The sequence below is a fragment of the Heterocephalus glaber genome, unplaced genomic scaffold (genome assembly GCF_053883595.1).
Source record: "Heterocephalus glaber isolate CG9 unplaced genomic scaffold, H.glaber_assembly_v1.0 deba00001831, whole genome shotgun sequence".
Classification (NCBI taxonomy): Eukaryota; Metazoa; Chordata; class Mammalia; order Rodentia; family Bathyergidae; genus Heterocephalus; species Heterocephalus glaber.
Genome location: NW_028258491.1, coordinates 1826470 through 1896571, shown reverse-complemented (window position 1 = coordinate 1896571; position 70102 = coordinate 1826470). Strand labels below are relative to the sequence as shown.

The following is a 70102-nucleotide window of genomic DNA, read 5'->3' as shown; positions in this document are numbered from 1 at the left end:
AGCAGATCCAGGAACCAGAAGGCCTGGTCAGATTCCTGAGGAGCAGTGCTGATGTGTAATCACCTGTGGCTCACAAGAGGTGCAAGTCATAGCACCTTTTATTGTCACTGTGCCTCTACGTTTCAATTACAGAACATATGTTTCATGACATTGAGACTTATCTTTCAGATAAAGCTTAATCAAACTCATTTAACTATTTACACAAACATATTGTTCTTCATTTCACACGAGTTACTACCCATAGCCTTTGCATATATCATTTCTCTTTTAGAAAGGAATAAATTTTGTATCTGGACTCTTGGAAAATGTGTGTGAACACATAGTGTTCTAAATATGGTACTTCCTGCTTCACTTCAGTATCACAAGCCTTAGATCATAGTCAATAGAGCAAAACAATGCTCTGTGTTTAAACCTACATTATAGTAAACAAATGAATTCAGTGGCATAAGGGAGATTCTTATAGATCTAACCCTGTTAACATTTCAAATGCAGACTGAGAAGCCAAGGAGTGAACTGACGGGGAAGCAGAGGCACAGTCCGGAAGATGGTGCTGGGCTCCTACCCTGCAGTCTTTGGTGTGTCTGCCTCTCACCTGCTATTGAGTGGCTTGTTGCATTTCTGCTGTGCAAAATACTGTACTCATTGCTGGGCACAGACTCAAAACAAGAAAGAAATGTCACGTTCAATTTTAATTCATTGCTAATAGGAAAGATGGATCAAAAAGCAAAGCATTCCCCTGTTGTGAGCAAAGGAATGCAGAAAAAATAAGAACCACGATATATCATGTAAAGGTACAAGATCCCAATGATGAATGTAACTGTATTGTATACCTAACATGTACCAATAAACTGAATGGACTAAAGAAGAAAACATACACTATGAGAGGATGAAGAAGATGAAGTGGAGATACAGTGGATCAAAGCACTGAGACTGTGACTTTGATAAGGCCCTGGCCCTGGGGTCTTAAGAGCAGTGCTAATAGAGAAGGGAAACAGGCACCAGGGAGCACAGACAATGTTCAGGAGATGAAGGACATGCTGGGCCTTGGAGGAGCCTCCTTAGGGAGTGGTGGATGGGGATTTGTCAGCATGAGATAAGTGATTCTTTCCAAGACACATTTGTGAAATTAGGAATAAATTTTTCACAACAGCTTTTTTTAATCTAAAACATTTCACGAGTGTGTTTTGTAGAAACTATATGTCACAATTTTGTAATCAAACCACCAAGTTTAGAGCACAGTATATGAATGTGCTGCTTTATATAGAAACTTTTTATGCAGTAAAGTCTATTATTTCTGAAACACTAGTAAAATTTGTGTATTTGCTTTTATATCATTATCTGTAATATGCAATTAGAATTGTTTTTTTCTGATGTTTTCATTATTATTCACAACTGCTTTTGAAGATTCAAATTATTTTTTTTCTTTGCAGTACCAGAGATTGAACACAGAGCCTTCCCAGATCTGTTCCCAGCCTTTTATTTTTATTTTGAGACAGGGTCTTGCTAAATTGTCCAGGCTGGGCTCAAACTTATGACCCTCCTGACTCAGCATCCCAAAGTGAAGGGATTACTGACTGGTGTCATCCACTCTTGGTTATCTAACCCTGTCCCTCATCTGAACTATGTCCCAGTTCTCAGTTGTGTCCTGGCCTTGGGAAACACACTTAGACCCAGGGATGGTGAGAAATAAGGAGACCAGCAGGACAGGGCTTGCCCTGTTGAGGTTCTCTGGCCACCTCCACTTCAGGCAGCTCTATTTGTGGTCATCCTGGTCTTGTGCCTACTGACTGTTTGGGGGACACTGCTATCACCTGGTGTCTCACCTGGAACCCAAGCTTATTTCTAGCCAGTGCATTTCTTCCTCTTATTACTCATATATGGCCCTCTGCTTAGTGAGCAATGTCCATGGCTTCTTGTTGGCCCAGGGCAGCTCTTGGTGGCTGTGTGGTTCACTCCATGTCTCTTTCACTGGGCTGCACTTGGTGTGTCACCTGAGTATGATACCCATGGTGACCCCCAGGTTCACCCTGCTTATTTACAGCCTGAGGACCAAGGAAGATCCTGAGAGTAAAGTTTACTTGCTTATAAGAATATTGTTCAAAATAATTGTGCGACAAACACCTTTTGCTAGGAATACACTTAGGACATTTTTATGGTTTGATTAATTGCTTAAATTATGTCCAGCATGGTGCAAACTCCCATAGGGTATCTGTGTGGTTTTGAGTTTTTATTACCCAATAGAAGGATAAGGTGACTTTTTCGTCAATGTATGTTTTCACGGTCTATACCACAGAGTTTATTATACAAGGTGTGCATTTGATACAGTTTAAGCACTTTAGAAGGTTAAGATCAACATGGAAATATTCAGAAGATAGACCACCTTTCCACCCTGTCCGTGCTACTTTCACCAGATACAGTCAGCATCAGCCTTTGTACCTCTAGATAGACTTTGACATATTTGTTTTTAAGGACTTAATGAGGATGCACCTTGGCAAGCTCTCAAGAATCACATGCTCCCCATTTTAGTTTACCCTGATCTCTGTCCAAAATTTGGAAGAAGAAATTCCATAACAACATAAGAAGGAAAAACTGAAGAAAACAGTTACGTACCTCCCAGTTCTCTAAATGAACAATGAGCCAACAAAGCAGTGAATTACCCAGCACTGGACTCTAATTTTCATCTATGACCTGCAAACACATACAGATAATAACTTTTATTATAACCCTCAATTTCTCACATAGAAAATTATTTATTTGTAATTTTGAGAACAATCATCCAGGTAGTTTTGTCTAACCCTATTTAGTATTCATGTTAAAAGTCATCATCATTCAGCATTCAAAGCCATCTTGTCCTGTGTTGTTTCTTCTCTAGGGGTCAGGGCATTTTGTATCTGGATTCTGGGAAACTTTGCATGAAGATGGACATTGTACTTTCTTTCCACTGCACTGCAGTTAGTGCTGAAGTCTACAGACTCTGTTCCTCACCACCGTTTATGGGGTCTCTGAATCCTCCACTAAGTGGTCTTTAGACCTGTTTTCACCTTGCACCTGCCCATTTCCACAGGAATCCCGCAAGTTACACAGAGACCCCCGTGGCCCGGGTGGCTCTGATGAAGTCGCACCTGCTGCTGGACTGCAAACCCCACAGACCCACACTGAATCTGACAAAGCCCACTTCTATCCTGGAACGTGGAGTCTCTTTTCCCTATGACAATAGTGATTGAATAAAATCCTTTTTCTTTTCTTTAACATAGTCTATTGTAGGCAATAAAGCTTTGTGTTCAAACTGACATCAAAATAAATTCAATGAGATGAGGAAGAATATTGGGGAAATTCTTTCAGGTCCGTATGGTGTGATCCTTTCCAGCGCAGAACAAGAAGTTAGGAAATGAACCATCATCATTAACTGCTCAGAAGCCCCTGAGATATAATGAGGAAGACAGTGCACTGTGTGGCTTCTGTCTCTTCAGTGCTTGGAGCATTAATTTTTCAGTCATTTTTACTCATTAATTACATTTTTGGTGTGTAGGTACAAAACACCACTGTGCTAATTGCCAGGTAAGAGGGGGATTCTGAAAAAGATGCTTGAGCTTGTTGCCAGTATAGAAGATGAATCTTTATTTACCAGCTGAAAAAAGATCATGGCAATAAAATTAGGATAAAGCCCATGCAGGGAAGATAGCAGGAGTAATGAGCTAGAATCTCAGAGACACCTGTAGTCCTGTGTGAATGAGATTACTCAACCCTCAGCAGATCCTAGGAATAACCAGGGAGACTGCAGAGAAGGGGTGGATGGGTGGGACAGCAGAGGTTCCAGGGGAAGACTGTGAAGGACAGGGCCCAGTGTCTCCCATGGTTTTCCTGACATTCCACATTTGGATAGTTTAAGCATAGATCGCAACTATTATGTAAATTCCCTGAAGGCTCCTGTTTGCTCAGGGATTTGGGGCTTTGCTGGCTCTTTAAACCTTCCTCAGACAGTTAGAACTCTTTTAAAAATGTGCTCTTGGGGCCGGGGATTTAGTTCAGTCTTTTCACCACCTGCTGCTCAAGCACAAGGACATGAGTTCAAACCCCAGTACCAAAAAAATAAATAAAATAAATAAAGAATGTGTTCTGAGCAGGAGGAGGCAGCTATGGGCAGGCATTCGTAATCATAAGGTTCTTTCCCAGGGCTTCCTATTCCCCCCAGACCTTCTCAAATCTTCTGGTTCTTCACTGACTTCTAGGCAACTCTCTCTCTATCTATACAGCTTTCAACCAGCAAACACGCTGTTTCTAAAAGGCCCTGTATTTGCCTAAGAAGTTGTGAGAGTATACTTCCAAATACGGATGGCATTTTGCTAAGAGGAGTCTAGTGCCACACTTGGGGGCATGGAACTAAAATAAAAATAATGCCACCCCACTACTTGTTGTGCAGTAACAGTAAATACCATTGAATTTGTATATAGTATGTAGGTTCTACAGCTACCGCAAGTTTATATTAAGCTTTATTTTGTGGTCAGCTAGGCCTTTTGGGAGGCTAGTTTGCAGGAGCCATTTATTGATGGCTATTTGGTCACCTTTGGTGTCACCTATCATTGCCCCTGGGCCAGCTCATCTCCCAACTGTTACCCAAGACTCTTCCGGTGCTAAGAGTGGGGCTCTTGGGATCCTGGGGCACAGAGCCTGCAGGGATGAGGTTAATCAAGTGGGGACCCTGAATCATATGTCTGAGAGGATCCAGGAGGCTGAAGGGCTGGGGGCTCACTGCCTCAGGGACATTGCTCCTGGTTCAGGGGTGGGAGAAGGTGGAGAAAAGCCCAGGAGAGGTGTAGAGGTTAGAGCTTCAGCAGTGAAGAACCAGAGAAGGAGACAGGCAGAGAAACCTTGTATTTTACTGACTGCAATAATAACATGAAGAGAGGTAAAGAAAGAGCCTCATGATTTGAGCTAAGTGTTCAGGAAGAAATGAGCTAGAATGCTGTGAGGTAGGCATGGACTCTCACTCAGGAGGGTGAGGGTGGGCAGAGACATCAGGGCTGCATGAGGCCCCTCTGTCTGGGCTGTGCAGTGCAGACTGAGCTGAGCGAGTCCTGTCATCCCCTGGGCCCACAGTGGGCTTCAGACCCAGACTCCAGCCTTCCCTGCACTGGGCCGGCACTGACACCACATCTCCCTGCCGCAAAGGAGGTGAAGGTCAGGGTCAGTGCCCATCTGCAGGTACAGATGGAGTCTCAGTGCCCCTCATGCTGACTAAACACAGTGCAGCTGAAGTCCAGTGAAAATGATTTCTAACAAATACCTTCAATGAGCCATTTTCTTCCCAAACTAACACGACAAGCGATGTTGGCATATCGCACATAGGAAAACATTAAAATATGAAGGAAGGTGTCCACTCAGAGTGGAGCAGCTTCAAAGCAGTCAAACCCATACAAGGACAGTGCAGAAGCCTGGACATTGCCGAGAGAGGACTTAGATATTCGTAAATAAATTCCCTTTTGCACATTGGCTGGTGTCCCTACCGCTACTGAGCAGCAGATCCCAGGCCCAGAGAGGAGAGAGGCTGTGGGTCCTGATCCCAGCCCTTCCTGTACCGCTCAGCTCCACACTGACTGGACTCAACCTTGTCTTAATTTAATGAGACAATTACATCATAACAAGATGCTTCCTGTGCCTCAGATTATACACAACTAACGTGGGTCACTGTGAAGATGGGGCTGTGTAGAGAGCTTTATCCACTTTGTCCTGTTATTAAAGTCATATGATAGTTGGGTGCTGTGATCCATACAGTTGGTTTATTGCATAGAGAGGTAACGGTGCTAATGTTACTAAAAATAAAATCAAAGGTGAACCTTTTCATCTAGGTTGCTTAATTGGAATAGTGCCACTGCTCCTCATAGGAAATGTGTTCAGAGCAAGGTTTAGATTTAGACAAAGGACATCTGAGGTGTGAGCCAGTGGAGATGGAGAATTAAAGCTGGGTGCATGGATGTGGACCCAGGAGAGACCTGACACATGATTAAATATGGATACTTGAGTGGGGTTGGATGAATGCAATATTTAGAGTTTAAGAGCAAAAGATGAGATTGCAGGAGAGACAGTAAATGTAGACACCTCTATTCTGACAATTTTATTTGAAAGTCCTCTGTGGTGATGGATAGAGATGCCCCTAGTTAGCAGCACACAGCACATGGAAACCAAAGAAGCAGCAGAAGAAGGATTAGCTTTAGGGGGACTGAGGGGAATATTCCCTGTTGTAAATGAGGGGAGGGAGGAAGCATGTAATAGGAGTAGGCTGGCTGTGAGTGTGTGTCTGTGTGTGTGTTTAAGTGTTGCACACATCTGAGGGCTTCTGTTTCCTCTACAGTAGAAGGTCCCAGAATGCTCCACAGTGGAGGTCTATCCCACCCTTGGGAGACAGTCTCCCTCTTCGCCCTGGGTGATCACAGCAGTGCGCTGATTGTCTGCTGGGGACACTTGCTTCACTGGGACTCCATCACCACACACAGCCCTGGCTCATCCCAGGCTGTCCTTCCCTCATCACCACCATTTCTTCTCAGGGTGGGCTCCACTGCAGTCCTCAACACATCACTCTGCAGCCAGCTCTCATGTGGGGCAGGAAGCCTGTGATCCTGTGACTTGGAAGAAACACAAAGCTAAGAATAGGCTTCCTGAAGATACAAAATGTGAACATACTTAACCCATCCTGGCCATAAGCATGGTTTGGTCTGTTTAGTCCTAATTGAGTGCCTGGTATCTTGCTGGACTCTAGAAAAGTGAAAGACATAGGCCCTTACAGTTCCTGTCACAGCTGAGTTTGTCCTATTATTAAAGTAATGATGCTTTGTGAGACGGGTAAATGATGTGGATTTCTGATTTTTCCTATCAGGTATGGAAATGAGCTATTACTGAACCAAGTTGGTGTCCTACAATTGGTAAGTACATCAAAAATTTAAAATTTAGTCCTCTTTTATAAGCGCACCATAGGCAGTGGTAATGACAGGGTAATAGAGATGCACAGACAGGGACACAGGGAAACAGAAATGGTTGCATGAGCCCTGCTGGTCAGGAGCCTCTTCTGCTGTAGGACAGTGAAGCAGAGATGTGGCTCCCAGTGGGCAGATCAGGGCCCTGCAGGTGGGGGTGAGCTGGGAAAGGCCCCCAGGGCTTCCCGGTGCAGGTGTTTGCATTTGCAGTTACCCAGGCTGAGTATTTGTGTTTTGCACCTTCTGAATGTGTATTTCACAATTTTCAAAAATGTCCACTCTCTCTACTTCCCCTCACTTTTGCTGTGACCTCCAAATAATCTCAAACAATAATCGTGTTTCAAGTAATAACTTACAATGTAAATATTTCTTGAAAATGAACTTTTATATTTTACTGGTTAAGAATCCAATGCTTTCCAGAGGATGCCTCTTTTCCTGACCTCCAGCACGGTGGATTTACTCTGTGTTGAGTCACTGCATTTTTCTGGGACTTGGGGGTCGGTGAGTGGGGATTTGTGAGGCCAAGGACACTTGAGGGACCTTAGGCCGGTGCTCTCTTGACCAACTGGGTGGCTTTGGACCTGAGCAGATCCCGGGGAATCTCTCACCATGGGCCTGATGATTATACTGACTGAGAGAGGTTGATGACAGCTGGTGCTTCGGGGAGACAGAGGAGAGAAGCTGATGTCACCCCTGCTGGGCTGCTCCCAGCCAAGAGAGGCCGCGGTCACCCTCTGCAGCTGGTCCCAAAATTCTCCTCATGGGGCGGCTGAGGAGTGGGAGGGCCAGAGGCCCTTGGCACATGCCAAGGAGTAATCAGAGCCCAGCCCAGACCTCTGGGGCTGCTCAGGGTGGGCACAGGGCGTGAAGGGCATTCTTGTATGCAGCCTGGAAAGCTCCTGTCCCTGCCACACTTGCCACCACCAGCAGGTTCAGGACCAAGAAGGGAGCTGGTGTGGAAGACACAGCCCACCCTGCCAGAACTTCTACTTCCTGAGCACCTTCTCGTGTTCTGTCTGGTTCTGTCTGATGCTCTGGCCCACGGTCTTCCACAGATCCTCCTATAAGGAAAGAGGAGAAACTGCTCTGCACACCCGCCTCCTGGTCAGGATGATTCCAGGGGTGGCCTCTGCCTCCCTCCCTGTCCCTGAGGGCCACTTGCCCCTCAACCTCCAGAGCGGTCATTCCTGGGTCCACCATCCAGAGTGGAGGAGTGGGCAGGGCAGGAAACAGCACTTTCTGCAGGGTTAGACTTTTCAAGACACCAACAAAGAAGTGGGTGAAGCTTCACTCCAGCTTCCATTTCAGCTCACTGTTGCTTTATTTGGCTTCCTGACATATTTCCAGACCAGCTGATCCCCTGACATTAACCACTTCCTGTTTCCCTTAGTATTTTAGATCTAAAAAAACCACAGGGAGAGTGACCCTCAGAATTAACACTTGCAGTCTCCATCCTCCACGAGAAGTGCTCACTGACACAGTAGTGCGTGTTCCGCGCCCAGGGTTCCAGAGTATCAGGCCCTCAGTCTGAGTGTAGCTTATCCTCTCAGGAGATCTCTGCAGTGGTGAACTTTGGGTCAGTGTGGGCTTAGAGATTCTCGTAGAAGTAGTCTAAGATACAGCATGGACACTGATCTTCACTGGGATGGGCACAAGGGGAGAGCAAGAGGCGAGTGCCCGGATCCAGGAAGCCGTGCATCTTGGCCAATGCCCAGGCAGAGAGGCTGCAGGAGACTTCCTGTGATGAGGCTGGGGGTTGTTCCTGTCAGTGGTGCCAGTGAGAAAAGACACAGCAGTCAGGACAACCAGGAGGTGTCAAGTCGGTGGGTGTGGTGGCCTGGAGAGGGAGGTGTGTGTCTTGGTGGGTCCAGCAGGCCACGGCCTGGAAAGCTTTGCATGCAGCACACATGGTGGTTGTTCTAGTTACTGAGTGAGAATTAGGCAAAGATTATTGGGTTCACTACCTCATTCTGCAGCTCACATCACACAGTTACTTTCCTTATCATCTTTCCCCTTTTCCTAACCCAATCAACCCTACAGAGCCAAATAAGATCCACTGAGTCATTCTCATGCAAAATCACCACTATTTCTAGTTTTTTAACCTGGATTTTAATGTCCTTCACAATCTAAACTACAATTATTCACTTTAAAATTTTAAGGTTTTTTTCCCTTCTTCATGCACAATTAACTCGTTTTAAGAACCCACGAGGAGCATACCTTCTTGGATTTCACATAGTTTGGTCCTACTTCAAGCCTCCGTCTTTGTTGTTGATTTTGTGTTGGTGGCAAAGCCTGGGCTTGCTTTACTTCTTCTCTCAGTGTAGTGTGACCGTTCTTTTTGGGGACTTGTGTGGATGTCTGTGTCTCCCCATTCCTTGTAACTATCCTTGGGTTAGTGCAGACCTTCAGCACACAGTCAGGCTGGCATGAGAAATGCTGGGAAAGATGCAGGAAGGTGACTGAGCCGGAGTCAAGGGCATGTCCTCCCAGGAGGAGGAACTCAGCCCACACAGGCCTGGCCCAGCTCTGCTGCTGCTTCACACTGGCAGGTACCACCCACTGGCTGACTGTGACACAGGCTTTGAATTGGGAGTATGGAATCAGATACAAACTTTTCAGAATGAAAATTGTACTATTTTTCACATGTCTCTACTATTCTCATTGTGAAATCAAAGTACAGCAGATGATTTTGCTCAGTGGCTCTACACCTGTCTCACAAGCACAAGGTCATGAGTTTTATTCCCAGTACCAAAAAAAAAAAAAAGTACAGGTACATCTTACATCCTCAGTTCTCCCCTTAGGAATCATGACTACATTTAACACTGGACTCTCAGCTGCTTTTCTCCACCTCATTTCTGGTTAACATCTTCACATCCATGGTTCTCTCCTTGCAGTGAAAGCCCGACTTCCACCAGGAGAACATCCACAGGACCTGCCTGAGGTCTCCCACAGTGATGTCCTTCTCCACCATCCTTATGTCAACACCGGACCACCATTTCCAAAACAGAGAGCATCATTCTACTGTCGGTGTGGGGGCTTTGATGTTGCCTCATGGCCTGCATGGAAAAGTTAAGCACTTTATTTCTAGAGATTTAATAAATTCATCTGAGTTTTGATTTTGTTTTGATTTCTTTTCATACTAGGATTGAACTCAAGATCTTATGGCTGTGAGGCAGGTGTAGCACCACTGAGCTAAATCCCTGACCATATCTGAGTTGTTAAAAAGCACACTATAAGTGCTTTTATAGGAGTAGCATCCCTTGAGGTCTTTTTAAAATAATATGTATTATTTTGGGGTAAATATTTTTTCTTGAGTACCAAAGAGTTTTAGCTAGCCAGTCTAACATCTATTATATACACACACATCTTAAGGTATCTTTCTTTTTTCTGCCCATTTAATCAGTGAATGAACTTGTAGTGGTATGAGATAGTTTGAATTCATGCCATGTATTTTGGTTCTCCCAGTGCTTTTCCGTTTCCTGTTAATTATTGCTAACCTTGTTCCCATATCAAAAATGATCTTCCCTGCCCTTTCACTCCCATCTCAGCCCCGGATAAAGGGTCTGATTTCATTAGTAAACACTTCTTATTTGGAAATAATCCTTTTCTTATATATCATTTTTCCAGCCCTTTTTGAAAAAAAATATTTATTTTGTTCAGCTTTCGAATATCCCTTTAAAGTGTATATTCTTCACTGTGTAACTGTTCATTTTTGTTTTGTCCCTAGGTAGACTGTAGATGCACAGATGCTCCTACCATTTTCTCATGAAGCCGGGAGCAGAGAGGCGTATAGAATTAGCAAAAGGTCAAGCCCATGGAGATAATATTCCCCCCTTAAAATGCCCTCGTCTTCTGCAGGGGCACAGCTCTAGACAGCGTGCTCACACTCACAGGGACTGTTGTCAGCCTCCGATGACCCCACAGGTGGAAACACCCGAGATTCCCATTCCCGAGGCTGACTTGCTGGGCTGGAGCACAGGGATATCACGTGAAGTCCCAAGTCAGAACCCTGGAGGGAGAGGGGAGCAGTCTGGACATGTCAGCACAGGCCATCCTCTCTGCTGTCATGTCCTGCTGCTCTGGAATCAACTGTCCTGTGCCTCTGCCCAGGGCTATGAGCAGGCCAGTGGTGTGGTGCCCATCAGGATGGGGTGGGTCAATGACAGTACCCTGCCTGGGTTCATCCTCCTCAGCTTCTCACACACCCTGGCCTGGAGCTGGTGCTCTTCAGGCTTGTCCTCCACAACCTCCTGACACTGCTGGGGAACATCACCATCATCATGGTCTCACACCTGGACCCCCTCTGCATATCCCGAGGTACTTCCTCAGTAACCTATCCTTGCTGGGCCTTGGCTTCACCACCAGCCTGGCCTCTCAGACTGTGGTGAATCTGTGGGGCCCAGAAAGCACCATCAAGTACGGGCTTGTGTGGTGCAGCTCCACATGTCCCTGGCCCTGGGCTCCACTGAGTGCATCCTCCTGGTTGTGGTGGCCTTGGATTGCTATGTCACCATCTGGAAACCCCTGTCCTATGCAGTCTTCATGAGGCCTGGCTATGCCACCAGCTGGCCTGGGCCTCCTGGCTCAATGGGGTGGCCAATTCCCTGGTCCATGCCACTTTCACCTGGCGGCTGCCTCTCTGTCGTAACCACGGGCTGCATTGCTTCATTTTTAAGTTCCCTGCACTCCTCAGGCTGGCTTGTGTGGACACCACGGTCAACCGACTGGTGCTTTCTGCGGTCAGCATCCTGTCCCCATCCTGCTCCATGTGCTTATCCTTGGGTCCTACAGCTTCAGAGCACAGGCTGTGCTGAGGATCAAGTCTGCAGAGGCACAGCACAAGGCCTGCAGTGCCTGCTCCTCTCACCTGATAGTGGTGGTCATCTTCTATGCACCATCATCTACACGTACCTGCAGCCCTGGGACAGCCATGCCCAGGACTGAGGCAAGTTCATCTCTCTCTTCTACGCCATGGTGACCCCCACCTTGAACCTCATCATCTACATGCTGAGGAGCAAGACATGAAAGAGGCTCTAAGGAAACTCCTCTCAGGACCACTGCATCTCCAGCACATTCAAGGTGAGTGGATTCCACTCTCAGCTGGTGTCTCTCAGTGGGATTGGCCAGACCCCCACTCTAAACTCCGCCCCAGTAGATTCGCTGCCCTCTTCTTGGTCTTTATGACTGATTTTTGTCTCCCTTGTATGGTTAGGCAAACTGTACATGAGTCCATTTAAGCGGAATCTTGGGCCAGGCAAACTGTGCTGTGCATGCGAGTACACTGTGATCCTCACTGCAAGACCCATGAGTTCCTTCTGACAGACTCTGACATTCAGAAAGTCAATCATTAAACTTTACTTACTGTTTCTCTAGGATAAGAGGTTTCCATTTTTAAAAATTTCAGTGAAATGTTGTTTCCAGTGAAATAAACAGTTTTTATTTTCTATCTAGTGCCCTCTTATTAAAGTGTCACATTGGCTAATAGGTGATTTCTAGTATGATTTGTCTACCAAAGCAGAATAAATGCCTGCTCCCACTCCCTGATTAACATCACAGCATCTATTTCTTTTCATAAGCCACTTCCCATTTAAAGATATATTTCAAGAGTTCAATAAGGGATTATAGAAAGCAAGCACACTGGCCACACTATTTCTCTTAACTCAGTAAGGGCATCCCGTTCTGTGGACTACAGGTCACTGTGCGCATCATAGATTCAGGCCTCTTGGAAGAAAAGATAATCTGATGTTAGTTTTACAACAATGAGAATAATCAAAATTCAAAAGACATCCTTTGCTTTTTGTGAGAAGTAGCTTTACTGAGATGTGATGACACACACAGGAGTGTCTGTACATCTACATCCACACAATTGAATGTTACCATGCTCTTATCACCCAAGAAAGGCTCAGCTCATGGTCCTCTCTGGCCTTGGGAAGTGTCCTTGTGCTTCCTGGTCGTGCTCTGTGAAGTCACTGCAGGAGAGACCCCCAAGTCTATGTGCACAGCTGTGTGGAGCCCTGGGGCCCTTGCATGGCATGGTGCCCTCCCAGTGGCTGAGACTTTGCATTCCCTTAGCAGAAGTCCAGCTTCCTCCTCCTATACACCTCAGCTGACTCAGGCCTGGTGTCCACTCAAATGTCCACAACTTATTTTCTTCACTGAACATCATGTCCTCCAGGCTCATCCATGTCATGATGATTAAAGAATTTCCTGCCTTTTACAGTGGAACCCTTGCACCCTACATTTGTCCATTTGAAAAGCAGAAGGTCAGAAACAGAGCTCTGCAGTCCTGGGGGATTCTCTCTCTCTCTGCTCTGTCCTGTCCCAGGCCCTGGACATTCTGGACATAAGAGAAAACAGAACTGACAACACACTGAGTGGGCCGAAAGGCTAGACCTGGGACCACATAATACTTGCCTTCAAATCACATCACAATTTATAGCTGTTTTATTATAGCATGGTAGAGTCATGAAAGCAGACATCTTGACAAGTGCAAGACAAAAGAGCCCTTCAAATGAACCCACACATTTGTAGTCCAGTGATTTTCAGCAAACTTGCACAGAACAAATAGTGGGAAAAAGACAGCCTTCAATAAAGGGCACGGGGGAGGCTGACATCCACATGCAGAAAAATGAAACTGAGCCAGCCCTATCTTACATCCTGCACAAAGTATTGATGCAAACTTGATTAATGACTTATCCATAAGACTTGAGACTCGAGATCCTAGAAGACGATGTAGGAAAATCCCTCTTGACACTGGTCTTTGTAGAGCTGTTGTTTAGATAGAATATTAAAATCCCAAACAGCAAAAGCAAAAGTAAACTAGTGAGGCTACATCCAATAAAAAGCTTGTGCATGGCAAAGAGAAATAATAAACACAGTGAAGACACCTTATGGCATGGAAGCACATACTTGCCGTCATACATCTGGTAAGAGGGTGATATGTGAAATGTGGAAGGCACTCACAGCTCAGTAAGGAAAAACAAAGCCAGAAACAGGATGCAACAAAAGCCATTCAAGGGGGAAGGTTGCAGTGACAAATGCCTACACTGAAAATGAAGAAAGATATCCACACACAGCCTAACTTTACACCTCAAGGAACTGCGGAAAGGGAGTAACTTAAGCTCAGGGTTAGCAAGATGAAGAGAACAAAACTGACTAGAGCCTAAATAAACAAAATAAAGGAAAACAAAATTGTTATATGCCTTCATGTATCTGCCAAAAGGAGACCATTAATCTGTGTAGCCAATTTCAAAAAAGACTTCTGACCATGGAGAGCAAAGTATCACTTTCTAATTCAATACAATGGTACCAATTTGAATAGGACCATAAAAGCCCAAAAATCAGTAATCCAGGATAACTTGAAGTTATTAATATCTCCAATTGTTCTTTGGTGAACAATGGAAAAATATTGAACACACACATACACAAGCAAAGAAAAAATAGAGCCAGGAGTTTATAAAGATAAATGAATCTGACTAGACTAATAAAGAAAAAAGGCAAAGATTCAAAGGATATAATTATAAACAAGACACGTCACAACTGACAGAACTGAAACCAGAGAAATCTGTTTGTACACCCCCAGACTGGGCAGCTGTAAGAAAAGCATATGGAGTACTGAGACTGAATCAGGAGGAAATTGGAAAATCTGAAGTGTTCAATAACAATACTGAGATTATCTTCCAGGAAAGAAAGCCTAGGATTACATGACTTTACTGATGAACTCTTCCAAATACGTAAAGGAGAGGTAATATAAATCCTCCTCAAAGTCTGCCAAAAAATAAAGACACTGGGACATTTTCAAGCTCATTGTATGAGAACTACTTTGCTTTGAACAAAGGTAGACAAGGACACTCCAGAAAGGCAGATCACAGGCCCATTGCCCTGATGACTAGAGATGAAAAATCATCATCACAGTATTAGTAAGTGAAATTTCACAGCACTATTTATGCCTCTGACATGGGGATCAGGTGGAATTTATCCCTGAGATGCAAAGACAGCTCAACACTGCAAATCAGGATGCATGGTGTGGACAGAGTGTGTGTGGGGGGGGGTTGGGACTTTGAGGGTGGAGCCTTGCAAGCAGGCACCTGGGACCCTGGGCATTGAGAAGGGGAGAGTGAATTGGGTGTCCTGCCGAATCATGAGTCAGGAAGGCAGGGCACAGGGGCACCTCAGGGAGATGAGGGATCAGAGAATGGGCCAGGCCTCCTCTGGCCTCCAGTCACACCCAGGCACTGCCCTGCTAAACCCCTCCCCACACATTACCTTCTTAAGCACTTCCTGAATCCTGTGCAGACCCCGCCTGCAGGTAACTGGACTTCACCCTGTCCAGAGACCGTGCCCCTGTGAGAGAAAAGAATGACTGGTGAATGGCATTCCCTTGGGCCCCCTAAAAGTGTAGGCATCCAGTGTTGGGAGCTCACTCTGGAGGAGCTGCTCTGCTATGAGCCACTTGCTGTCCCTTTCCCGGGCTGGTCCAGGCAGCAGTCAGAGTGCTTTCTTTTTCAAAACAAATTTTCAGTTTACTTTGCTCTGTAATTTGTGCCTATCATGATTTCCAACAGATCTAGACAAGGACTCACGGTAGCCAGTGACAAGAGATTTCACTGTTTCAATATGTTGCGGAGCAGCATTTGAGAAAATGCAGTATCTTTTCATGACAAAAAAAGCACCATAAATTAGGTGTAGGAGGAACGTACGCAGCATTTATTATGGGCCATAAATGAGAAGTCCACAGCTGACACTATGCTGCATGGGCGAGCGGTGGGAGTTCTCTGAGTTTTAGGATCAAAACAGTGAACCCGTGCATCACTTCTACTCAACATACAATCAGAAGTCCGGTCCAGGGAAACCAAGGAAAGAGAGAAGAGAATGCTTCCACATGGGGACAGACACTAATTGTCTGCTCTTTGCATAGGACACAATATGGATTAAAAAACCCTAAGACTCCACCCAACAGTAATCAGAGGCAATGGGCAAGGCAATAAAACCAGCATACACAGTCAGCACCCACAATGCAGCCTTCACATCTTTATATCAGCAGTGAACAATTATTTTGAAATCTTTGGTAGAAAATTCATGGATTTCAACTCCTCTGGGATCAGTTACTGGAAAGGTATTGTATCCCAAAAGCAGTGTGTGTATGCTTGTGCGTGCATGCGTGTGTGTGTGTGTGTGTGTGTGTGTGTGTGTGTGTGTGTGCATGTGATGGAGCAGCATGGAGTGCTATGATGCTAGGTCTGGTGGCTGACACTGAAGCTGGAGTCCAGTGCTATCCTGGGCCTCCCCAGAATCACAGCAGGGAGCTCTGTGGTGCTGGTGCCCAGGACTGGGAGCCCAGGAAATCTTCAGGGGAGAGAACATTAAATACATCGGATGGTTGAGTAGACACCAATGGCACCAATCTGCTCAGATCCACACGAGGAGGTGAAGTCAGCATCTTCTTCTCCTTGTTCTTCAGGGAATAGATGAGAGGGTTGAGCATGGGTGTCACCACAGTGTAGAAGAGGAAAATGAACTTGCCCTGGTCCTTGGAGCAACGCCTGGCTGGCTGCAGGTACACGAAGTTGATGGTGCCATAGAAGATGACCACCACCAGCAAGTGGGAAAGCAGGTGCCAATGGCTTTCCTCCTGTCCTGATGTGATGCCCAGCTCTGCCCAGAAATGAGGCTGTAGGAGCCCAGGATGAAGGAGACAGGCACGAGAATGAACAAGACACCGGCCAGGAAGAGCTCTGCCTCGTTGAAGGTGGTGTGCACACAGGCCACCCTAAGGAGCACAGGGACCTTGCAGAGGAAGTGGTCCATAAAGTGGTACCCACAGAGGGGCAGCTGCGGGGTGAGTGTAGACTGTACCAGGATGGTGACCACACCACTGAGCCACACCACGGAAGCCAGGATGTGACAAAGCCAAGGGTGGATGACAGAGGCATAGTGCAGAGGATGGCAGACAGCCACAGAGCGGTCGTAGGTCATCAGGGGCAGGAGGACACACTCCGTGGAACCCAGCGCAAGGCACACGTAAAGCTGGACCATGCAGCCACCATAGGAGTTGCTTTTCATGGGGTCCCTCAGGTTGACTAGGAGCTGGAGGATGATGCTGCTGGTGAAGCTGAGGTCCAGAAAGGAGAGATGTGAGAAGGACAATACATGGGCTTGTTGAGCTTGGCATCTGAGGGTGACACCAGGATGATGGTGGAGTTGCCCAGCAAGGTCAAGATGTAGAGGAGCAAGATCACCCCGAAGAGAACCAGCTCCAGCTGGTGCTGGTCAGAGAAGCCCATGAGAATGAAGCCTGGGAGGCCACTGTCATTGCTCCACCACATGCCTCTTGCTTGGCCATCCACCCCCGAGAGAGGAAGTCTCATCAGTGATAAGCACAGCACTTCAGGCTACCTCTTTGACAATGAAGACTTTGTTTTCAAGTTTTAGGAAATAACACTTTAGATACAAGTGAAGAGAAAAGGCAAAGGTAGAGAAGGCCAGGGTGTGATGACCTTTTTATCCTACCCCCTGTCAGACCTGGACCACTGGCCACACCTCTCCATGTGCCTAGATAATAAACAGAAGTTAGAAGCAACCAAGAATGAGGTTTTCTTCAATTTTCATGAACCTCGTTTTTTCAATGTAAAAGTATTGGAATTCAAGCACAGCCTAGACAACTTAGTGACTTGGAGTGACCCTGTCTCTAAATAAAATGGGTCTTCTATATTGCTCTATGTGACAGTCCTGAGTTCCACCCCTAGCACTCCAAGAAAAGAGGAAAGAGGTTAGAGAAGAGAGAGGAAAGAGAGGAGAGGAGGGGAGGGGAGAGGAGATCAGATTTGCCTCCAAATGGATGTTTTAGCAAATTAAAAGGAAGAAATGAAAATGGCTGAAGCTTTACACAGAATGAAATGAGGAGCCTGAGGAGTTAAGAACAGCTTCTCTCCATTCACTCCCAAGCCAGCCAGTGCTTGGCTGAGTCCAAGAGTAAACTGAGATCACTCACCGACCTCACACACACCTGTAACACGTCCGTACTAATGACTGAGGTGTCACCTTACACACTTACAGACATGAACACGTAACTTACACGACTATAACAATTCCATAACAACATGATTAGGAAAACAAGGTGAATATATCCACTTTCCTCCACAAATGCCCAAACCTCCAATTATCACAAGAGCAATGTATCAATTAATCATTGGTATTTCTTAGCATCCTACCCTTGGAGACCTATGTCTTGGCTCTGAGGTGGTTTTTTAAACACAGTTCTGTTCAGGTTTTAAGTATTGGTGAGGTATGTCTTCCCATTGGTTATTAATTTGCAGCTCTGCTGTCCAGTTTCCCATTTATGCTACTGGAATGCACTCCTAAGCACTGCCCCAAGCAGCCCACCCTGTCAAGAAGGCAGGCCTGTGGATCAGGGTCGCCCAGGGCTCTGGTGGCTCGAGTCCTGGCTGGGCCTGGTGTTCCTGAGCCTCAGCGTCCTGCTCTGTGGCATGAGGACCAGTTCTCCTGTTCAGGGCAGGCTGAGGGGAGACAGGGACCTAAGTGCCATGTGGAGGTAAACATGTGAGCAAACTGTGCACTGGCAGTGTGAGGCAGGATCCTCGCCCTCCACGGCTGTGCAACCACATGGGACCCTTATGTGTCCAGCAGAGGAGCAGAGGGCACGCCAGGCTCTGGGCAGTGTTCCCACACCACAGGAACCTGGGTGTAGCTCAGGAACCCATGTGGGGCCCAACTGAGCCTACAGACAACACGGGGCCACGGTCCCCTCAGCAAGAGGACTCAGCCACACGGTGAGGTCTGAAGACACACGTGTGAAGCTGAACTAAGTGTGTGCAGGAATGAAATAATAGCAGATACGAACAATGCACTGTATTAATATTATATGTTAATGATAATTTCTAAGGTATTTATTATCACATATAAATATAAGATACTAATAACATATTTGCATAACTGTGAATTTGTGATAATTTGAATAAAATTATTTCCATATGAGGGAAACTAAAATTGAAATCTTTTCCACTTATCTCATCATGTTTTATGTAAGAGCATTTTGTACTTAGTATCTAATTTTCACATACCGCTCCATTCAATTAGAAACACACAGACAATTTCCCACTTTTTACTTGCCCATTTTGAAGTATTTTACATATTCTTGTGTGTGCATAGATGTGATGTATTTGATGGAAAGCTGTTACTGAACTACTGCTCTGTGGACATCACTTCAGCGACATTCAGGATGCCCGTGGCATTCCACGCCAGACCTGGATGTGGGAATCGGAAGAGGGGAGATGGACACGGTCAGCACCTGCAGGGCGGGCCTGACTCAGGAGAAGGCTGAGCTCTGGTGCACCCACCTGGGGAATGCTTCCTTGTCCTGGAGGGGAGGGCGTGGACCTGAGTCCCCGCTGCCAGCACCTGGGAGGAACAGGCCATGCCCAGGAGACACCAGGGAGAGGCAGCCCACCTGGGGCCCACCCTCGGAGTTAATGGCCAGTAGAGCCTGGGTCCCTTGGACACACAGCAGCTGTGCCATGCAGGCCGCCTCTGCAGTGTGCCCCTGCTCTGCCTGTCTTGGTGGAAACAGCTGTTCTGGGGTTCCAGAGGGGAGTTTCCATGTGCACCCGGAGACCCGGCTGACAGAGTCCACACTGAGATCGCCTCCCTTCCCTTCCCGGGTAAATGCCTCTGAGCACTACTTTGGGGGCCAGAGAAGTGGGAAGACACAGGCCGGCCCAGGGGCAGTGGCTTTGGATAAATACGGGACAGACGCTGGCCAGGCTAGAGCACCACCAAGGAAGATCTGCCTTGGTGGCAGCTCTGCAGCTCTGGGTCTAGGGATGTTTGCTGTGCTGAGAAGGCCTGGCCCGGAGGCAGTCGGGTGAGAGTTTCATCCCAAGTGGTGTTTCCTGGATCAGTAGGCCAATGGGGGAGGGCTGGATAAGGGAACCCCCGAAAGCACCTTCACCATGGCAGCATGGAACCCCGAGCAAAAGCAGGACTATGTGCCCCGTGCTATCCGGGTAGATATCATCAAACAAGTGTTATTTACAGAAGAAAAATGCTAGGAAAATCCTAAAATCTGCTGGGTGCAGACTTCACTAGTTACAGCCTCTCTGAACAGTGTGCTGAGGTCTCAACCAATGTGTGTAGGAAGGGGACACACTCACCTCAGTCCTGCGGGAGACACAGGCCTAATCTCAGTCATCCTGGGGTTGCTGACAGAGTCCCCTTTATTCTGCAGAAGAATGAGAAGATATGGAAGTGAACTGTGCTATAAAAAGGCTGTGTCAGTAGTGTAAATCCTCTGCATGCTGTGTGCATCACTGGGAAGGAGGCGAGATGCAAACGTGGAGTATTTGGAGCCCACAGGTCCTAGGAGGCTCCGTGCTTCCACCAGCACACCCAGCCCTGTACTGTGCCCCTTTCAGGCCCAGCTGCTTGCAGCTCATTGGTGCTTCCTGCTCAGCGATGCACCTGCCTGCCCTGAACTCAATGTCGGTCCCTGTAAGCTTCTGTTTCTGCCCCTGGGAAAGGAAATGATTAAACACTTCAGGATATGCTTTACAGAAAACTGAAATCCCCTTATTATGTTTCATTTTTAAATTTAAATTAGGTGGATTTTAACTGTTACATAAAAGCATAAGAATGGTAAGTATTAATGAGGACAATGTGCTGTTTCTGTGCTTGAGTGCTCTGCAACGTGCTTAAATCTGTTTAAAGCTACTGACCTAGCCCTTATCATTCTGTACTGTGAAAACACTCAAGATTCTCTCTTTTCTGGTTTTAAAATGCACTTTTCATCATGGATCAACATCTCCCACCCTCACCTTTCCCCAGGGCCTGGCCACCTCCATGTGAATTTAGGGGCAGGGAGGGAGATCTACCAATGGGAAGGGCAAGCGATGGAGAGACGAAGGGGTGAAAAGGAAGGTCTTGTGTCATACCTGCGCCTGCTCCTCAGGAGCAACGCAATCATCATGTGCTACAAATACACAGTAATGCAATTTTAAACATTATTTTAAAGTAAAAAGCCATGAAACATGACGAGATTCCTGACTCACAGAGGAAACTGCACAGAATGCCTCAGAAAGATATGTGTAGGACACAATCAAAAACCTCCCTCCTGGGCCAGGGATTTAGCTTGGTGGCACCTACCCCACCTCACAAGCACCAGGTCCTGAGTTCGATCCCCAGTACCAGAGGAAAAAAAAAAAGAAACCCGAAAAACTCCCTTGCTTTAACGGGAAACATGAGCATCTCCTGGTGGTCAGTATGTCAGTTCCAACAGAAGATTATGGGAAATATATTCCAGGCTTACCCTTCCAGATTACTAATACACTGTAAATTAGGCATATGTCAGCAAGGAAAGCACTAGTTTGAGCTCAGTCCATCTGTAAGCGTCTCCTCCATGGCAGGTGAAGCGTCTCTTCCTCTCCTGATGTCCAGAGAACACCCCTCTTACCAGAAATCTGTGGACTCAGCTGGGACAGACTGCTCCCCAGAGAGATTCTGAGTGGGCCTCTGGGACCCCACGCTTCCAGGAAATGCTCATTCAACCAGAGGCCAAGGACAGTCACACACCATGGTCGCCAAGGTCATTGCTGCATCCCACCACACACTCTGGCGCAGTCTAGAGAATTTCCCCAGCACCAGCCAACCCCAGCTCTCTTGGCACCCATCTGCCTCTCCCTGCACTAGCTTGCCCCCCAGCAGGCAGCCCTCTCTGCACCCAACCCTTTCTAGTGGTTTCTCTTTGGAGCTGCAGGATCTGAATTTCTTAGGGCTGATTGCAAAGCTCAGCATCATCTCCTTTCTGACCTCCTCAGCTCTTTCTGGTGTTTTGTTTGTTTTGTTTTGTCCCTCTCACATTTTCATTTTTGCCAGGACTGGTGTGATGTTTCCTGCTCATTCCTGACATGGAAACGTTCTCCTCTGGCCTGGCCTGTGTTCACACTTCACTCCTCAGAAACCTGTCTCCACTGCCACTGAAATAAAACCTCCCAATCACACTGTTCATTTCAATTTCTAGCATCTGAAACAGAAATCTTAATTACATAATTATTTTTAAACTTCTAGTCATGACCCCAGATTCTGCACTTTGTGGGGACAGCGTGATAATTGTTTGTTTAGTATTTGAGTGTTTGACACAGTGCAGTATGTGACAAATGCTGTTAAATGGGATCATTCATTTAATCCAGCCATCCCTGCCTACACGACTCCCATCAAAACATCTTCACTTCCTGCAGCAGCTCTGGAGTCCTCTCTCCTGAGGGTCTTGATGAGGTGTGATCAAAAATACTGTGAGCGCTGCTGCCCAGTTCCATCCAACAGAAAGTCAGGCTTCTAAAAACACGATGATGTGTCCTCATCACCTTATTTACTGGATCTACCATCATGCAACTTCTGGCTCCTCCCCAGGGTCAAAATGACTGTGAAAGAGACACATTTTGGATCAGTTCAGGGCAGTGAGGCAGCTAGGACAGCACAACTAATGGCACTCAGGACAGAGGACTCCAGAGCTGCTGAGGAAAGTGGCAAGGACACCTGTACAGGGGAGGACTTTGAGAGGGATTAACAGCAATGCATCTGCTAATGTAATATTTTTTTATTTAAGCACATGCCATGGTATGTATCAATAACGTACTGTGTACCTCTAAAAGCTAGAAAGATTCTGAAAGGTTTTACCATAAGGAAACAATAACTATTTGAAGAGACAGATATGTTTAATCTGATTTAATATTACATAGTATGTCCATGCAGCAGTATGTCTCCAGATACCCCATTAAGATGCACAATATTTATGGTCTTATGTATCAGTGAAAACAAATTTGATTTATAAAAGATATGGTACACTAAACAGGAAAAGGAAGAGGATAACAACTTTTGGGAAATAAAATTATAAATCCAATCTAATAACAATCAAAATACAAACAAGCATTGGTGGTCCGTGACAATCTAATTCTAAGGTTAAATGGAAATTCAATCAGATGAAAAGTTGTCTATCTTTTTTTAAATCTTCAGAAAAAGAGAAAAAAATTGGAGACTCTCCTACCATACTATCAAGGCTCCCCAGATAGCAGTGCAGAGTGTGGAGGTGCAGGTGAACAGATCTGTCAGCAGGGGAGGACAGAGCCCAGGCCAGGACACAGCCCAAGGGCTGTGCAGGTCTGTGGGGAGAGAGTTTCTCTTCCCAGTAGTGGTTCTCAGAAAGTCCAACGGCAAAATAAAAGGTAGACTGTGCGGGATGTCTCCTGGGGAAGACAGGAAAGTTGTGGGATGGCTACGCAGCACTGTGATTGTCCTCAGTGTCACTGAAACATACACTCAGAAGTGACTGCAATGGTGAAGATTTTGTATGTATATTTTTACCGTGACAAAATAAAATTTCCCTCTGTCTCCATGTTATATGTGAAATTTCCAGGTGGACTGTAACTAAATTTGAGAGAAAACTAATGAAGGTATTTCAGAAGAATATTGGAATGTATTATTATATTTCACTTCTTAAACAAGACCCAGAAAGTACTCTGACTAAAAAGTAGATGAATTTAATATCAACACAATAAATTCCACTCACTTGTTGACATAGTAAAGTGAGTTAGACAGAAGCTAATCCACACGATACGTGCAGCACATATTAATAAAAATGCATTCATGCTCAACACCTTTAAGCACATTTAAAATCAATAAAAACATAGAATATAATGTAAATTGGGCCAAATAATGTGTGCGAATATGTATTTCAGAATATGTTAGTAAGCAAAATAAGGGTGTTTAGGGAAATAGGAATTAAAGCAGGCACATGAAACCACTACATTCCCACATAGAAGAGGTATGCAAATTTAGGAAGCTGACACCGTGCAGCACAAACAGGGATGTGGACAACACACACACATGCACGTGCACTCACACACTCACACTTGTGCACACACACTTGCACTGTCATGGGACAGCAGGATGACCACACAGGAATTGTCTTATCTTTTTCTAGTAAATTTAGAGCTCTGTACACTCTGTCACTCAGCCTTTCCCCTTTTCAGATCCCCAGGGAGGCCTCAGACATGTCCACAGACACAGCTAAGAGAAGTAATAGGTGCCTTGCTCAAAAGCAGCAGAGCTGGAAAAAGCTGAGGGTCTATCAAGAGCTGAAGGAAAGAACAGTGATGTGTTTCTTCAGGGAGAATGATCAAAAGTGAACATGAATGAATCAGAATTACCTACCTCAACTGCAATAAACACTATATACATGAGGTTAAGAAAATCCCAGGCACCAATGGAAATAGAGGTAAGGGCACCACTTACATAAGATCCAAAGCACACAAAACTAACAAACCCATGCTAACCTGGCCAGGGTGGTAGAGAAGTGATTCCACGCACATCAGGAAAAGGGAACTTCTGGGAGCAGGAGGGGACCGTCAAGTGAGGTATTTTTTTTCAATCAGACAAAGTCTATGGCTGGGAGTAGAGTTTCACTGTGGTTTACATCGTCCAAGTTGTGAAAAGTATACAACACACATGTCCACCATTACACTGTTACGAGTCGTTTCACATCTGTCCTCCTTGTGAGGTGAGGCATTAGGGCATGGCAGGCTAGGGAAAAGACAAGATCAAACTGTCACTTAGAAAGATCAGAAACAGGCTGAAGAACAGGATGTCACCCGTCAGTGCATCACACCCAGGATGCCTGGGCAGAGTCGCTCCCAATGGACCCCCTCTGAGAAGATGTAAAAGCTGCCAGGGTGCCCCTGCCCTGCTTGTCCGTGGCCCGTCCTGCTGTGGGATGTATCTCTTCTTGCTCTTTTTTCCTTCTTCCCTTTCTTCCTTTAAGCACAAGCTTGTGTTTAACTGTTCATCAATTGTACCAGTCAGTTCTCTGGGCAGGAGAATAAAAGCCTGGATCCACCAGAGGGCACGCCATCCGCCCACACGTGTGCTTCCCTTCTGTCCCCTGAACTTTTGCCCACTCTGTGGCTTTACCTTTCCCCAGTGTCACATCGCCACATCTACAGCACTTACAGAGCGACCTCCATCACTTCTCAGGCTGGGTCTAAGATCCCTCGGTACATCTGGGCCTGCACAGCTCATTTCTTTAGGTCACAGAGTAGCATTTCATGGCCTGGATATACCACAGGGGATGCCAGGACGCCTGGGCTGGGTCCAAATTTTGTTATCATAAATAATACTCCCCAAACTATTTATGTGCAAGAATTTGGTGCGTATGTAACTTTCCAATTAGAGGTTTATCAAATTGATTGATCTTTCCAAAGAAATGTTTCTTGATTTATTGGTTTTCCTTATTGATTTACTGTTTTCAATTTTATTGATTCATGCTAGTGGGGTTGTTTTGAGAACTTGACCATATTTTATCACTTAATTTGGTTGGTGATTATTTGGGTTTTTGCCCTATAGTTCTTCACTAATCTAACCATTTATATTTTATCTACTTTCTATCATGCTTGATATACTTTTAGAAAACACACAGTTAGAAATAAAGTGGCTGGAGAAGTGACAATTTGTGAGATATTGACAGCTCCCTGCCATTGAATGGGTATCCAAGTGAGAGCAGACCTGTTGCCCTGGCAGGCCTGGGGGCCCTGAGTCAGGCAAGAGCACGCACTGTGGGAAAGGAAATCGGAGTTGATCTGAATCTAGGTTCTGCATGGTGGAACAGGCGAGTTGTCTTTGCTGAACTCCTGACATTCCTCTACACACACAGAAGGCGGGAAAGAGTTCTCTATGCCTTGTCCTGATTTCTCTCACCTGCTTTGGTGCCTCTGAGTTGCACTCAACACAGCCTTTGGCTTGGTCCCCACTGGCCCTCACCTCTTACAGACTCAGGTCAATTCTCAGCCACCACCTGGGCCACAGCCCCTCTGCTGATGCTATGTGTGCTTCTCTCCTGGCTCTGGGCATCATCTTCTCAGGCTCCCTCATGCTGTGCTGGTCCGTCTTGCTCACTGTATCTGTCTAGCTCTTCACTGATTCCTCTTTTCCTTGGGAATGGCCTTAAGTTCAATTCTGGGTCTTTTCCTTTTAGTTACTCTACTGAGACTTATGCTCAGTGACTTGCTTTAAACGGGACACAATCAGCAGATGATTTCCAAGATTCAGAATCAAGACCAGACATTTCATTAAATGCCTGATCTATAAATATAACATGTTCAATTTTGTCTGCAGGCATAGAGGAAGTCAAAATTAACACACCCAAAAACACAGTGGACAATCCCCTACACACCAGCTCCACAAGGTTCCCACTTGCAGTGCATGGTAAATCCATACCCAGCTTTTAAAATAGGCAGTGCAGAAATGGTACTTGGAGCACTGAAACCATTCTGTATGACTACTCGGGATGTCACCCACAGCATGTCACCACCACAGAGAACCACAAACAGATGGTGGGGGCCATGACAAGAACACCTCAGTGCAGGTGCATCAACTGCCACTGGAGCACCTTCACGAGGAGGAGGAGCCTGAGGCAGTGATGGAGCCGTGGTCGAGACACCACATCTGTGTGCAGCAGATGTCATAGGGAAAATGAGCTGTGGACTGAAATTTTTGAAAAAATAGCTTGGATTTCTTTTGTTAGACTGATTCCTAGGTATTTCATTACTTTGGATGCTATTGTGTAGGGAGTTGTTTCTCCATTTCCTCTCTCAGTGAGTCTGCTGTTTGTGAACAGGAAGGTTACTGATTTTTTAGTGTTGACCTTGTATCCAGCTACTCTATTGAATTTGGCTATTAAGGCTAGAAGACATTTGGTGGAGTTCTTGGGGTCTTTTTAGAGTGTCATGTCATCTGAAAATGACAATTTAACTTCTTCATTTCCTACCTTTATTCCTTTTATTTCTTTCTCTTGTCTAATAAACTATATGGAACAGGAGTGGTGATAGTGGACATCCTTGTCTTATTCCTGATTTTAGCATGAAGGAGTTCAGTTTTTGACCATATACTATGATACTGGCTGTTGGTTTTTCATAGAAGTCTTTAATCAGGTTGAGAGAAAGTCCATCTATTTCAATTTTCTGTAGGGTTTTTATCATGAATGTGTGTTGGATTCTATCAAAAACGTTTTCTGCATCTATTGGGAGGATCATATTGCTTTTGTCCTTGGCTCTGTTAATATAGTGTACTACATTTATTGATTTGCATATATTGAACCATTCTTGCATCTCTAGGATGAAATCCACTTGTTCAGGGTGTATGATCTTCTTGAGGATCTTCTTCATTCTGTTTGCCAGTATCTTATTGAGGATTTTTGATCTATGTTCATAAGGGAGATTGGCCTATAGCTCTCTTTCTCAGTTGCATCTGCCTATGCCTTTAGGGTCAAGGTGATGCTTGCTTAGAGGAATGAATTTGGGAGTGTTGCTTCCCTTTCAATTTTATTGAAGAGTTTAAACGGTAGTGGCAGTAGTTCTTCTCTAAAAGTCTTTTAGGATTCAGCAGTGAAGTCATGAAGACCCAGGCTTTTCTTTGTTGGTAAGTTTTTAATCATGTTTTCAACTTTGTTGATTGATATTGGGATGTTTGAAAATTTTAGGTCTTCTTTGCTCAACTTTGGTAATCCATACATGTATAGAAATCTGTCCATTTCTTCTGTGTTTTCCATGTTATTGGCATATAGGTTCTCAAAGTAGGTATTGATGATCCACTGGATTTCTGCTGGGTCTGTTGTAATTTCACCCTTTATAACTAATTGCATGGATTTGGGCTTTCTCTCTCCTTTTCTTTGATAAGGTTGGCTAAGGGTTTGTCAATTTTGTTTATTCTTTTGAAGAACCAACTCTTTGCTTAATTGATTTTTATATTGTTCTTTTACTGTCCATTGAATTGATTTCTGCTGTGATCTTTATAATTTAAATATCAGATATCAGAAAATGGAAAGACATCCTTGCTCCTGGGTAGGAAGTACCAATATAGTGAAAATAGCCATACTTCCAAAACTGCTATATAGATACAATGCAATTCTGATTGAAATTCAAACAGCATATTTCATAGAAGTAGAGAAAACAGTCCAAAAATTTATTTGGAAACAGAAGAGATCTAGAATAGTAAAAGAAATTCTAGGCAACAAAGACAAAGTAGGGGATATCACAATCCCCAACTTGAAACTATACTACAGAGCTACTGTGAGAAAAACAACAAGGAAACAGATCCAAGGATCAGTGGAACAGATTAGAAGATGCAAAAAGAACTCCAGACACACTCAGCTACCTCATCTTTGACAAAGGAGCCAAACACCCTCACTGGAGGAAAGATAGCCTCTTCAATAAATGGTGCTGAAAAAACTGGGTTTCAACTTGCCAAAGATTAAAACTAGACATATATCTCTCACCATGTAGTAAAATAAATTGAAATGGATCAAAGATCTAAATATTAAAACAGAAACACTAAACCTGCTAGAAGAGAGGTTAGGTAGAACTCTTGAAAAGAGGCATAGGAAAAGATTTTATGAACAAAACGTCAGTTGCCCATGAACTGGCACAAAGAAGCAACAACTGGGATCTCTTCTTACTAAAAAGCTTCTGCATAGCAATAGAAACCACCAACACAGTGAAGAGAAAAACCCACATTCTGGGAAAAAAATGTCATCATCTGTTCCTCAGAAAAGGATCTACTCTCTGGAATATAAAAAGAACTCAAAAAAAAAAAAAACAAAACAATCTGACCTCCCAAATTTAAAGACTCATTCCAAAATAGGCAGCTGAGATGAAAAGACATTCCTCGGTTGAAGAAGTGGGAATAACAAATAAACATAAGAAAAATGTTCAACATCACTGGTCACTCAAGAGATGCAAATGAAAACAACACTGAGATTCCACCATACCCCAGAAAGAATGGCTGCTGTCAAGAAATCAACCAATAACAAATTCTGGTGGGGTTGTAGCTAAAAAAGAATCCTTTTCCATGGCTTGTGGGAGTGTAGACAGGTGCAATCACTGTGGAAATCAGTGTGGAGATTCCTCAAATAACTAGAATTAGAGGTCCCATTTCACCCAGCTATTCCCTTGCAGGGTATATTCCCAAAAGAATTAAAAGAATCATACCACAGAGATATATACTTGCCCATGTTTATGGTGGCACAATTTGTAATAACTAAATCTTGGAAACAGCCCAATTGCCCATCAACTGGAGATTGCATAAGGAAGATGTGGTGGTTTTTTTTGGGGGGGGTGTTGTTTTTTTTTTATAAAATGGAGTACTACTCAGCCATAAAGAACAAGAAACTAGAGACATTTATAGGTAAATGGATGCACACTGAGGCCATATTCTTAAGTGAAATAAATAGGACACACGTGTAAATAATGAACAGTTTCACTGGTGTGAAAATCTGAAAGTGTAAATAAGAATTAAAATGTATAATACATAATGTGAAATAAGAAGAAAAGGTCTAAAGGGGAAGGGGAAGTGGGAGGGGTAGGGAACAGGAAAGAAGGGAATGGAAATAATATGAGAAAAGGAAAAAAACGGAAAGAATTTTTCAATAGGGTGGGGTGGAGGGGTTCAAGGGAGGGCAGGGGAATTCACAAAAAGTAAGAAACCAAGATATTACATGTACAGGTACAAATTCCCAATGATAAATGTCACCATATTGAATACCTAAAATGTACCGATAACCTCAATGAATAAAAAAATAGTTTGGAGCTCAAGGACCCAAGTTCAATCCTCCCTGGTACAGAAAAAAAATTGTTTGGATTTTTTTCGTTAGCCAGACTGAATTTTTTAAAAACTCATTATACATTATTGTTTGTCACTGATAAATAAAACAATTATTTTAAAGATTTGTAAATAAAAATGAAGTTGTAAATAAAAGAAAAGATATGTTTCATCCAAAAGCAGTTCTAAAAGGCTGTCAGAAGCCTCTGCTGGGCCTGCCCTCATCCGGAGCCAGCTGGAACTCTCTCCTGGCTCCCTCTGAGCCCCATCCCCTCTCCCTCTGACCCCCATCCCCTCTCTGCTCTGCCCCACTGTGGTCCTTTCCTGTGCCCCTTCCCACTGCACACCAGGCCAGCCTGGCTCCCCTGATGCCCTTCCTTGTGCCACCTGAGGAGACTTGCCCATTCGTGCTCACCAGCGAGGGACCCACCCTGTGCCTCCATCCTCAGGCACCCTCTGGGATGCATGGATCCTCAGCCTTCTGCTCCTCCCAGCCTTGAGAGGCCGGGATTCTCATCTGTGTCCAGCTCCCAGGTGAGGAATGCCCCAGAGCACTGCTTGGGATGAGCCATTAGAAGGTGTGAGTGGGGCAACAGTCACAGCTGGGGGAGGCTGAGGCTGGAATGGGACCAAGGGGAGGTCACCTCTGGGCAGCGGGAGGCCCTGGGCCCTCTCCACCTCCGCACAGCTCCTCGGACACCCACTCCCAGCCAAGCCCTCAGTGTGCTGCAGGCTGCTCTCAGGAGAAGCCCAGGCCACAGACTGCACCTGTCCCTGATTGAGTCCTCGAGATGGGTCTTGCATCTTCCAGCTGCACCTTGTGGGCTTCCTAAAGCTCCTGTGAAATATGGGCTGACGGAGAACTGGCAGGTGTTTTATCTTCCATCAGTTTCATTAGGTTTCTCCATGTGCAGGTCACTAGGCCTAGCACTGAATTTTTCGTCTTCAGCCGAGTACATTTTCCTATTGGGAAATTTTTTGATGTTTCTGTTATCTTTCCAAATTGGTGACATTAAAATTTGCAATGACAAGTCTATGCTGTGTCTATTTTTTCCATGCCCTTTTCCAGGATTTAAGAGGCACTAAATGTTGGCTCCTGCTGCCTCCCCTGAAGCTCCCTGATGACTGAGGAGTGATTCTCCTTTCCACAGGGTCAGTTACAGTGCAGGAGGGGGGGAGCTCCAGCCTCCATCTGTAAGACCGAGGGCCTTACCAAAAGCTCCAAGAAGCTGACTACAGCGAGGACCACCCAGGAAGGAACACACCGGCCATGTTGGGAAAACAGACCTTTATTAGTCTGGCCAGACGGCACTCCCAAAGCAAAATAGCTTAGAGAGGCACCTGGCTCAGAGTCCGAGGTTGTTTTATAGGGGGTTAAGGCTGGCGGTTAACATGTGGATTCACAGAAAAAAAAAAGAACAAAGGTTACTGGCTCACTGTCACATGTTGATGGTCAGCAGACATCTTGACTGACAGTTACGACCACCCTGTTTACAGATTGTCCTATAGATACTGGGCCCCGGGACATTTGGATTTAGGGCAAACAGATGGCTGAGTAATCTCGCCCTATTACTGATTGTCCATTGTCCCGAGGCAAACACACTCCAACCATCAAATTTACCACAGAACCTAGGGGAGTAATTAACTTTTGAATCACACAGTCCCACACATCAAGCTCCGCCCACCTGAACCCCAGCCTCCCCCAGGCCACCTCAGCCCCCTTGCCTGCTGCCTCCTAGGCCCGGAATCCAGCCCCCCTTGCAGCCAGGCTCCTCCACCCCAGCAGGCAGGAGTTACATCGCCCGCCCAGCACCTGCTGCCCTGGGCCTGGCTGAACCCCAAGGAGGCTGCCCTGGCCTGGGACCCAGGAGGTCTCCACACAGGCACCAGCTCTGTTCCCAGTCTCTCTGCTCCTCCCCCTCCAAGTCCTGCCTGTGGAAGGAGCAGTGCAATGTCCCCACCAGGCTGAAGGAAGTCCAAGAAGGTGAGGACCTGTGAGCACACAGGACTGGTACCCCCCAAAGGGATGTCCCCTGCTCCCCGGGGGCTCCCTGTGGGGGGTGCCCCTACGTGCCTTTGCCCTGAACCCCAGGGCAGGTCTCGTGACCAGGGCAGCAAGAGCAGAGCAGAAAGCAGAGTCAGTAAGACCTAGGCAGCCCCTCTGCTCTCCAGGGTCTCTGCCACAGCCTCCTGAGCAGCTACCACCCTCCAGGCAGCAGTCCACATTTCCCAAGCTCCCTCCCTCACTTTGGTGACAGTTTCCCTCCCTGCCCCCCAGCTCAAAGGGAGACATGCACCTCCCTCCTTGGTGACTTCTGGGTGCCTCAGCAGCCCCATTGTACCCCAGGCTCCTGCTCAACAGGGTGCATGTGTGGCATCTAAGCCACCCACCTAAGCAGCCAATGTGACTTTTACCTGCCAGGACCCCCCCATTCACCCACCGCATCCTCAGTGAACCAGGGGGCCAACACAGGCCAGACAGCTGCCTGAAACAACATGCCCAGCCACCCGTAGAAAACCCTTCCCCATCCTCCTTCACAGCTGATGCTAGTGGATTCCTCTGGGAGTAACTTTGTGCTTCTCAATGTTGCCAGCTTCCAGCATCTAGACCTCATTCTGCGCTCTCTCCCTCTCTTTCTCCTCTCCCTGTCTGTCTCTTTCTCATCCTGTCTCTCTCATTCTTTCTCTCTGTCTCTCTCTTTCTCTTTCCTTTTTGCTATTTTGATTGTTTTTGACTGTCTTCAGAATCTTCTATAGTATACTTCATTGATCATCAGGATTATGCTTCTAGAAAAGTACTAATGCAAAACAATTAGGAGCACCTATGATCACCAATGGAAAACTCATAAATACTTCCTTCGTTTAATCTGAACTAATATATCCTTAAAAACTGTGATCTAATAGGTTTTATCCCATTTTACAAAGCCAAGTCAGTGGTGTAAGCGAAAGAACACAATTCACAGGCATGATGGGCCACTCTGCATAGACTCGCCCAGCCAGATGAACAGCTGAAGCCTCTTGAGACCTCTGCTGAGCTGCAAGCTTCACAAGACCAGGCTTGGCCTGTGGTAGGGCCAGTGAGAGGGCAGACAGCAGGGCAGACACTACTGATCTCTTAGGTGATGTTTCCAAACAATACTGCAAGGGGAGAGATTTCTCTTCAAATTCTTGTAGCCCTCAGTCATATGCCAAGCTACCACTAAGAGCTGTTGGGCTTTCTTCAAATATCAGAGTTCTCTTTTTGCCTCCTCATGCAGCTTCTTCACTGCAGATCCTGAGCAGGGTGACTGCAGCTTGTAGAGCTTGTTGTGTGAAGCGAGGATTGCTTCTTCCAATAGTGATGGTGCAGGCTTGCCTTCTGGGGTGAACATCAAATTCTCCCTGGCTTCATAATGATTCCCAAGGCTTTGAGCCTCAGAAGACCCCAGCCCCAGAGCAAAAGGAGCTGTGTCCTCTTGTGAAGGAGGCTGGGTGTAGAAGTTGGGGATAGTGTGGAGTGTGGGGAGGAAGATGATGGCATGGGTCATGAAGCCACCCTGGGGTGCTCGCCACTGCTCCGTTGTCTTCTCCTGTGTGACTGGAAAGCAGCTGCAGGAGATGGAAGATGATGACCACAACACAGGCTGTGCAGGAGTGGTCTACGTGAGGCGCCGTCCTACTTAGAGCCATACAAGCAGGTTCTTTATGAAAGGACAACATTAAACAGCAAAAAACAGGGCATCATTTTATGTCATTGCCAAGAAATAGAAACAAGGTGATGATGATGCAGAGCCATTAAAAGAGTAAATACAGTGTATTTGGTAAAATTTCATAACAGTTTTTTTTTATAATCTTAAGTAGACTTCAAAAGGAAATTTCTTTGTCTATTAGAAGTTATTACCAAATTCTACCCTGAATGCCACATTTTTTGAAAATTTGAATATTTTCGCTTCATATCATCACTGACACTACTAAAGACTTTCAATGTTCTACGTCAATATTACAAAATTAGGGAAAAATCAATGCACAATTCAAAAATCATGAAATAGTTAATCGAATGAGTTGTATGTTTAACTTGTCACTGTGGGTATGGCAGGTTGTTCTATACAGAATTTCTACCCAGTCAGTTTACTGCAATCTAACCAGTATTAATTTGATGGATCTAGTTATTCCATAAGAATTTACCCAGCAATCTCTAACCAAAGGGCACTCTGTTAAGGAAGACTAGAAATGCTGTGAGACTAAACTGAGAGATCTTAGGCAGGAGCTTCCTGGTACCATGGGACTGACTGTGTGAGGAACCTGAGGGGGAAGAAGGGTCAGTAGTGCCTGGTCATTTCTGGCTGGAAACAAGGCAGAGGCAGGAAACCCGGTACCTACTTATTCCCCCTCTCATTTTGGTGTGGATTCCCAGGGACATGCTATGCTAATTCTCTTAGTATGGGTGGACACCATGACCACGCCCCATTCCTCCAGGCTGCGGGGTCTGACTGAGCCCCTCAGCAAGGTGCGATGAGCTCGGGATGCCCACTTGCTCACTGGGGCATGGATCCCTACTACGCCAAGGCCCAGGGCTGGTTTCCTGTCCATAGCGTCTGCAGGAACTCCAGCCCATTCTGAAGTATAGTTGACTGGTAGGAGGAATGCAGGGAATTTAGAAGAGGAAGCCAGCCCACCCCCCTATATCCATATGAAACAACTTGATGGGCAAAATTTATTTGTGGAAGATATTTTATAATGATTTAGACAAACATCAAGACTTTAAGGATATCTAGCATCATGTCACTTAGGAAACAGTTAAAGAATTATGGATGAATTCAGAGCAGTTTTACCTAGCCATCAATTCCACATTGAAAGTATTTGGGCAAACAGGGTATCACATTGTCAGAGGCTGTTTCTGTCTAACCCTGAAGGCAGAAGCCAAAATGAAGGTTGAAATAATAAAGAAGGAGATTTGCGTCTTAATCTCAAACAACAAACCATATAGGGAGAGCATATGTCCAAGTGTGGTCGTGTGCTCCTGGGAACAACAGGCAGTCGTGCCCTCTGAGGAGCTGGCAGCAGAGTGGGTGGTGCATGCAGTCCACGCTGCCTCAGGGCTGAGCTGAGAGCTGCCAGAGCAGACAGCTGAGCCCGCACAGTGGTGGCCCAAGCCCTCTTGCTGTGGTCCACATGCTGAATTTGATTATTAGTTCTAGGAGTCATTTGATGGTTCTTTGGGTCTTCAATGTAAAGGACCCTGTCTTCTGCAAACTGTGATAACTAGACTTCTTCCTTTCCTTTCCTTACCTCTTTTATTCTTTCTCTTGCCTGAATGCTCTGGCTAATGTTTTGAGGACAATGTTGAACAGGAATGATGATCCAGACCCCTTTGGTCTTGTTCCTGATTTTAGGGGGAAATCTTTCAAGTTTTTGGTTTGTTGTTAATGGCTTTCACCAGACTGAGACAGGTTCCTTGTATACCTGTTTCCTTCAAGGTTTTTATACTGAATGAATGCTGGATTTTGTCAGAGGCTCTTTTTTTTTTTTTTGCGTCTGTTGAGATGATCTTGTGATTTTTGTCCTTGCTTTAGTTTATGTAATGGATTACATTTATTGATTTGTGGATGTGGAACCATTCTTGTACCCCTGGGGTGAATCCTCCTTGGTTTTGATGTATGATCATTTTTTGATGATTGCTTTTTGTTTGCTAGTATTTTGTTGAGGATTTTTGAATCTATGTGCAATAAAGAGATTGGCCTGTAGTTTTCCTTTTTAGTTTGCTCCTTGTCTGGTTTTGGGATCTGGGTGTTGCTAGCCCAGGGGAATGACTGTGGACGTATTCTCTTCTATCACTTTGACTGGAGTGTGAGGAGGACTGGTGTTACATCCTCCCTGCAGGTCTTGTAGGATTCAGCACTGAATCCTGGGCTTTTTAGTGGCTGGGCTGTCATTATGGCCTCGATTTCATCTCCTGTTAGTTCCTGTTATTGTTCAGCATCTTTATATCTTCTTGATTCCATTTGCTTTATATCTTCTTGATTCAATTCATTCACATGTGTCTAGAAATCTGTCCATTTTGTCAAGATTCTCCAATTTGTTGGAGTGGTTTTCATAGTGGTTGTCAATGATAGTTTGGATTTCAGAGGTGTCTATTGTGATTTCCCCTTTTTTATTCTCACTGGATTGATCTGGGTCTGTTCTAACTTTGGTATTTTTGGTTCAGGGTTTTTCTATTTTGTTTATTCTCTGACTCTTGGATCTATGAATTCTTTATATTGTCTTTTTAGCTTCAATTTTACTATTTTCTGCATGATCTTTATATTTTCCACATGATCTTTATATTTTCCCTACTTGTACTATGTTTGGGTTTGGACTGTTCTCCTTATTCTTGAGTTACCCTCATCACCACCTAGTTCCAGAACTTTTTCATGATCCCAAATAGAAAAACCTACCCATCTGCATGGGACAGCCACTCCCATTGGCCAGCTCTTCTCAGCCCCCAGAAACCCCTGTCTGCTTTCTCCTTCTGTGGATTTCCCCACTTTGGATATTCCGCATAAAGTGAACCACAGCATATGTGGCTTTGGTGTCTGGTTTCTTTCTCTTCAAATACTGTTTTCCAGGTTCCACATGGTGTGGTCCATGTCAGGGGTTTGCTCTAACTTACAGCTGAGCATTTCACACAAGACAACTCTGCCTCCTTCTGTTTGCTCCCCTCTTTGTGGGTATCATGGTATTCCCACATTTCTGCCTCTGTAAATGCAGTTACGCTGAATGCTCCCCTGCCTGCAATGGCTTGAGTGGTTCTTTTCATTGTTTTGTTGCACTCCTGCATCAGGGCATCTGGGCTGTGCTGTCCTGAGCCCCATTAATGGGCACTTGCCGTAATTTCCTCTGCAATGGTGACACCACTTACCCCAGTGGGTCACATGTGTTCCCCTTCTCCACATTGCCACCAGCACTTGGGAATTCCTGTTTTAATTTCCTCTCATGGCCATTGCAGTGGGTATGACATGAGTCCTCAGGTAGTTTTGAATTGCATTTCCTAAGGACTACTAAGGTGATGTGTTTCCTGCTGTGCGTTGCTCATGTGCTCTTGTTCAAGGAAGTGGCAACTTACTCCTTTGCCCATTTTTAGTTTTTTTAATCTCTGTTGTTGAGATGTAAGAATTCTTTATATATTCTGAACACTAGGCCCTCATGAGATATGTGATTTATGGAGATTTTCTTTCACTCTTTCTAAATGTTATCTTTTTACTGTTGGTGGACAAAAGTTTCAATCTTTTATTAACTCCCTTATTTGCAGTACATGCTGATCATGTTCATCATGGGGAGTTTGTCCAGGTACATAATGCATCTTAATTCTATTCCTCCAAATCTCTCTTTCCCTCTCCTTTGTGAAAAGTGGTCCATTTGACCCAGCTATTCCCCTGCTAGGGATCTTCCCAAAAGAGTTAAAATCCTCATACCACAAGATTTCAATTTCAATGAAGTTCAGCTCATGTGTTTCATTTCTTTTGTTGCTTTCTTTTTGCTGTCATGTTTAAGGATTAATTGACTAATCCAAATAATGAGTATCTGTTACCTGTTACTATGTTTTATGCATGAGTTTTGTATAAATTTAGGTCTTTAACCTATTTGAATTAAGTTTTGTATGTGGATTAAGAGAGGGAATCAGTGTATATTCTCTAGAAGATATGCTTCCAGTTGTCACTTACCCACTGACACTTTGTCAAAAATCAATCAATATAGATGTATAGACTTATCTATGCACCCTAATTCTCTTGCATTGATCTAGTTTTATATGACTAACTTTAGCATATGCTTTGAAATTTGAATGTGTGAGCCATTAAACTTTACTGTTGTAGTTGGTTTTTAAAATTTTTTTGGGTAGTCAGGTTCAAATGAATTTGAGAATAAAATTTTTCATTCATAAAAAATACCCCCTGGGGCTGCACATTTAGCTCAGTGGTTCTGCCACCTGCTTGGCAAGCACAAGGTCCTGAGTTCGAGGCAGGGTAGTTACAGCACTTCAATTCTGTGTCAAAATTGCCTCCTCTTGAACCTGAGCCAAATTAATGACTGAGATTGATTCGCACCCTCAGGCCTTCCTTATAATGTCATGTCCACTTAGTAAATGTGATTTCTTACATCATTTGATTTTCATGTAATACAAGTAGATATCAATAAAGAAAATATAAAAACCATTATTTTTACTTCTATGAAAAATAAAACAAAATTTCATACCAAAATAATTAAAGAGTATGTAGTTAAGACAGTGATTGCTGATGAGAAGTGAACACATCCTGGTCTCACAGCAGTGGAGTACATCCTATTGATGCTTACATGTGTGAAAAACTAAAAGCCAGATACAGTTTAATTTAATTCACATATTTTCTACAAGTTCTTCCTACGTAGTGAATATTGAATGCAAAACCACATCTGAGATGCAGCCCTGCTGCAGGGAGGGCACCCTGTGCGCTCCAAAGACATAGATGCAAAAACATTAGGCAACCTTTTAAACCTGTTTCACCATGGATGAAATTGGAAATCAGAGTTTGAAATAAAACTTATACCACCTCGCATACACTCTTCTCACGACATTTTAGCTACATAATATGTACTTTGAGTATAACATCAAATTTTAACGAATACTTAAAGACAAAAATCACATCAGTAAAATAGTAAAAAGCTAATTTTCATATTTGTTATAGATGTTTTAAATAGTTACAGTGGCTTAAAAATGACAATTTGAAGTGTTGGTTGTAAAACAGTTTTGCCTGTTAAATTCTCCACTTTTGGTATCCTGCTTCATTTCTTTGGGTGTAAAGCATTTTTGCTTAGTATTGTGATATTGTATATGTTTTGTCCCAGAGGTATAGTAGTGTTTCAGTCCATCATCCAGCTTTGGCTGTTGAGACCATACAGCTGTGAAGACTTGCCTTTGTTTCAGTTAGACTGCTTTTCAGTTCTGTATTTAGTACCATAAGTACTATAGAAAAGATGTCACTTCTTCTTTTAAGGCTGTTTTGTAAGGCTGGATTTGTGTTTTTAAAGAAAAGCATTCAAGTATGACAATATACTATCTGTGCTTTCACCATTCAAAGTGCTGTTTAGTAGTTGAAACTTAAAACTATTTAATGTCATTTAATAAAGTGACCAAAATGTCCAAAAGAAAAAGACTGAAAATCCAGAAAACATAGGAGGGAAATAGCATCAGAGAAGAAGGAAGCAGGGACCATATAAGAACTATAACACACACCTCCATGACCCAGACAGATACACAGAAGTGAGATTAACTAATTACACAGGTGGCTCTCATCCAAGTCAAGTTGACAGTTAAGCTTACTGAGAGTCAGGTCCTCCCTTTGGAAAGATTGTACAAATATGTGAGCAATGATGCCATTTTCTATCACCATTATAGTTTACATATTTGATTCTAGTTTGGAATTTACAATTGATGATGTCAAATTAGTTGGATGATTCTTTATATTCTTATGTTCATCTTTATCATAAGCATAGTGAGACCACCTGACATGTAACAGATGGCTGTACATGAGCATGCAACACTCCAGGGTGACACAGCACACAAAACAGACAATTAGAATGTTTAGGGTGAAGGTAATAACTAAGCAACTGAGACAACTCATCCAGAGCATTCATAAATCAACCAAGAAAAGGGAAATACACCCAAAATGAGACAGAAGAAGGACTGGCATTATTGACAAAGTAGCCGGGGTGTTGGTTTCTTTCAGCAGAGTTTCTACCACACCACATGCATTTATCCAACTATAACAGGAGGTGTTTGATTCCATCCCATTCTGCCCTATTCACCCAACAGACAGTGGAAAAAAACATGTTATCTAAAACAAACTTCTCAAGAGAATTAAAGTTTTCTATACAGCCACAGGTTCTGCAATAGGTTGTTAAGCTGTAGTAGCCAATGTTTGAGATAGATTTCTTATAATTTTATTTACATTTATCCAAAGCAAACTTAGGAGCATTTTGCAAAAAGATGCCCATTCAGATGGGTTTATATCTAAGGCCAAATTCTTCTTCACTCTCTACTGCAATTTAAGAGTTGTACACTAATGTTCAGGTTCAATTAGCTATAGAGTGAAAATGTACAGATCAAATCTCTTTCCACTTATTGCAATATGAACTTGCCCACATCTATGGTGGATCATTAAATCCTTCACAGTTCAAATGTATCCTGGAGATTCAGAGTAGTGAGCTTCCTGTGGAATGCTTAGGGGATTTGTTTCTACCATTAGGGAAGCACTAGTTATATACATGTCTGAGGCTCCTTTATAAAAGTGTAAGATAAACTTGAATGCTACTGAAGACAAGATCAGGATCTTGAATTTGTCTAAATGTTCCAATATCTCTCATTTGTTTTTTTATTCAATTTGTGGCATAAGTTAATTATAAAATTCTCAATGTAGGTTTTTCCTAGTTCTTAGTTAAAGCCAGCAATTTGAAGGTGTGAACATAAATGCCTAATAATAAAGGATCAAATACTAGACTTGATACATCAGTGAAATCTGTTAAAAGATAAGTCAGAGACAGGGGTGCAAGTGCAAGCTCCTGAGCTAAATCCCAGTCCAAAAAAGATAAATCAGAGAACCTTCAATATGAAAATACTTAATGACTGATAAGATGCTGTGATCAAGAGGTTCACATCCTGGAGGCAGGTTCCTCAATGCAGGGGTAACAAGAGACGATAGAACCTTAAGATGTGCAGCATATGGAGAGGTAAGGGAATTATGAAGTAAAATCCTCAGAAAAGATTAATCACTTCTCATAGAAATGAACTGTTTAGCAAAAGTGGAGGTTCATTGAAAAGACCAAGCTGCTAGGATCAGAACCCACCTTCCCCACTCCACTGTCTTTCTTTATCTATAGTCACATTATTCATTTTCTGTGTGTGTTTCTGTGTGTCTGTCTGTCTGTCTCTGTCTCTGCCTGTCTCTGTCTCTGTCTTTCTCTGTCTCTGTTTCTGTCTCTTTCCCTCTCCATGTGATATTTTCTGCCTTTAGCTGCTCCCCAATGCCTGTGCCATTCCTTTGGCCCTTCAAAAGCATTTGTTAAAAAAATACATTTGAAAAATTAAGTATTTTGCTAGGTAAAACAAAAAGCAGACCAAGAGTATCTGGGCTGTGAGGCATGGAGCCCGGGCAAAGCCTGCGGCCCCTGTCTCTTTAACGCGAGAGGAAGCGATGCGGAGGGGAGGAAAATGGCAGAGCTGCAGATGTTACTAGAGGAGGAGATCCCTCAGGACAAGAAGGTGCTGATAGAGAATTACCAGAACCTGACCTAGGGTGGCAGACTACTGCGAGAACAACTACATCCAGGCTACAGACAAGAGAAAAGCTTTAGAAGAGACCAAAGCTTATACAACCCAGTCTCTAGTTAGTATTGCTTATCAAATAAATGCATTGGCCAACAATGTACTCCAGTTGCTGGATATCCAAGCTTCTCAGCTTCGGAGAATGGAGCCTTCCATCAATCATATCTCACAGACTGTGGATATTCATGAAGAGAAAGTGGCTCGAAGAGAAATTGGTATTTTGACAACAAACAAGAATACATCAAGAACTTGGAAAATAATAGCACCTGCAAATATGGAGTGCCCTGTGAGTTACATTCAGAAACCTATTGACTACACAATTCTGGATGAAGTGGGCCATGGTGTCAAGCATGGAAATAACCAGGCTGCAAGAACTGGCACATTATCGAGAACAAATCCTCCTACTCAGAAACCGCCAAGCCCTCCCATGTCAGGCCGGGGAACACTGGGGTGGAATACTCCTTATAAAACCCTTGAGCCTGTTAAACCCGCAACAGTCCCTAACGATTACATGACCAGTCCTGTGAGGCTTGGGAGTCAGCACAATCCAGGCAGGACAGATTCTTTAAATCAGAGACCAAGGACACACAGTAGAAGTAGTGGAGGAAATGGAACTTGAGAAAACAGTGGAAGCAGTAGTATTGGGATACCCATTGCTGTACCTACACCTTCCCCACCCACTATTGGACCAGTTGCCAATAATCCAAATCCACCACCACCTCCTCCACCAGATGATATTCCCATATTTGATGAAACTCTACCTCCACCGCCCCCTCCTCCAGTGGACTATGAAGATGAGGAAGCTGCAGTAGTTCAGTACAATGATCCATACACAGATGGGGATCCTGCTTGGGCCCCCAAGAATTACATTGAAAATGTTGTTGCAATATATGATTATACAAAAGACAAGGATGATGAGCTGTCATTTATGGAGGGTGCAATCATTTACATGATAAAGAAGAATGATGATGGCTGGTATGAAGGAGTTTGCAATCGAGTGACTGGTATTTTCCCTGGGAACTATTTTGCATCAATCATGCACGATGCTGATTATTTTTTAATTTTTTTGGCTTTTAAAATAGATTCTTATTATTCATACTATGGACTATTGCAGTTAACAGAATTGTCTTAATGTTTTAAAATGTGCCCATATTTTCAGGATATGTTGTTTATTGGTATATTTGAATCTCTACCTATAAGCATAAATCTTTGTGGCAGTTTGTGTACTGCTCAACAGCAATTTATACAAGAGGTTGCCCATAAATGATTATTCTTATGTACTTACACATTGTTAACTTTATGACCAGTCTATATATTCTGGGGAAGTGGGGTATAATATTTAACAAATCATGATTCAGATTGTACCATTACATGTTTCAGTGCAGTATGGTTACTAATACTATGTCAGACTAATATCACAATCAGAAAACTTAAATACTGGCTTTGGTCATACTTTTTGTTTAGATTCTCTCATTTTTAAAACTGTTTAAAGCATGCATAAAAATTTATGTATTGAAATATACTTAAAAAATTCCAAAATGCTTCCCATTTGTGTACTACTTACTGGAGTACTCATATTAAGTGAGTTGCTAAGGTCTCCATGTGAAACAAACACAAAGGATCATCTGTAATGTTGTAATTTGTACCTAAGTTTTTTTATGAGTGAATTTGCATTATAAATTTTTCCATTCATAAACACATAAGTGGACCAAAGGTTTTTGTCCTTTCCTTCACTGGTTTGCTTTTAAAAATACAAAAACTGATTCATTGCAGAATTATGGTTCTATTTTCTCAATGTATTAACTTGGATAAAAATTTAGCCTTATCTCAATGTGTCTTAATAGCAATGTGATGGATTTTTGCAATTTAAAATCTAAGATTATTATTTACAAGTCAAGTCAATCACTGATTTCCTTTTTTAAAGTAACTTTTGAAAAGAAAATATTTCAAAGTAGGTAAAATTCTTAAGGATTGATGTGTTAGTCCTTTAGTTTTACAGTGGACTGTTGTATACTGGTTCAATAAAAGGAGGTTACAAGTATCTTTTACATACTGTAAAAGTGGATGCAGTTAATTTGTTAATAGACACTATTTAATCTATTGCCTGGCACTAGCAACATTAAGATTTAAAAATAATTGGGAAAGGTGAAGGATATTGTGAACAGAGATATACTTACTGAATCAACAGATCTGTATTATGTTTTGACATAATTGAAATGCAACAAATGCATTTTGTGCATCTCCTTTTAATTAAAGAGAGGGTTAGAAGGATGTTTTCTTCTCTTTTTATCTTGTGTATAATTTTATATTGTTTAGGATACTAAAGTTGAACACTCCAGTATGGGTTTCTGTGTATTGAAGATTTATTTGGATTTCAAATTTCAGTTATGTACTGGGCATTATGAACTGAAAAACAGCATAGTGAATGGTGAGACTAGTGCAAAACATTTCTGAAAATTAAAGACCATTATTGCTACAAAAAAAAGCAGACCAAGACACTTCATGTGTAGTGTTCACCTAAGCTTCCTGAAGAAGCTATTCATTACAAAGTCCCACATATGCAGTGTCTTTCCATGTACAAACATAAAACCTACACTGAAGACAAGGGAGCTCTGTGACAATAGAGGAGAGAAGCCTCAGTCCATGAGCTTGGGCATGCTATGCAGGAGTCATCCGCTTCCAAGGAGAAACCTCTTGGCCATGGCAGTCAATGGGTTTGGATGAGCAACAGTAAAAGTACTGCTTTGCATTGATATAGGATTAGAAAGGGGAGAAGTTTCACCATATAATCATTTAATCCTGATATTCATAATTTCTTCCACCATGATAAAAAACAACTTATGATTTCTTAAAGAATAATTGAACATAAGGAACTGAAGCCCTATGAATGAATTTATCATATTTTGATTTTAATTTTTCTAGCCCTTTGTATGACTCATGGATAATTCTATAACGTCATGTATTGATTCTTTGGAAAACTTCAACCCAAAGAGTGATGTCCCTCTTCCAGTCACAGCACACTGACTGCAAGGTCAACATTTTAGGGATTTAGTATAATGTAAATAAATTAATTTTAAGATAAGTTGTGAACTGGAAAATTCACTAAATATCTAGCAACATACAAATCATATCTGAAAGCATCCTCTTTATTAAGTGTCACATGAATAAACTACATCTGAAGACTCTATTTGAAATGTAGTCTCAGTGGTGTGGCCAAGAATGCTCCCCAATTAGAGGCTGGAGGAAACATGGGATCACCAGGTCCCCAGAGCTCATCAGAAGTGTGACCCCCATGTGTCCTTGGTGAAGACTCAGCAGGATCACAGGTATTTCAGAAGCAGAGTGGCCCGAATGGTCCACACTGGGAGTCTCACTGAGAAGTGAGTTTGCCATTACTCACTGAAGAAAGAAGCAGGAGCAAGGATCTCACGTCTCTTAACACTGAACACAAGCAACATCCATGTTAGTGGGGTTAGACTCATTACTCCACTGCTCAGGTAATTTTGTACATGTTAATTTCTATATTTCTGTTAATAGCAGTAATGCATAAGACACATAAAGTATCTATGAAATACTTCAAAGTATTAAGCTAATGTAACTATTTCAGCCACATAAGATGTATGTATACTATAATATAGACAGATTGTTCCTGATTGTACAGTTTACCTGGAACAATTAGTTTTTCAAATGGTCCAGGAGGAGCTGTATTTCATTTAAGGCCCAAGTCAAAAGACATGAATTATAGAGATTGTAAATCACCATGGAACAGAGCACAAGTCCATGCTAACTTAATAATGACTTGAGGTGGATTGTAAAGGGTAATGAAGAAATGAACAAATCTATAAGCAGATGAAATTTACAAGAGCATTTCATGGAAATCAAACAATAGTGTTTAAACATAGTCTTTAAATTAGCAAAAGAAAAAAGCTTGAGAGGTCTATTGTGGCCACTGTTTTGCTCAATTTCATGATAACTTGAAATCATACAGTATTAAAATGATAATGCTGCTTCTTTAGATAAAGTGTGATATTTCACCCATTTAATAACTTATGGGGAATGACTTGCCTCACTCGCTCTGTTGTTCACATTTTTAAATTGTGGCCAATAATTTCATATGTCAGGATCAGGATGCACTTTGCAGACCAGAAATGCAGGGTGAATTCAGCTCAGCAAAACTTGAGAATTTGTTTGCATCGAGAGGAAGGATATGTAGTAAGAAGAGATGGAGAATGAAACTAATTGATGATGATGACCCCTAGCTGTCATTTTGACAAAGGAAATAAAATTGCCATAGTGTGGTTTGTATCTGTGATCCTCACCCTGTCAGCATTACCATCTTCATCATTAATTTGCTTTAGATCATGACATTCTGTGCTCAAATGATTGTCTTTTTATTACAAGTATGGCTAAGAGAAGAAACCACATGTAAGGCAAAGAATTACCAGACAAACAATTCCAATAAAACATTTCTGTAAAACACTCAAAAGCCATATGAGTGTACCCCTGTAAGCAAATAAATACTATTATAAAAATACAAGGCAGAAAAATGGCAAATTTATTTTTATGGCAAAGTAATTATCTACAAAATATTACAAATGCCAAAGAAAATGTTTTCAACTTCATAATAATTCAATTCTCTTCTTACCCATGGAAATAAAATAATACAAAGATGAGATCTCTAAGTATGACTAATTTAAATACTGGAAAAAATTAATAAGCAAATTTTTTTGTTGTTTGAATGCTTCAAAACAAGCAGAGATAAATGAATTAAGGTTAAAATAATTTTAGAATAAAGATATTTTAGAAAAGCTATAAAATAAAGCAAATAGGAGGTCTGCAGAGAAAGTTGTCACCTCATTAAATGTTAGAATCCATATACAGTGGAAGGCTGCAGCTAGGAGGAGTATTCAAAAATTTTTATAAAATATGCAGACAAGGACATATCAGAATGAAATAGGAAACATACTGCCAGTAGGAAAATAGAATTTTGCATCCAGTATGATATCACTGCTTGCATAAAAGTGCAAAGAGGGAAAAAAAGGGATCACTAGACTTGAAGATCATCTGATGAGAGAGAAATGTGCAGTGTGACTGGCCTGGTGTAGATCAAAGTCATTGTCAAAGGAGGCTCAGGTTCATGCATTAGATCTGTTAGGGAAAACTGAGCAGAACATCAGCCACAGAAGGGCTGCATCTCATTCTTCACACTAGGACCTAGAGAATGAGGAGCAGATGATGGATTCACAAACCCAATGGCTTACAGAGAAGCTCTCCTGCAATGGATAGCCACACAGGACTGAAGCAAATGGGAAAAATATTTGAGATGTGGAGGTAAAATTTAAAGTCATCTTGAATGAACAAAAAAATGAAAGATTTCTGGAACTTGATTTCATTTAAAATACTATATTGCTTAATTCTCTCATCCTATGAGTATAGAAATTAAAAGGTATCAGCAGTTTGGGGAAAGAAATCAAAATAGAAATATTTATATTCACTAGATTTCAAGACACTTTATTTTACCCACTTATTTTCTCCTCAGTTCCAGATTAGAAGCCACACTGTAGGTCTAATGAGTGCTCAGCATCCTGGTATAGCATCCACTTATTACTTTAACCTCTGACTCTGCAGAGACCACAGCAGGTGGGCAGACATGGACAACCTCACCATCTTCACAGAGTTCCTCCTCGTGGATGTCACAAATTCCCAGGAGCTCCAGGTTCTGCAAGGTGTGCTATTTTTAGTAATTTATCTGGGAGCACTAGCAGGGAATCTTGTGACTGTCACTGTCATCATGACAGACACACATCTGCACTCTCCTATGTACTATTTTATAAGCAACATGGCCCTCCTAGACCTTGGCAGTATCTCAGTTATTGTTCCCAAGGCCATAGTGAATTCCATGACAGGCAGTAAGATGATATCCCTGACAGAGTGTGCTGCACAGATTTTCCTCTACCTTCTTTTTGCAGAGGTGGAATTTTCCCTCCTGGTGCTCATGTCCTATGACCGCTTTGTGGCCATTTGCCACCCTCTGCATTATGGGCTCATCATCACCCAGAGTCTGTGCTCCCAGGCCACAGCTGGCTCCTGGGCCTCTGGTCTGCTCTACTCTGCTATGCACACAGGTGCTCTGTTCAGGCTTCCTTTCACCAAGACCAATGAGATCCAGCAATATTTCTGTGAAATTCCTCAAATTCTGAGGATTTCATCTTCAGATGTCCAGTTTTCTGAATTTGTACTTCTTTCTGTAAGTGTTTGTCTTGTCTCAATGTGTTTTGCCTTTATGTTAGTGTCATATGTTAATATATTTTTAACTGTGCTTAAGACCTGTTCAGTGGAATCCCGTAATAAAGCCATGTCCACCTGTACCCCACAACTGTCCATTCTCCTTTTATTTCTCATGTCTGGGTCAGTGGCTGTCTTAAATCCCATTGCAAAGAAACCATCCCTTAAGAATCTGTTGACTGCCATGTTCTACACCATGGTGCCCCCATTTGTGAACCCCATCATCTACTGTCTACGCAACAGGGAGATCAATGCTGCTCTGCAAAGAATGTTCAAGAGATTCCCTGAGCTTTCAGTGAAAAACTGCTTGATGAAAACAAAAATTTCATCTATCTCTGGAAAGTAGTTTTATTCATTAATGATGTATATTCTTAAATTTTGACCTACACCTGTACACTGTGCATTTTTAGCTGACTGTGTATTTTTGTTGTCTGTATGTGTCTCTGTATACGTTTTTTATGTTAAAGTACAGATGTATATCTCAATTTTCTTGCTCAGTACTTTTTATATTTTATACCTCTTTCCTGAAACACTAGAAGTCTTGTCTATTTTGACAAAAGGTTTTGAAAATATTTGTGATATATGAAGTTAAGAGCAAAGATAGGCACCATAATGAACAAGGCACGAGTTATGTGTTCAACCTTAACAGACACCTGTTCTGTTGAGAGAACCTCAGGTGCTGGACCTGACCAACTTGGAGAAGTGCACTGAGTGGTCCTGTGAGAAGACCCTGCTGTCTGCACTGTGCTCTTTGCACTTGCTCTTTCACTTATTTTGGGATCAGTAACAAGGAGATTAGACAGGGGAAAACTCGGGCCTGAGAACAAAATGAGGTGATGAACACTGAGATCCTCACATGCCTCTTTGGTGCATTTGCTAAAACATTTTGATTTACTCAGTGAAAAGTAGGACACAAAACAACTGAACATCCCAAAAGTTTTATTTTACAAGGTTTGCTTTCTCCCTGTATTCTGAATGAATAGATGAATCACATGCTTTATTTACTCAAATTTCAGCCTAAAGAAAAAAATTATCACATTGTAGCATGGAGACAGATGAAAAGATAACTGCTCCTGGGATTTACCTGGGCAGTGACAGGAAATGCTTGTGTGTGTGGTACGTTTTTCTCATCAAATAGTGCATACAAATACATTGATAAATAATGGAAATGGTTTTATTTTTCTGACACCCTAGAGCAGATCCTGCAACTTAGTGTTTAAATTAAGCACAGTATTGAAAATACTGTGGCTCATAAGTGAAACACAAATTTGCCTAGATGTTTTTGCAGATGCCCTGTCTAAGAAAACCTCAGCATAGAGGCACTGGTGTCCATTTAGCCCCAGCCCAGCCCTGGAAAAACAGGCACATCAAGCTCCATGAGTCTATGTACTTATTGCTCCTGGCAGAAGCTAGTAGTGTTTGGCAGCATGGACCTCCTGTCATCCAGATCTCAAACCATGGTGAAGGTCTAGATGTGGGTCACTCTGTTCTGATGCCTGAGATATCTCAACTTTCAATGTTTCATCACAGAAGAACTTACATCTGTTCTCCAGCTTTATCTAGTTATAGGTGACAATTATGTATTTATATAAGGTGTCAGGACTTCCCTGATTTTAAGACTGTGTAGTTCCATTCCATTATTGTATATGCTGAATTTTTCTGCCCTTATCTGATGAGGGTCGTCTAGGTTGCTTCCATGTCAACAGAGTTGCAATGAACAAGAGATGAGGATATTTCTCCATTAGATTGATATCAGTGTCTTTCTTACATGCCAGGAAAGGGTTTGCTCCATTATATGTGCTTTGGCTTGTAACTCTTTGTCCTCACAGTCTTATGTCTCATAATGGGGCTTTTTGAAGGTGCCTGGAACTAGGGTGTGAGTATATGGATTTATAGGTGTAGGGTGACTGGATTGTTTTTTGTGGAGAATTTTGAACATGAAAGTTTTTTGAATTTTGTCAAATGATTTTCTGTATCTATTGAGATGGTCTATAAATCTCTCCTTCATCCTGTCAGTTCATTGTATCATGAATATTGATTTGCATGCATTCAATCAAATTCATCGCCCAAGAGTAACTCCCATGTGATCATGCTAAAACTTACTTTTAATGTGCTATTGAATTTGTTTTGTCTGTATTTTGTTGGGGATATTACGTGTAGTTTTATGAGGAATACTGGCTGGCAATTTCTTTTCTTGTTCTGCCCTTTATTCACTCAGGATACTGCAAGATATGTAACTAGAATTTGAAAGAATTCCTTCCTGAACCTGACCCAGTAAGCACAATGTGAGCTCAGAAAGAACCTGTAGCCCCAGCAATAAACAACAGACCAGCAGCAGCACCAAGAAAAACAATGCTTCTTGCAAGCTGCAAAGCAGAGAATGTTTTACTATGAAAGTGACCCTTTCAGCATGGTAAGATAACATTGAAAAAGAAATCCACTGCAGTGCCACCATATTTAGAAATGGTCTGATCAGAAGCCATTTTGAGAAGTTTATTGGAAAAATTTGAGTTCCTGTGGTAATCAAAAGTCACAGAACAAACATGTCAGTGTCTCCTGTACACCCTATAGAGTGATGAGGTAGGGGAAGCTCACAAGAGCTGGTTGTGAAAAGAGGGGCTATCCGCAGACTGCCTGAGAAGCTCAGGGTGCAGAGACCTCAGGTTGTGCAGGATTCAGGTGTGGCAGCAGTTGCACTTTCTGTAACAAGGACCCAGGCCTGTTACACAGGGCTCTCTGAGGGGGCTGTGTCACAGTGCTGGGCTGATGTTGTCACACACATATAGCCCTGTACCTGCAGAGGCTGTCTTCCCTCCCTGGATGACACCTTCCAAAACTGACCCAGAGATCTGTTGAAGAGTTGAACTGATGTTTTTTCTCTTTGGTACTACAGAATGAAAAAAAAATTCTCTAATAAATTTTTAGTTAAATAAACTCTCAAGCTCTTTGCATAATTCAATGATTTTCAAATGCTAAATTTTACATAAAACAATGAAATTTGTAGTTATATCTGAGATACTCAACATGCACAAGTGTGACCTTTGGTAAAAGACATACACACTCACACAAACACACACACACACACTATGCATCACATGGCACATTGATTATACTACCAGTGGCTCCTACTCACAGGTTTATGGCTACTTCAAAAATCCTTTTGTAGTTTAGAGCTAAACTGTGCCTCTCGATCCTCATATGTATGGATCTTGACTGGATCATGCATACTGTCTTCATCAGGGCATTCATCCTGGGGAGTTCAGTTGATGACTGTCCTGCTGGGAGATGGGCCTGGGTTGGAGGTGGTCATTGAAGAAAAACTCTTCTCCCAGAACCTCCTCTCTGTGTCTGTTTCCTGGCTGCCATGGGGTGAGCCCCTCTCCTCTGAGATCCCCTTCTGCTTTACCATTTTTGTTGCAGCCATAGAACCATGCACTGAATCATCTCAAATCTAAGGGTAAAATAAAATTATCCACCTCTATGTTGGGGATGTTGAGTATTTTGTTCCAGTAATGAGAAAGTTGACAATTCCACCTCTCAAGAATTTGTTTTCCCTTCTCACTGGGTTTCTACTAGAAATAAAATTATTACACATGAATACTGTATATAGGAAACTGTGGTCTGATCGGTCCTGGGAGACAGGAAGGGAGTGGCTGGCCTGGTGTGGCAGAGGACATAGGAACTATGAAGCTCAAAGTTCATAGTTCATGTTAAAAGATATTTTACTTTGTCACTTCCTATTCATGAAAAAGTAAATTTTACACAATCCAAATAACAACACATCATGGAAAGCATGATAAATTACATTGTTACATTAAGGAACCATATTCGAGGTAAGGAGGAATTACATTAAAATGCTCACTTTAGAAATTTTTGGGATTTGTATAATGGAAATACATCCCTTCTTTCCTTACCTTTCTCATTTCAACTGAACCTTCTCTATTCAGTAAAACCTAACTTCCCATTTCCGTCTCCAATATTGGAGAAAACAATTAACATATTAATTTATTTATACTGAACATTTCTGTTTATTTACTGTTCTCATAGTTTATATAAATAAGAAAATAGTTCATCAAATTATCTCCCTTTTGAATTGTGTACAATAATGAAATTTCCCTAAGCAAAACATCAGTATATATTAATTTATTTTCGAAAATAATTCAATGAGAAACATGCAATGTTTTCTGGAGTACTGAAATTTATATATTTTAGGTAAAATCAGGAGTGATTTTCTATGCTACTGTTGCTCTCTATCTTATAAATAGTAATGCTGATTCATTACAGGATTGATTTTTAAAAATATTTTGCAATCACTTCTTCAAGGATCTTTCAAATTTGGAAAAACATATTATTCTTCTTTTAGTTTTTAATCACTGAATTACAAGACAATGAAGGAGATCAAAGGGAATCGTCTAGGTGGAGTTCAGTGCCAGTATGAAAATTCAAAAAATTTTATACAACTCTTATTCTAGCTTTATTGTCAAAAAGAAATTGTCCCTAAAAATATCATAACATTGTGGAATGATATGGTCAAGAAAGTTACACTATAAGAACAAGAACAGGAACATGCTGAATCAGCCTGCTGCAGACAGGCAGGTTTGCGCATGGCCTACTGAGGTCCCGAGCAGCACAGAACATGCAGAATCAGCCCACACCCTGGCAATAATCCACTGGAACCCCCACTTCTCCTTCATCTATACAGCCACCTGGTTCCACACTACAAAGATGCAGAGGACACCGGACCACCAGACCATGGTACTGAATCCCGCAGCTCCCGGGCCAGAGGTAGGGGCTTCTGAGCCACATTCCCATGGCTCCTGGTCCAGAGGAAGGGACTTCCTGGCCACCTTCCCTCCTGCTGCTCCCAGCTCAGAGGAAAGGGCTTCTGGGCCACCTTCTGTCCCACTGCTCCTGGCCCAGAGGAAGGAGCTTCTGGGCCACCATCCCTCCCACTACTCCCAGCCCACAGGAAAGGGCTTTTGGACCACCATCCCTACCACTGTACTGCTGCTCCCAGCTCCTGTCCCACCTTTCCCAGCTCAGAGGAGGTAATCTGTGCAGGTGCCAACAGCCCCCACCACAGTCAAAATGAGAAAACATGTAAATAAGTCTCAAAACCAGACTTCCAGATCACCTACAGCAACCCGAAAGGGAAATGAGATGGCACAATCTGATACTCAACCACCTGGACCCACTGAACTGGCAACGAAAGGGGATCTGGAAAAAATGAAATCAGAAATAATTTCTCAGATAACAGGAGAAATTGTGCCCCTAGTCCAAGACATGATTAATAAATCTAGAGAGGAACTCAGGAACATGATGGAATCCCAACATAGGAAAACAATGGAATCCATAAAACAGATCCAAATAGATTTCCAGGACATGAAAAACTCCATTGAAAGTCTATATAGCAGAATGAGCTAACGTGAGGAAAAAATTTCAGATATAGAAGATAAGATTGCAATTAGTGACCAGGAAAATAAATATTGCTTCAAAATTGTAAGGGAATATGAGAAATCAATCCAGCAGCTGCTAGATGATGCAAAGAAGAATAACATAAGACTGATTGGAGTCAATGAAGAAACAGGAGAGAGGGCAGATGACATAAAAAATCTCTTCACAGAAATAATGGCAGAAAACTTCCCAAGCAGGGGAAAAGAGCTTGACATACAGATAAGTGAGGCATATAGGACTCCAAATAGCCTTGATCAAAAAAAATCTACACATAGACATATAATTGTTAAGATTACAGAAATCCAACAGAAGAACAAAATTCTACAAGCACTTAGAAAAAAGAAACAAATCACATACAAAGGAAAGCCCATCAGAATCACAGTAGACTTCTCAACACAAACCTTCAAGGCAAGAAAAGTTGGAGTGACGTATTCAAGCCCTAAAGGAAAACAGGCTCCAACCCAGATTGATGTACCGTGCAAAACTATCTTTCAAAATTGATGGAGAATAAGATACTTTCATGACAAAGAGCACCTTACGAACTTCATGAATACCAAGCCAGCAATCCAGAGAATTTTACACAATATCCTAGGGACAGAAATTGAGGATCACAACCCCAGGAAGCAAAGCAGAAAGAAAAAATCTGGCATGACAAGAAATTAAGTGTAAAGGGGGAGAACCCAACAAAAAGAAAAAGTCATGGCAAGGACAAGTCAATACCTTTCAGTTATACCATCAACATTAATTGTTTCAATTCACCAATCAAAAGAAATAGACTGGCAGAATGGGTCAAGAAGCAAAATCCAACAATATGCTGCATACAAGAAACACACTTCATTCAAAAGGAAACTCATAGACTGAAAGTTAAAGGGTGGAAAACAATACTCCATGAGACAGGAACCCAACAAAAAGCAGGAGTAGCTATCCTCTTTGCAGATCAAGTAGATTTCAAACCAACACTGATTAAGAGAGATGAAGAAGGACACTGCATTCTTGTAAAGGGAGCAATCCAAGAGGAAAAGATGACAATCATAAATATCTATGCACCAAACACTAGTGCACCCAACTATATAAAACAAATACTAATGGACATGAAAAGTCATATATGCACTAATACAATTGTGGTGAGGGACCTCAACACCCCAGTGTCGCAAATAGATAGATCAACTACACAAAAACTAAGTAATGAAATACTAGAACTCAATCGAACTCTTGAACAAATGAACTTAACAGATGTTTACAGTCTTCCACCCCACAAAATCAGAATACACATGCTTCTCAGCTGCACATGGGTCATTCTCAAAAATAGACCACATACTCACACATAGAACATGTTTAAGTAAGTGCAAAGGAATTGAAGTTATTCCCTGTAGATTATCAGACCATAGTGTGATAAAATTGGAGATCCATAGCAAAAGAAACTCAAAACTTCATAACCACATGGAAATTGAACAACACACTTCTGAATAACCAATGGGTCACAGAGGAAATTAAAGAAGAAATCAGACAGTTCCTTCAATTAAATGACAATGACAATGTAATGTATCAGAATCTATGGGACACAATGAAAGCAGTCTTATGAGGGAAATTCATAACAGTGAATACGCATATTAGGAAAACAGAATGAGCCCAATTAAACACCTGATGCTGTCCCTCAAGCTTCTAGAGGAAGAAGAACAGGATAACCCCAGAGCTCATACAAGGGAAGAAATTATAAAGATCAGAGGAGAAATCAATGCAATGGAGACTAAGAGAACGATACAAAAAAATCAATGAAGCCAAGAGTTGGTTCTTTGAAAGAATCAACAAAATTGAAAAACCCTTAGCCAACCTTGTCAGAAAAAGGAAAGAAAAGGCCCAAATCCATGGAATTAGGACTGAAAAGGGAGAAATTACAACAAAACCAGCAGAAATCCAGAGGATCATCAATACTTACTTCCAGAACCTATATGCCAATAAGATGAAAAACACAGAAGAAATGGACAGATTCCTAGATACATATGAATTATCAAAGTTGAATGAAGAAGACCTAAAAATTCTGAACAACCCAATAACAACCAATGAAATTGAAAATGTAATTAAAAACTTATCAACTAAGAAAAGCCCAGGCCATGATGGCTTCACTGCTGAATTCTACAAGACATTTAGAGAGGAACTGTTACCACTACTGTTTAAACTCTTCAATGAAATTGAGAGGGAAGAAATACTCCCAAATTTATTCCTGGAAGCAAGCATCACCTTGATCCCCAAAGCAGAGAAAGACCCAACGAAAAAGGAGAACTACAGGCCAATCTCACTAATAAACATAGATGCAAAAATCCTTAATAAGATACTGGCAAAGAGAATGCAGAAGATCATCAAGAAGATCATACACCCTGATCAAGTGGGATTCATCCCAGGGATGCAGGGATGGTTCAATACACACAAATAAATCAATGTAATACACTATATCAAGAGAGCCAAGAACAAAAACCATATGATTATCTCCATAGATGCAGAAAAAGCATTTGACAAAATCCAATATGCAATTATGATAAAAACCCTACAAAAAATTGGAATAGATGGTCTCTACCTCAAACTGATAGAAGCCATCTATGAAAAACCAACAGCCAATGTCATACTAAATGGTCAAAAACTGAAATTCTTCACATTAATATCAGGAACAAGACAAGGATGTCCACTATCACCACTCTTGTTCAATACAGTTCTGGAAACATTAGCCATGGAAATTAGACAAGAGAAAGAACCAAAAAATAAAGATCGGTAATGAAGAAGTCAAATTGTCATTATTTGCAGATGACATGATACTCTATATAGAAGACCCCAAGAAATCCACCAAAAGCTTTCTAGATTTAATTACCAAATTCAGTCAAGTAGCTGGCTACAAGTCAACACACAAAAATCAATAGCTTTCCTCTGCACGAATGACAGACTCACTGAGAGAGAAATAGGGCAAATAATTCCTTTCACAATAGCATCCAAAAAACTGAAATACCTAGGAATCAACCTAACAAAAGAAATAAAACACCTCTTCTCTGAAAAGTATGGCACTCTGAAAAGAGAGATTGAAGATAATATCAGAAAATGGACAGACATCCCCTGCTCCTGGGTAGGAAGGATCAATATAGTGAGAATGGCCATACTTCCAAAACTGCTATATAGATTGAATGCTATTCCAATTGAGGTTCCAGTAGCATACTTCATGGACCTTGAGAAAACAATCCAAAAATTCATTTGGAACAAGAAGAGACCCAGAATAGGAAAAGCAATTCTAGGTAACAGAGACATGGCTTGGTGTATCACCATCCCCAACCTGAAACTATACTACAAAGCTACTGTGATAAAAACAGAATAGTACTGGCAAAGAAACAGACCTGAGGACCAGTGGAACAGATTAGAAGATGCAGAAACAACGCCAGACACATTCAGCCATCTCATCTTCAATAAAGGAGCCAAACACCCTCACTGGAGGAAAGATAGCCTCTTTAGTACATGGTGCTGGAAAAATTGGGTTCCAACTTGCGAAAGATTAAAACTAGACCTATGTCTCTTACCATGCACTAAACAAAAATTGAAATGGATTAAAGATTTAAATATTAAAATAGAAACTCTGAACCAGTTGGAACAGAGGTTAGGTAGAACTATTGAAGACATCAGTGTAGGAAAATATTTTATGATCAAAACCTCAGCTGTCCATCAACTAGCACAAACAATCAACAAATGAGATCTCTTCTTAATAAAAGGCTTCTGCACAGCAAGAGAAACCACAAACAGTGTGAATAGACAACCCACAATGTGGGAAAAAGTCTTCACCTGCTTTTCCTCATACAAAGGTCTACTATCTCGAATCTATAAAGAACTTAAAAAGATCAGACCTTCCAAATTTAAAGACCCAATCTGAAATGAACAGACATTTCTCAGACAAAGAAGTAGAAATACCAAATAAATACATGAAAAAATGTTCAACATCACTGGTCATTCGAGAGATGCAAATGAAAACAATGCTGAGATTCCACCTCACTCCAGATAGAATGCCTCCTATCATGAAATCAACCAATAAGAAATGCTGGTGGAGCTGTGGTGAAAAAGGAACCCTGCTCCACTGCTGGTGGGAGTGTACACTGGTTCAAGCACTGTGGAAATCAGTATGGAGATACCTCAAAGAACTAGGACTGGTAGTCCCATTTGACCCCTCCATTCCACTGCTGGGGATCTTCTCCAAAGAATTAAAGGAATCATACCACAGTGATATATGTGTGCCCATGTTCATAGCAGCACAGTTTGTAATAGCTAAAACTTGGAAACAGCCCCAATGCCCATCAACTGGAGACTGGATAAAAAAAATGTGTTTTTTTTTAAATAAAATGGAGTACTACTCAGCCATAAAAAATCAGAAATTAGAGACATTTATAGCTAAGTGGATGCACATTGAGGTGATACTCTTAAGTGAAATAAATAGGACACACATGTGTAAATTCCGAATAGTTTCTCTGGTGTGAGAAACTGAAAGTGTAAATAAGGACTAAATGTATAATAGGTCATGTGAAATAGGAAGAAAAGGGGCAAAGTGGAAGGAAGTGGGAGGGCTAAGGGAAAGGATAGAAGGGAATGGGATTAATATGAGAAAATGGAAAAATAGGACCAAAATCTTTGTGAATAGGGAGGAATGGATGGGTTGAAGGGAGAGCTGGGCAAGGGTGAGAAATAAGAACCAAGAGAGACTATGTAAAGGTGCAAATTTCCAATGATGACTGTCATTATGTTGTATACCTAAAATGTACCAATGATTAGAATGAATAATCGATAATGCAGAATAGGAAGAAAAGATCCAAAGGGGTAGGGGTAGTGGGAAGGGCAGGGGAAAGGAAAGAAGGGAAAGGAAAAATGCTGAGAAATGGAAAAAAATGGAAATAAAGTCTTTGTAAATAGAGAAGAGTGGAGGGGGTGAAAGGAGGGCTAGGAATGGGGAAAAATAATAAGAACCAAGATGCATTATGTAAATGTACAATTCCCAATGAGAAATGTAATTGTGTTGTATACCTACAATGTACCAGTAAAATAATTTAATTAAAAAAAAAAAGAACATGAACAGTTGTCACCAACCTCGGCATGATGCCATGGTCCATAGTATTTGCTATAAAATAACAATGCCAATGAGCTAGCAATATCTTATATCATAGGGATATTTTTCTGTATATTGTATGAAAATTCACTTTCCCAAAGACAAAGTTTTTGGAACAGATTGGTTCACTCAATTATTTAATTAATTCTTTGATTTCATAACATAATTATTTTTCCAGTCAATGAAATACAAATCACCTCAAGAAAAAAAATCTAACTATACTTTGAAGAGTTGCTTCAATTTCTACTGCTTATATTTCTGTTGATCAGTAATTGTCTATCACCAACCATTACGTAAGGCCCATGTAATGGTGAACATGTGTTTGATTCAGCACTTCAGGTTTTGGAGAAAATACATTGGAGGAAATTTCACACAGTCCAGATGCACACCTTCTTTTTAGATGAAAAACCTTGAGACTCTCAGTAAAGTACGAGGCCTAGTTACTATTTGTAGTAGGAATAGTAAAGAAACTAGACATCACTTCTATATGTAACAATTACCAGTTACTTTTTTGGTGCAGTTTCCACTGCCCTTCTTCCTGATTAATGTACTCATTAAACTCATCCTAAAAAATCACATGATTAAAAAAAAACTATGCTAAATCATCAAAATATTTGATAAATGCTTAATTTTGAAATTCTTACAGTGATTAATCCTCTCAAAATACAACCCTCATTTTGAACAAAATTACCTGGTTCTTGCCACTTTCTGCAAGTTCTCTTTTGTGTCTTTATGGACATGATCAAATGCACAGTGAATTCCTGATGGACATCATCTAATGGAAAGGCAGGCTCATAGAAATATGATGGTGCATCCTCATCCACCAGATCACTCAGTGGGTCCTGTGTGACTTCTAGCTCTGGCTAAAAATCAAATGACCATGAAAGCAAAGCATGTTTAGTAGATTGAAGTCATCAAGGTAGATATAACAGTACAACTAAAGACACCCATGAAATGAGACTTCAGAAACTGCTTCAGAAAGAGGCAGTTATGATGGGTAAGTGTGTTGGAAGACAGTTGAAGTGTTTTGAGGAGAATGAATGGCAACGTGACTTTTACTGTATTTTTAAAATTACAGATTCACTGCATATTTTGATCAGAATTTGTATAATTTGAGAAAGTATTTAAGTAGCTTTCTGCACTTTATAAAGAAACAATCTCTTAAAATATTATTTGGGATCTCAATATACAAAAGATATAAAGGTGCCTATGTTCTAGGAGAACATGGTCTTGTGACCCTAGAATGTTGCACAAACAAAATGTCATTTGGAACTTCACAGCAACTTAGGAGTGAATATCCCAATCATGAAATGATTGACAGATTTTAAATACTTAATCATGTAACAGTGTTTCCAGCTCTCTTGTGAGCATAGTATGATTCCTTCCATGTTAGCTGTGTTCACTTCAATGTATGGATTTCAGAAATTTCTAGAGATGTTAAGTGGCTTATTTTATAAATCTAAATTGTTTCTAATAAAGAAATGTTCTGAACTGATCACCCAATGTCCATGCATCGCATATGAGTCCTGCTGTTCATTGAATTTACTCCCAAGATCTGACTGGAAGTCTGCTTTTAGGACTTTTGGTGCAGTCTTGTAAGAGCAGCGGAATTCTTGCTAAGGGAAAGAAAATAGAGGGAGAGGGGAGGAAAGAGGGGCAGTGAACACAATGAAAATGTATTATTCCACTGTACTGACTCCCAAGGGCAAGTGCAATAGTACCTATTGCAAACATGTACTTATAAAATTTAAAAATTTTAATTACAAATTACATAGGTTTATTAATAATATGTGATGTCTTTTCCCACACTGAAAATATTAGTGACTATTGGTAAGTGATACAGACTCTTTAAAACCAATAAAATTTTCTGTAAATTGAAGAACAGAGACTGAAAAAGAGAATAAAAATTGCATCTCCCCATTTCTCAAGTGCCCAGCATCAGAATTTCTATGATTATCAGAAATGCTATTTCCAGCAAATATTTTAATTTATTAAGCATGTGTGATTCTCAAATGTTGATAATTAAGATGATAAGTATTTTCTAATTACACAGTCATGACCCCAGAGAGGGAATTAACAGTCATGTGTCCAATCAGGGTAGTTAGTGTAGTATATGGTGAATAAATTCTGATTTTTTTCTTCTTCAAAAAATAATGCATCATCGAAACAAAACATGGCTATGTGTGCAACTTTTTCTTATTAGTGTAGACAGTGAGATGCTATTTTATAGAGAATAACTAGTAGATATGGAGAACAGGGTTGGGAAAAGTGTCTCACCAAAGCTGAATCTCAGACCACCATGGAGGGCTTTGGCTATGGCCTGGGCAGTGAAAGAGAACTGTCTCCCCTTGAACACAGAGAGACAACCTGTAGAATCCCCTGTGGAGTCCTCCGAACAACCCTCTGTCTACCCACTGTCAAAGTCATCCTGAGGTAGTCACTGTTACAGCAAGAAAGAGGTCTCTTGCATGGAAGCATTAGCAACCATTACCAACAAGGTAATACAAGATTTCAAGTGTTGGAATACAAAAGTTCACTGAATCCACCTTGATTGTGACACAACAGCTCAAAGGAGGGTGAGGTGGAGTGAGGGGTGATGCTGAGAAACCAAATTATGAAACCAACCCATACTCCCATAATTTCTCTGTCTACTACTTAAACTCTTAGATAACACATGCTCAGTGCTCCATGGAACTAAGTAAGAAATCAAATGGCCAATAGGAGAATATTGCAAAATAAATTATTACTATTCATCTCTAGTATCATCTTATTACTCTACCAATTGGCTACAGGTCACATGGCAGAGACTCAGACATGGACAGTCTCACAATCATCACAGAATTCCTCCTCCTGGGCATTCCAAACTCCCAGAAGCTCCACACCTCGCCTAGTCTGATGTTCTTTATGCTCTATGTGGGAGCACCTGCCGGCGTCTGCCAACCATTTCTGCCTTTGTGATGAACCCAAGACCGTGCTTTGTAATGTGCTTCTTTATATGGAGCTCTTCCCTCATAGGTTTCAGTTACATTTCTGTTCCTGTTTTTAAATCAATCATGAATATCTGACATGAAGCAAATAGATTTATCTTCCAGCATGCGGCACTCAAACTTTCCTACTTTGTTATTTTTTCCTGTGCTTATGACTTACACCTGCTCTGATGTCCTTGCTGCTCTCTGCACTAGGCCTGCTGTGACCTCAGGGCTGTGCACATTAGCAGCAGGGGGCTCATGGGAAGGCAGCTGGGTTATTGTGCTGCCTACACAAAAACCATACCCAGATGCCCTGCATGAATCCAGTGGGATCCATTATTATTTCTATGACAGACTTAGGTCCTAAGCATCTCATTGCAGAACACAGAGATTCCTGAGTCTGTGGCCCTTGCTTTAAATAATTGTATTTCACTCTGTTCTGTCAACTTATTCATCTACTGTGTTTTCATATTAGACCTTTTGTTTTCAGTATATAATGATGGCACTCTTCCCAGTAAGTAGGTACATGCACATAACATATCTTTATTTTCTTTTAATTCAGTTCCACTACACTACTTTCTCATCCCTCCATTTCATCCTTTTTGCAAAAAATTTATCTTCTTATTTTGTAGAATCTATTTTTCTCTTTCTTCATGTATCTTTTGGATTTTTCATATAAGAGAAACCATGTGATATTTACACAGTGAGTCTGATGACTTCACTTAACACAATGCTATTGAGGTGCATTCATTTTCCTCTGAATAACTAAGGTTCATCCTTGTTTATTGCAGTTTACTACTCGATGAGTACACAGGTCTCATATTCTTTGTCCATTCATCTATTGATGAAAAAGTAGGCTGATTCCAAGATTTAGCTAGTATGAGCACTGGTGCTATAAACACAGGTACACATATATTAACTGTAATAGGATATAGTTAGCACTTTCAGGAAGATATCTAGAAGGGGAATAGCTGGGTCAAATACAATTTTAATATTTTTAGTAATAGCCATACTGATTTTGATAGTGGTTTTACTAGTTGGCATTCCCACCTAAAATGTTATTACCAGGTATCTTTTTTTTTAATGTATTAAATTCTTTTATTGGTACATTGTAGGTATACAACACAATTACATTTCTCATTGGGAATTGTACCTTTACATAATGCATCTTGGTTCTTTTTTTTTCCCCATTCCTAGCCCTCCCTTCACGCCCTCCACCCTTCCCTATTTACAAAGACTTTATTTCCATTTTTTCCATTTCTCAGGATTTTTCCATTCCCTTCTTTCCTTTCCACTGCCCCTCCCACTACCTCTACACCTTTGGACCTTTTCTTCCTATTTTACATTATCGATGATTCATTCTAATCATTGGTACATTTTAGGTGTAGATATAATGACATTCATCATTGGAAATTTGCACCTTTACATAGTCTCTCTTGGTTCCTATTTTTCACCCTTGCCCAGCCCTCCCTTCAACCCCTCCAGTCCTCCCTATTTATTTTGTTCCTATTTTCCATTTTCTCATATTAATCCCATTCCCTTCTATCCTTTTCCCTAGCCCTCCCTCTTCCTTCCACTTTGCCCCTTTTCTTCCTATTTCACATTACCTATTATACATTTAGTCCTTGTTTACACTTTCAGTTTCTCACACCAGAGACACTATTCAGTATTTACACATCTGTGTCCTATTTATTTCACTTAAGAGTATTGCCTCAATGTGCATCCACTTAGCTATAAATGTCTTTAATTTCTCATTTTTTATGGCAGAGTAGTACTCCATTTTATTAAAAAAACACATTTTCCTGTCCAGTCTCCAGTTGATGGGCATTGGGGCTGTTTCCAAGTTTTAGCTATTACAAACTGTGCTGCTATGAACACGGGTGCACATATATCACTGTGGTATGATTCTTTTAATTCTTTGGGGAAGATCCCCAGCAGTGGAATAGCGGGGTCAAGTGGGATTTCCAGTCCTAGTTCTTTGAGGTATCTCCATACTGATTTCCACAGTGCTTGAACCAGCCTACACTCCCACCAGAAGTGGAGTAGGGTTCCTCTTTCACCACAGCCCAGCTAGCATTTCTTATTGGTTAATTTCATGATAGCAGCCATTCTTTCTGGAGTGAGGTGGAATCTCAGCATTGTTTTCATTTGCATCTCTCGAATGACCAGTGATGTTGAACATTTTTTCATGTATTTATTTGGTATTTCTACTTCTTTGTCTGAGAAATGTCTGTTCATTTCAGATTGGGTCTTTAAATTTGGAAGGTCTGATCTTTTTATATTCTTTATAGATTTGAGATAGTAGACCTTTGTCTGAGGAAAAGCAGGTGAAGATTTTTTCCCACATTGTGGGTTGTCTATTCACACTGTTTGTGGTTTCTCTTGCTGTGCAGAAGCCTTTTATTAAGAAGAGATCTCATTTGTTGATTGTTTGTGCTAGTTGATGGACAGCTGAGGTTTTGATCATAAAATATTTTCCTACACTGATGTCTTCAATAGTTCTACCTAACCTCTGTTCCAACTGGTTCAGAGTTTCTATTTTAATATTTAAATCTTTAATCCATTTCAATTTTTGTTTAGTGCATGGTGAGAGATATAGGTCTATTTTTAATCTTTCACAAGTTGGAACCCAATTTTTCAGCACCATTTATTAAAGAGGCTCTCTATCTTCCAGTGAGGAAGTTTGGCTCCTTTATCAAAGATGAGATGGCTTAATGTGTCTGGCGTTGTTTCTGCATCTTCTAATCTGTTCCACTGGTCCTCAGGTCTGTTTCTTTGTCAGTACCATGCTGTTTTTATCACAGTAGCTTTGTAGTAGAGTTGCAGGTTGGGGATTGTGATACACCAAGCCATGTCTCTGTTACCTAGAATTGCTTTTCCTATTCTGGGTCTCTTCTTGTTCCAAATGAATTTTTGGCTTGTTTTCTCAAGGTCTGTGCAGTATGCTGCTGGCATCTCAATTGGAATTGCATTCAATCTATATAGCAGTTTTGGAAGTATGGCCATTTTCACTATATTAATCCTTCGTAACTGGGAGCAGGGGATGTCTGCCCATTTTCTGATATCATCTTCAATCTCTCTTTTCAAAGTGCTATAGTTTTCAGAGAAGAGGTATTTGATTTCTTCCATTAGGTTGGTTCCTAGGTATTTCAGTATTTTGGATGCTATTGTGAAAGGAATTATTTGCCCTATTTCTCTCTCAGTGAGTCTGTCATTCGTGTAGAGGAAAGCTATTGATTTTTGTGTGTTGACCTTGTAACCAGGTACTTGACTGAATTTGGTTATTAAGTCTACAAGCCTTTTGGTGGATTTCTTGGGGTCTTCTATATAGAGTATCATGTCATCTGCAAATAATGACAATTTGACTTCTTCATTTCCAATCTTTATTCCTTTTATTTCTTTCTCTTGTCTAATTGCCTTGGCTAATGTTTCCAGAACTCTATTGAACAAGAGTGGTGATAGTGGACATCCTTGTCTTGTTCCTGATTTTAGTGTGAAGGATTTCAGAGTTTGACCATTTAGTATGACATTGGCTGTCGGTTTTTCATAGATGGCTTCTACAAGTTTGAGGTAGAGACCATCTATTCCAATTTTTTCTAGAGTTTTTATAATAAATGCATGTTGGATTTTGTCAAATGCTTTTTCTGTGTCTATGGAGATAATCATATGGTTTTTGTTCTTGGCTCTCTTGATATAGTGTATTACATTGATTGATTTTCGTATATTGAAACATTCCTGCATCCCTGGGATGAATGCCACTTGATCAGAATGTATGATCTTCTTGATGATCTTCCGCATTCTGTTTGCCATTATCTTATTAAGGATTTTTGCATCTATGTTCATTAGTGAGATTGGCCTATAGTTCTCTTTTTCAGTTGGGTCTTTCTCTGCTTTGGGGATCAAGGTGATGCTTACTTCCAGGAATGAATTTGGGAGTATTGCTTCCCTTTCAATTTCATTAAAGTGTTTAAACAGTAGTGGTAGTAGTCCCTCTCTAAATGTCTTGTAGAATTCAGCAGTGAAGCCATCAGGGCCTGGGCTTTTCTTAGTTGATAAGTTTTTAATTACATTTTCAATTTCATTGGTTGTTATTGGGTTGTTCAGAATTTTTAGGTCTTCTTCGTTCAACTTTGATAATTCATATGTATCTAGGAATCTGTCCATTTCTTCTGTGTTGTCCATCTTATTGGCATATAGGTTCTGGAAATAGGTATTGATGAGCCTCTGCATTTCTACTAGGTCTGTTATAATTTCACCCTTTTCATTCCTAATTGCATGGATTTGGGCCTTTTCTTTCCTTTTTTTGACAAGGTTGGCTAAAGGTTTGTCAATTTTGTTGATTCTTTTGAAAAACTGACTCTTGGCTTCATTGACTTTTTTCTATCATTCTCTTAGTCTCCATTGCATTGATTTCTCCTCTGATCTTTATATTTTCCTCCCTTGTATGAGCTTTAGGGTTGTCCCGTTCTTCCTTTTCTAGAAGCATGAGATTCAGCATCAGGATGTTTAATTGGGCTTATTCTATTTTCCTAATATGCATATTCACTGCTATGAATGTCCCTCATAAGACTGCTTTCATTGTGTCCCATTGATTCCGATATGTTGTATTGTCATTGTCATTTAATTGAAGGAACTTTCTGATTTCTTTTTTAATTTCCTTTGTGACCCACTGGTTATTCAGAAGTGTGTTGTTCAATTTCCATGTGGTTATGAAAGTTTTTGAGTTTCTTTTGCTATGGATCTCCAATTTTATCACACTATGGTCTGATAATCTACAGGGAATAACTTCAATTCCTTTGCACTTACTTAAACATGTTCTATGTGTGAGTATGTGGTCTATTTTTGAGAATGACCCATGTGCAGCTGAGAAGAATGTGTATTCTGATTTTGTGGGGTGGAAGACTGTAAACATCTGTTAAGTTCATTTGTTCAAGAATTCGATTGAGTTCTTGAATTTCATTACTTATTTTTAGTCTAGTTGATCTATCTATTTGTGACACTGGGGTGTTGAGGTCCCCCACTGCAATTTTATTAGCGCATGTATGACTTTTCACATCCATTAGTATTTGTGTTATATAGTTGGGTGCACTAGTGTTTGGTGCATAGTTATTTATGATTGTCATCTCTTCCTCTTGGATTGTTCCCTTTACAAGGATGTAGTGTCCTTCTTCATCTCTCTTAATCAGTGTTGGTTTAAAATTTACTTGATCTGCCAAAAGGATAGCTACTCCTGCTTTTTTTCGGGTTCCTGTTTCATGTAGTATTGTTTTCCACCCTTTAATTTTCAGTCTATGAGTTTCCTTTTGAATGAAGTGTATTTCTTGTATGCAACATATTGTTGGATTTTGCTTCTTGACCCATTCTGCCAGTCTATTTCTTTTGATTGTGAGTTGAGACCATTAACATTGATGGTTAAAACTGAAATGTATTGACTTGTCATTGCCATAACCTTTTCTTTATATTGTGTTCTCCCCCTTTACATTTAATTTCTTGTCATGCCAGTTGGGTTCATTCTGCCTTGCTTCCTGGGGTTGTGATCCTCAATTTCTGTTCCTAGGATATTGTGTAAAATTCTTTGGAGTGCTGGGTTGGTATTCACGAATGTCCTAAGGTGCTCTTTGTCATGAAAGTATTTTATTTCTCCGTCCATTTTGAAAGATAGTTTTGCAGGGTACATCAATCTGGGTTGGAGGCTGTTTTCTTTTAGGGCTTGAATACGTCACTGCAAGCTCTTCTTGCCTTGATGGTTTGTGTTGAGAAGTCTACTGTGATTCTGATGGTCTTTCCTTTGTATGTGATTTGTTTCTTTTCTCTGACTGCTTGTAGAACTTTGTTCTTCTGTTGGATTTCTGGAATCTTAACAATTATATGCCTATGTGTAGACTTTTTTTGATCAAGGTTATTTGGAGTCCTATATGCCTCACTTATCTGTATGTCAAGCTCTTTTCCCCTGCTTGGGAAGTTTTCTGCCATTATTTCTGTGAAGAGATTTTTTATGTCATCTGCACTCTCTCCTGTTTCTTCATTGAGCCCTAGAGTCTTATGTTATTCTTCTTTGCATCATCTAGCAGCTGCTGGATTGATTTCTCATGTTCCCTTATAATTTTGAAGCAATTTTTCTTTTCCTGGTCCCTAATTGCATTCTTATCTTCTATATCTGAAATTCTGTCCTCACATTGGCTCATTCTGCTGTGTAGACTTTCAATGGAGATTTTCATGTCCTGGAAATCTACTTGCATCTGTTTTATGGATTCCACTTTTTTTCCTATGTTGGGATTCCATCATGTTCCTGAGTTCCTCTCTAGATTTATTAATCATGTCTTGGACTAGGGGCACAATTTCTCCTGTTATCTGAGAAATTATTTCTGATTTCATTTTTTCCAGATCCCCTTTTGTTGCCAGTTCAGTGGGTCCAGGTGGTTGAGCATCAGATCATTTCATCTCATTTCCCTTTGGGGTTGCTGTAGGTGATCTCAAAGTCTGGTTCTGAGACTTATTTACATGTTTTCTCATTTTGACTGTGGTGGGGGCTGTTGGCACCTGCACGGATTACCTCCTCTGAGCTGGCAGAGGTGGGACAGGGCCTGGGAGCAGTGGTACAGTGGTAGGGATGGTGGTCCAAAAGCCCTTTCCTGTGGGCTGGGAGTGGTGGGAGGGATGGTGGCCCAGAAGCTCCTTCCTCTGGGCCAGGAGCAGTGGGACAGAAGGTGGCCCAAAAGCCCTTTCCTCTGAGCTGGGAGCAGCAGGAGGGAAGGTGGCCAGGAAGTCCCTTCCTCTGGACCAGCAGCCATGGGAATGTGGCTCAGAAGCCCCTACCTCTGGCCCGGGAGCTGCGGGATTGAGTACTATGGTCTGGTGGTCCGGTATCCTCTGCATTTTTGTAGTGTGGAACCAGGTGGCTGCCTGTCTGCAGTGGGATGATTCGGTGTCTTCTGCATGACTCAGGACCTTGGTAGGGGGTCCACAGACCTTCCAGTGTGCAGTGGGCTGATTCAGCATATTCTGCATGACTGGGGACCTCGATAGGGTGTGGACAGACCTGACTGTCTGCACCGGGGTGATTTGGCTTCTTCTGCATGACTCAGGACCTTGGTAGGGCGTGCATGTTCCTGCCTGTCTGCCATTACCTGATTTCTTGATGATACCTACACTTTCTGAGGTAACATGGAATCTCAGTATTATTTTAATTTTCAATTTTAATGGACATAGATGGTGAACATTTTTCAGATATTTATTGACTATAATTCTTCAGGGAAGGGTCTATTCATTTCCATTTCCCATTTTTATTTGCAGACTTATTTGGGGATGATCTAATATATTTATTTTTTCATATATTGTAGACATTATTCCTCTGTCCAAAGATTAGCTGGCAAAATATTTTCCCACTCTACAGGTTGTCTCTTCAGTTTGTTTGATGTTTCCTTTACTGTCCAGAAGCTTTAAAATTTGCAATGATTTCATTTGTTAATTCTTGGTATTGTATCATGTTCAATTGATGTGCTCAGAAAGTACTTACCTATCCTTATGTTTTCAAAAACTTTACTTTTTTTAGTTTTATGTGCTTCTTTTTTAACATTTAGATCTTTGCTCCAAGTTAATTTTATTTTGGCACATTATGTGAGCTATGGGTATGCAATCGACCTTCTGCATATGTATAGCCAGCTTGCCCATTATAATTTATTACAGAGGACATCTTTCTTCCAGAGTATGATCTTGGTTCCTTCATCAAACGTCAGATAGCTGAAAGTCACTGGAGTTGTTTCTACACCCTATATTGTGTTACATGGAGCCACATGTCTGTTTTTATTTTAAAATCATGTTGTATTTACCATAAGAGGTTTGTAGTATAACATGAAATCCTAGATTGTGATGCCTGCCTTTCCATGTGATTTTGTTACCCAGGATTGCTTTTGCTATTTTGGGTCCCTCCTGATTCCATAATTTTTTTTAGAATTGATTTCTCTTTGCAGTGAGCAATGATATTTAGTCTTTTATTGGGATGGTTTTAAATCTGTTCATTAATTTTGGAAGTATGGCCATTTTGATAATATTGTTTCAACTTATGCAGTAACAACCTAATTTCTATTTTCTGATATTGTCTTTGATCTCCTTTTTCAGCGTGCTGGAGTTTTTGTACTAGAGAGCTCTCACTTGATTGTTAAAATTTATTTAGCTATTTATGTGTTGCACAGCACAGGTTCCTATTTATGTAGAGGGATCCTCTTGTATTTTATTAAATATGTACCATTGGTTTTCCAATTTGAAATTGTACATTTGCTGAAAGCAGTCTGCATACCAAATTTTCTTTGCAATGCATGCATTACAGATATTTTTCTCCCACATTTGTCTTTTTAACTGTTTTAATTTTAATTTATTTTAATTTTACAATTTATTCAATCATGACTTACTCTTTTTAAATATGTGTTATTCTCATACATAAATTCATTAATACCTATATCTCTGATTTTGTACATAGCACACATGGTGATAGTGAGGTCCATCAGGCTTGGGCAGCACCACCACTATGACTTTGCCCATTGCAGCCACACAGCCTCTCCTTTGGGCTGATGATGCTTGTTCCTGGCAGCTTCCCTTGACATTTATTTACATTCTTGTCATCTCTCCTTTCTAGTGATCTCCACAGCACATTTGGCTACATTCCCAGAGCTTCATATAACCTCATCTCAGAATCTTCATGTCTGGCTTCTGGCTAGAATCCCTCTGGCCCCATAATCCTGAATTCTGCATCCTAAACAATAAGCAGTACATGGATGACGCCATGCACTATCACTAGGTTGAGAAGTAGCCATGGCTCCTGGATCATGGCTGGAGGAGCCTCTGACCATTAGGATAGACAAGTATCATGTAATAACACTGAGAGAAGCAATTATCTATTCAGCCATTCATCAGCAGGGGGATTGGGAGCTCACTTCTCAAATGACAAGTTTATACTTAGCATCCTTTTACCAACAATAAATGAGGTTTTGCCAATTTGGAGGATGCATTGATGGCATCTTCCTACTTGTTCCTGTTCAAAGTACTTAATTTCTTTAGAATGGCACTAGTCTCTACTGCAACCAAACTTTGTATGATGCCAACAGTACATGTGCTTTTATTTGGGCCAAAATTTAAGATTTTATACTTTTTTTTGTTCTACATTTTACTCTAGATTCTCATTATATATTGGGTTAAAAGCAGGCAGCAGTACTTATGACACATTGTGAATATTGCACTGACGTGAAATTTCCTGCACTAGGAGAATTAGTCCCCCTGCTTTAATCTCAGCCTCATAAAAAGTCTCAGAACATGGCAGAATACAGAGCGATTTTTTGTTGAA

The 70102-nt window shown here is 41.6% G+C and overlaps 1 protein-coding gene and 3 pseudogenes across 1 annotated transcript; 3 read left to right on the top strand and 1 right to left on the bottom strand.

Moving 5' to 3' along the window:
* Positions 1–11114: 11114 nt before the first annotated feature.
* LOC106008658 (olfactory receptor 2G3-like) lies at positions 11115–12287 on the top strand (annotated as a pseudogene).
* A 3973-nt stretch (positions 12288–16260) lies between these two features.
* LOC147820643 (olfactory receptor 2G2-like) lies at positions 16261–17293 on the bottom strand (annotated as a pseudogene).
* A 23492-nt stretch (positions 17294–40785) lies between these two features.
* Positions 40786–42067, top strand: LOC101722465 (abl interactor 1 pseudogene; annotated as a pseudogene).
* A 4518-nt stretch (positions 42068–46585) lies between these two features.
* On the top strand, positions 46586–47566 carry LOC147820642 (olfactory receptor 14I1-like). Its single transcript, XM_087204020.1, has one exon. It carries the CDS (start codon positions 46586–46588, stop codon positions 47564–47566), a length of 981 nt encoding a protein of 326 aa, XP_087060146.1.
* Positions 47567–70102: the final 22536 nt, after the last annotated feature.

Coding starts and splice junctions, on each gene's coding strand:
- LOC147820642 (XM_087204020.1), top strand. CDS start 46,586: ATGGACAACCTCACCATCTTCACAGAGTTCCTCCTCGTGGATGTCACA.